The sequence below is a fragment of the Camelus ferus genome, chromosome 5 (genome assembly GCF_009834535.1).
Source record: "Camelus ferus isolate YT-003-E chromosome 5, BCGSAC_Cfer_1.0, whole genome shotgun sequence".
Classification (NCBI taxonomy): Eukaryota; Metazoa; Chordata; class Mammalia; order Artiodactyla; family Camelidae; genus Camelus; species Camelus ferus.
Window position 1 is genome coordinate 19,391,733 of NC_045700.1, and position 72,089 is coordinate 19,463,821.

Sequence of the window (72,089 nt, forward strand, 5' to 3'; positions counted from 1 at the left end):
AATCAAGATTGCAGGTTTTCTTTACATATGCAGCCCCCTCTTAGCACTCTAAAAAAGAGATTGCAGAGAGGCTGTGGATATTAAAGTCCCACCAGGCCTCTTTTCATGCTGAGTATGATTTGATTTTAGTCTGAGGTCAGAGGGAAATGGATAATTGGGGCAAATTGTTATCAAGCCAGGCACTTTCTCCTATGACTGAGATTCTGAACTCAGATAAACTTGGCCTCTCTTGCAGATCCTGCCTCTGCAGGATCCCACCTTCCACTCCTGGTGGCTCCCCCATTACTAATGGCCCTCTTCACTCAGCAATCCTCCGAGATTTCTCAGTTATTATTTATGTTCTTAATAGACCCAATGACTTTCCCTCTTAGGTCTCTGGCAGTTTCTAGCAGTCTTTGTGAGCCTTTGCAACTATAAAAGAAATACTCTTAATAATTATTTGTGGATTGGCAAGAACTGGCCCCCAATAGGACAGTTTTTCTGATCGACATCAAGGATTCAGTTGATGACCTGGATGATTAAAGGCAATTTTGTTTAAAAACCATGCATGGAGAGTTCAATCAAGATAACTAAGATTCATCTATGTGTTGAAAACAGCCATGTCAGGGCCTCTGAGCCCTTAGAGGGGAAAAGAAGACACAGTATGTAACCTCCATTGTCTATGTCATGATGCCAAATAATCTCAGGAGGTTTGGTATCCTTGTCAATGCTGTCTTCATTAGAGGCTTGGAGTGGGCGTGAGTGAGGACAGCCAGGGTCTCAGCAAATTCAGTGACACTGCAGTGCCAGGACTCGGAGCCAACAAGGAGTTAGGACTGGTCCAAGTGCAGTGAGGAAGGTGGCTGGGGGTTCTAGCAAAGCAGACACCATATCCTGTGGGGAAGACAGACTTCTGGGGACAAGGACAACAGGATTGGAGCAAATGTCCTAAAGCAACCGAAGGAGGGAATAAATAAATGCAATATGGTCTTTTAAAAAATTTCTATTTTTGCTGTAACAAATTACTACAAACTTACGGGCTTAAAACAACATGGATTTTTTTATTTTATAATTTTGAAGGCTAGAAGTCCAAAGGGCATCCGACTGGGCTAAAATCAAAGTGCTAGCCAGGCTGCCTTCCTTTCTGGAGGACAGTCTAGGGGAGAATCCAACTTCTTGCCTTTTCCAGCTTCTAGATGCTGCCCACATTCCTTGGCTCATGGCCTCCTTCCATCAAACCTTCCTCATGATGTCATTTCTCTGGTTCTACCTCTTCTGCTTCCTTCTTCCACCTTTTTTTTTTTTTCCTGTTTTGCTCTATTTTTGAGGAGATTTTAAAAAAAGTTTATCTTCTAAGGTTTCTATTGCATTTATCTTGTCTATTGTATTTTTAATTTCCTTTTTCATAGCACCCTACTCCAAAAGATAGAATAGCTTCTCTTACCTATTTGAGATTGCTACTGATAGTATTATTTTGCTTTTTAATCTTCTTCTTTTGGATAATCTCTGTCTCCTCCATGCTCTGCACATTTAACCTTAGGTTCCCTGGATATCCTCTCTTGCCTCCTTCCAGAGCACTGACTGACAGTCAGGAGCCATACCTCTGGGCAAAGGTGGAGGCATCCTCTCTAGAGAAATGGAAGAGCCCCAGAAAGTATGTCTGCATATTGTTAGTAAAAAGATCATTGCTTAAAAAAAAAGTCCAAATTTAGTAAATTTCCATGATAAAATTTACTTTTTGGCAAACTCTCCTTGTGCATTCTGAGTCAGGCCTTAAGAAAGTATTTAGAAGCTCAGGGTCCACAGGTATAGGCGTGCATACATTTACCTAAATTCTGTCTTCATTCCCTAACCCTCATAAAACCTGGTGTCCAGGCCTATCACACGCTTAACTAATTTCTCCCCAGAATTATCCTCCTGGAAAGTGCGAGAGGGGCATCACCTACTCCAGCAGCTGTCAACCAAGAGAACACGTGGAACATAGAACTGAACCACAACGTGTCTGATCCGAAGAAGGCCAAAGTACAGGGATATCATAGGCATTTAAACAGATACAACAGACCTTGCTTTGATAGAAGAATAATGAGGAGTTGATAAGAACATAATAAGATGAAAACAAAATGCAATCAGTGGTATCACCGAGGAAAGAAATGTCTCTGCTCAGGGAAAGTTTTAGAAGGCTTTCCAGCATAAGGATCCTTTGAACAAAGCGTTTCTGGAAGAAATGTGTAGACAGCATGGTGAAATTTCCCAGCAGCAGGAGATATTAAGAAAGGTACCATGAAATCTTAAAATGAATTATTGTTCCTGGGAAATGATGAGAAGTTATGGGTGATGGGAGGTTGGCCCTGAGAGTAAATATTTACTCTCAGAATCAGGATCAGCAGCAGCTCTGCACCTCTATTACAAAGTTACTTCAGAAAAAAATCAGGTGTTAACTTATTCTTTGAAACGTTTCGGGCCGCTCACTTTCTCATTTTCATTGTCTTTCTCTCACTGGGACTCTGTCTGCCTGTTACTTCCTCCTCCCCTAACGACTGCGGTTCCTATGTCTTCCGTTACTCAGTGATTCAGGAGAGGTATGAGGCTTATTGAATCAAAAGGAGACAGAACGGAGTAAGTCAAACGTATGTGACGAGATCTTCAGTTTTAACTCACATCTATTGGACTCAGAAATCCTGCTGGATTCCAGCTTTGGCTGTTTCATAAAAGATGATTAAAGTATAAGAAGTTGTGGTGTATATATACAATGGAACACTACTCAGCCATTAAAGAGAATAAAGCAATGCCATTTGCAGCAACATGGATGGACTTGGAGATTGTCAAACTAAGTGAAAGTAAGCCAGAAAGAGAAAGAAAATTCCATATGATATCACTTACATGTTGAATCTAAAAAATGACACAAGTGAACTTATTTACAAAACAGAGACAGACTCACACACATAGGAAAAAAAAAAACTTATGGTTACCAAAGGGGAAAAGGGGAGGAGGGATAAATTAGGAGTTTGGGATTAACAGATACAAACTACTATATATATAGTATAGATAAACAACAAGGTCCTACTGTACAGCACAGGGAACTATGTTCAATTGCTTATAATGGCCTATAATTAAGAGGAATATAAAAAGTAATATATATACACATATATATAATTGAATCACTACACTGTACACCAGAAATTAACACAACACTGTAAACTGACAATGCTTCAATAAAAAAATTAATAATCAATGAGACGTCTTCCTTCAGTGGAAACAGGGTCATAAGCCAGCAGGGGGCAGTGGTTGTTAAAAGTGGATGCAAGTCAAGAATATTCTGTATTCACTGTTCCCCTTTTCATTCTGGCCATATTTGAAGACTTTTACGCATTCTAAAGGTTCATCTAAAACAGCCTAGCCAGATCTTTCTTTTCTATGGGCAACGCCAGTCTCTCAATTTCACAAGTTAGGCAATCTGAGTTATGTTTCACCCTTCTAATTCCTTAATTGTTATTATCCAATTAACCTTTACTTCTTATGAAAACATTGCTGCTATGATATGAATCTTCTCAAATACTTCCAATGGCTTCTTAACTATGGGGCAGGTTCCAAGCACTTCAGGCTAATAACCAGAGTTCCAACAACCCATGCTAATCCACCTTTACATAACCATAGAATCACATGGTGTCGTGCTTGAGATGCTTAATAAACTTTGTTCTTGATATTGATATATAATTATAAATACACAAATTTATATAGATGAAAATATAAGGGATATTGTCCTTCAACCATTTTTACTACTTCTGGATCTCTGGGCCAATAATATACCAAAAGCAAGTAAGTCATTTCACAGACTAGAGGCAGGCCCTTTAAGTATAAAGATTATATACTGTAAAATTTCAGTATCACCTCAGAATTTAACCACCTGACCTCTGGTATAACACTATCCATCTTCCTGTGACAAGAACCAGCTTTTTCTTCCAACAGATAAACTAGTTTAGTTCATTCACATCCAGGAAATAAACTCACCCACTGATTTAAAATTTCATGCTGACAGTAGTGGGAATAATAATTTCACCTTGCACGCACAGAATAGCTTATAAGTGCATAAGACATCTTTACTTACTGTATTATTTGAAGTTATTATATCCTTTGAGCCTTACAGGTTTCATATGAGGTTGATAGAAGAGTATTAGTTGTTCTATTTTACAGAAAGGGGAATTTAATTTTAGTGGAAATAAGGTATTTGCCCATGATGACATGGCTAAGAAACAGCAGAAATATGATCTACACTGGGTCTCCAGGCTCCCAGCTAAAACATAAGCTGGACAACTTTGAATGTTAGAAAAGGAACTGGCAGTCATTTTGGTTCACTTCACTACTAGAATCTTTCACCCAAGTCTGGGAGAACTGCACCATCTTGGTATTCAGGGAAAGTCCAGAAAAATTAAATGGAATTTGGTAGAAACTAAAGAACTTCTTCCCTGCTACCCAAATGTAGTTTCCAAACTTTTTTCTTGGCAGCAGAAACCCTTTTTTGGTGAGGAAACGTTAAATGGAACTGCTCTGGTTGAAAGGGACAGAGAGCCCAGAGAAGTGCAGGCTTGACTGACTGTCTTCTCCACATTGCTCCTGAGGGAACTGCAGAATCACAAGATTCCCCGAAATATAGTCAGAACCAAAAAAAAAAAAAAAAAAAAATGGATTTGTAGTATTCAAGATCCCCCTTTCCAAGCAACAGAACCTGAGTCTAGCTGATCTAGGCAGAAAAGGCATTTATTTAACTTTAATCTTCTGAAGGATTTTGATTCTCTCACAGGGAGGCCTGGAAAAGTAGCCCTGAGGGCTGCTTGCCAGAAACAAGCCAGAATTGATGCCAGAAAGAAGAAGCCGGAATTGGTGTGATAAGGACACCACTGCTGCTGCAAATGCTGCTGTGATGGACCTGCCCCCACTGTTGCCCAAGAAAGACATTCGTGGTGTCGCTGCCACCATCAGCAGAGAGACCTGGTGGGACCTTAGTGTCCTGAGGTCTCCATTCAAAGTCCTGGGCTGGTGTGTCTGATTGAAAGAGCTCCACTGTCAGGCCCTCATGACCTTCTTCTAGCTGCAAAGGAGGCTGGACACCTGGGAGAAGGTGCTGCCTCCACCAGAGCTCACTAGGTGGAGAATTCCCTGAACACAGAGCTGGGGGCAGATGCCGCTGGCCCAAACTAGTGACCAGTGTACAGAATGCTTTTGGTTCATGTGCATTGTTCTCAAACCCAGTTGCACAGACAAATCACCAGGGGAGCTCTGGGGACAAATTAAATGACAAAATACCACGGAGACCAACTGAATTGAATCCCTCAACATGGGGCCCAGACATCCAACTATATGTTTATTTCAGGCTCTAGTGGAGACTCTAATATGCTGTGAGGGCTGAAGACTGCTACCCCCTTCTGGTCTAAAGCAGTTCCAGCTCTGTTTTTAGGATTTCATTACAACCAGCCCAGCACTTTCCACAGCTTTTTGCACATTTTACTTCTTTGGAAACTGAGTTTCTCACACCAAAATGGAGTAAAACCCAAGAATAATCATCCTAATTTTTGCCTTCCAGCCTGTCCAATCTTTACAAGAGGAAAACTTTAAGGTGGAAGAAAGAGTGGCTTTATATTCTCCCATGCCTGCAGGCACCCCTGGGGGGCTGCCCATGTATCCAGAATCATCTAACATGAGACACGTTCTTTCATTGATTAATTTAACCTGTATTATATGCCAGGAACTGTAAGAGGCACTAGAAACACACACAGATCCAGCCACGTGACTCAAACACACAGCTCCTTGCCCTTTTGGTATTTCAGCCTAATGAAGGAGATTTTTATAAACTGGTTTGAAGGGAAAGATCTAAGATATACTGGAACAAGACAGGTTGGAGAAAGCCAGGAAGGGGGTTGGATTATGGGGTCAGGGACTGTTCCTCTGATGACATGACTTTCAAGTATTGTTCAGGGAGTTAATGTGGCCAGATCAGATATGAATTTTCCCCTAACTCAAAAGCATTCTTTTTCTCTATTTAAAAGAGGAGATTAGACAACCAGATGGGCATTTGCTCAACTGGCTTGCTATTTATACTTTGGAACATATTGAGAAATACTGAATCCACTACAGAGAGCAAAACACACAACATTTGGCCAAACCGAAGTCTCTTGAGGAAATTTCTCAGGAAGCGCTGGGGCCCATCTCCCGTGAACTATGCTTGCTTAATAGGACAGATCTGTAATTTCCTAGTTAGCCTCCTGAAATCATTTGTGGAACAAGGCACAGAATGAAGAGATTTATCTCTATAGTTAGTCACCTCCTGCCTCATGAGGGAAACCCTGTCTGACACGTTCATCCTGGAGTCAGTCAAGTTCCTCTCCTTCAGCACGTGGGAGGTGAGAACTCAGGCAGTCTTTTCTGGGCTTGGATTTTCAAACTGATGCTGCCTGTTGTTGGAAGTGGCCTTTGACTGAGGGAACACTGCCCCAGCCTGAGCTACCTATTTCTGTGGCTTTTCTAGACCAAAATAGAACAGTAGTTGGAGTGAGCCCATCCACACAGAATCAGCCGCAATGCCACTGCTAAACGACCCGCCCAAGGTGGAGACCGCTGGCTCACTGCCCACCCACACCCTCTGCGCAACTGCCCACAAGGATTTCACCGGGGGGTGGCGTCGCTTTCTCAGTAGCTCTGGTCTCACAGCATTTTAGCAGAGGCTACGGTGGGGGTGGGGTGCGTTGTAGACTGAAGCCACTGCTTAGAAGCAGGTATAAAACAAAGAATGCTTCCCACCATCCCGTTCTGTACGAATCAAGTCATCAGCCACTGCAGTCGCTGAGCTGCCACACACCCTGAAAGGAATTCAGGGCGAAGATCAGGATGAGGCACTCTGTGCTCTGGGAAAACAGGCCAATTAGGCCCTTAGATAGAAATATTTCAGGGGAAATTTTTTATGAACCTGGATTCTCGCATCTCCCCATACTTAGAAAAGCACTAAAATCACTAATGGAGATACCTGTTCCTCATGACTAGCAGTAAGCTTTTACAAAATGTGTGCTTGACTGCTCTTTCTTCAGAGCAGTTCCTCAGAGCTGAGAGGAGGTCTCCAAGTGCACAGCTCTCGTGCTGTATGTTTTTATTTCATTCAATCCAGGAATCCGAGCTCCGTGCTAGCCCTGTGACCATGGGCTAACCACTGTTCTGGGCCACAGCTTCCTCATCTGTAAAATGGGGCCATGACCCCTGCCTACATTAGCACACTGTTGGCATATTAAAGGAGCTGGTTAAGATTATCGTAAATTGTAACACACTTTACAAACATAAGGTAGGATTATTATATCCTTCTCTTCATTCCTTCCCTATTGCCCCCCATCAGGGGTCTTGCAGAAAAAGAAGCCCCCCACTGCCCCCACCACCAACTTTCTGTGTGAAGATTTTCCACCAGCACATTTTTCCACCATCAAAATGCTCCTTCCCAGGTCTGAATTCTTTTCATCATCATCATCACTAATTTGAGGCCTTCGTTCTCAAAGGTTTTTCCACAAAAGAAGAGAGATCGGGAAATCATAGCAAGAGAGGTGGGAGGGAGGGGGCCTTTGAAATCATAATTAGGGAGGTAGAGAAGTACCAGTAAGGTTTCAGTTCTACTGATGGACTCAGGGAACATAAAGCTAAACTGACACACTTTTTAAAACTGTCAAAGTTGATCATGTTTGCTTGTTTATTTATTTTTAAATTTATGTACAGTAAAATGTCTCTTATTGGGTGTACAGTTCTAGAAGTCTTGACAAATACCACAACCATGCTCAGACCAGTCCCATCAGTCCCAAAACTTCTCCCTTTTGCTGTTCCTCTATAGTCCAACCCTGTCCTTTAACCTCTGGCCACCACCGATCTGTTCTCTGGCTCTACTAGAATTTTAAATTTAGAAATGAAAACTTCCCATGTGGGTCGTAAATATGGTTTCCTTCTTAATTCTGCATTGCCCTTGGTCTGGATTTTTTGTTGTACTGTAGCTCACAGTAATAAAGTTCAAAGAAGAGCTATTGTTTTCCAAGCATTCCTATCATTGTTTTGGCAAATGATGTCCTGTCTGGGTGCCAGAGGAAGGTTCTGGGGGTGGGGATATATTGTGTTTGCAAAAATGAACAAGACCTCATAGAAAGCCCATTTTCAGCACAGAATTGCAAACTTGGTGTAAAATTAGAATTGCTTCTCAATGAGAAACAGCCTTTATTAAAGAAAGTACAAATTCTTTCAGGAGAATCTCAGGTTTGATATAACTTTTAATTAAGTTTCTCAAAAGCTGGAGCTCATTTATTCTTCCTTCTGTCTGCCAACTAGCAGTGGTGTGCAGGGCCCTGTATTCACTGAGACCTTGCTTTGAATTCTAATTCCAATTTGAGTTTTTATACATAATTTTGGTTCATTCCACAGGTCTTCTAAAATTATTTGCTTGAATATCACCAACATCCATCTTCCCCTCTCCCTCCATTTTCACTGTGAAAATCTCTCTGGATAAGGCTATTAAGGAGTTTGAGCTATCTCTTCTCAATACTGGATTACAGCTAGTATTTTAAAACCAAATTAAACAAAATGAATTCCCTACACAAATTAAATTCCAATATGCATTCATTTCTTATCCTGACTGGAGATAAAAAGGTGATAAAATGAACCTTAAGAAAACGATGTTAGCAGCAACATTATGAAAAACAGGTGAGCTTTTCAGTGTTTATCTGGCTAGTGAAAGGCCAAATACTGCAAAAAGTTTTAATGAAGTTTGAGATTCCAACCAGTGTTTCTTTTGGCATCCAAACAAAAGGCAGACTATAAAAACAGAGCAGGCATTTGTGGAAGGCAAAAATCACTGCGGGACCTTCTGGGGGCAGCGTGGAGGGGGGGTGGTGTGATGTTTCAGAGTCAAGACAGCCAACACATGTATTCAGAATTCCCCAAAGCAAATTTTCGGAAGTGACTGAGTTAATTCCATACACCTTCACCATTTTTGACCCAATCTGCATTTCATGGCTGCTAGAGCTGTAGAACTGTACCAGGTGGAAGCATTTCCTTGGACTAGGAGAATAGAGAGCTTTCATATGCACTTTATATACATGATATCTCCTCCTTTAATCATGTGTTTTTTGACTGCAAATTTCACTTGACTGAACAAAATGTATTCAGAATTAACTCTGAAATGTAACAGCAACTGTGTTTATGGGGGGCCATCCTCTAGCGACTTAAACTGGCTTTCACTCCATGTATAATGTCTGATTATGGAACATCCTGGAAAAGGAGCTAGTTCCTCAGGCCCTGTAGCTGTCAACAAGTCTGAGAGGCCTGTACCTAAGAAATAATAAAAACACACATTGATATATATATGTATACGCTTCTTGTTTTTAAGTAGCCATACTGATAAACAGATTTTAATTATTTTCTACTGCCTGAGAGCATATGGGTAATTACTATGGTCTCCTTATGTTCTCCAAATAATTAGTACTTTATGATGGACTATTTTATGCTTAAAAATGGAAAACAGCTTTGAATTTTGTGAAGGAGGAGCACCAGAGAGTCAGAGAATGAGGCACACAGAGCGCCAAATTTCTGAAGAGGCATCCTACCCGCCACCTGACGTATTAGCCTGTCTCTGAGTATGAGGTTTCAACCCAAGAAATCTTAGAATTTAAGAACTGGAAATGAGATGAAGGAATCTAGTCTTTCACATTTGAAGAAACTCAAGCCCAACTGATTTAAGGACTTGCTCAAAGTCACACAGGTAGCTAATAAGCAGAGCTGCAAGGAGTAGAACCAGGAGTCTCACGTGGCTCTGCTTCCCACCTCCATCTGAGTGCCAGGGAGGAGGGGGACTCACCGAGCCCGCTCTGAAATGCTCAGAGGCTAGAGGAGTCACAGGTGTTCACTGATGGCTCTTCCTGATGAGCTCACTGAACCCCTGATGGATTCCCAAGACACATCAACCAAATACCCTCCTCCTAAAACAAAGCCAGTCTTCCTGGTGACCTGAGGAAATTAATGATTGCAGTCAACCGTCTCAGCTCCTTATCTTTAAGACCTTATAAATACCAGCCTTTCTTTGACCCTGCAGCTATCATAATAACTGTAATGATATCATATAACATAACATACATGGTATCATAATAGCTATAACAATAGCATAATACAATGAAAATAGCTCTAATTTTCAATTTTTTACTGTGATTATCTGGCCTTCGTTGAGCATTTAACATGACCTAGGTGTTTTGCTTTATACTTTTTAGAAAACTTTAACTCTCGCAACAAATTAGTCTAGTGGGCACTTGTGCTGGTTGTTGCCTGTTTGCTGTCAAATTTGTTTCTGGTTTTTCCCCTGCCCCGTGCAGTACTGAAGGCGGATGAATTCTGCAAGTGACATCACCCAAGCTTTCTTGCCAAATGGTTTTCGGTTAGTTTTAGTAAAGAGGTAAAGTGGCAAAGATGAGAAGTTAGGAAGAAGGGAGATGCCAGATATTTCTGCCCATTTCTTCAGTTTCAGGCAGCATCCCAAGAATGGCCGTGCCCCCTCCATTGTTCTAGCCCTTGGTTCACAGCCCAGGCTCCAGGGCTTTTGTAACACCACGTTCTCCCTCCCTCCCTCCAGCCCTACGGGTGGCAGGAGCTTCCTGGGGGTTTGCCTGGGGGTTTCAGCTCTTCTAGTACCTTTACAACTAGTTCCCATTGTTAAAAATTCCCTCTGGACCACTTGACATGGATTCTGTCATTTGGACTTGAAATTCATTATTCTCCTCATCCTATAAATAAAGGACATGAAGGTTAGAAAAGACTGTCTTCATACCAGATAGAGGACTATGTTGCTAGACCCTATGCTAACACTTTTACCAAGTATTTCATTTAATCCTCACAAAAATATTATAAGGTAGATATTATCACTCCTATTTCACAGACGACAAAACAAGGCCCAGGGAACATAAATAATCTACCTAAAGGCATACTAGTTAGTGGCGGACCTAGGAGCTATGCTGAGTTCAGTCCCTAGACCATAGTGAGGGCACAACCAATTAATTAAGAGGTGCTGGAAGATGGTACCACCTCTTCCAGAGTTTCAAGCTCTTCAGGAAGTTCATGCTAGAGACTGGAGAAAGGAGGCCTCTGCATTACCACAACTCGGCCAGTTTACCAGAAGGCTCACCACCACTGCTTTGCAAACAATCACAGCACTAAAAGCAGTGATGTGCTGCTAACTGTTTAACAATCCACTCGCCAGAGGCGGGTGGGCTGGGGGTGGGGAGTCTTGATTCACTATGTCTGCCAATTTCCATAGTATAAATATTCCTACTGTGGCTGATTTCAAGCTACTAATGTGATGTCAGCCAGCTCACAGGATTCCTGAACCTCTAACAATCAGCTCCAACACACCAATGGCTAAAGCTATAAAAGGCACGTGTGTAGTTTTTGATGACTTGGTTATATTAAATGCATATATTTTCAGATATTTTAAAAAATATCCGGATTCTAAAAGTACAAGTTGATGAATTCCTATTCTTCAAAAGACATCATCAAAAAATGAACAGCACACCACAGACTGGTAGATGTTTTATATATACACATACATATGCATATGTATATATGACAAGATACCTAGAACATACAGAGAAATCTTACATAAATCAGTAAGAAAAGAGAAAAACAATAGTTTTAAAATGGACAAAGATTTTAACAGGCTCTTCATAAAAGACTACAACGTTTATGGCCCACAAGTATTCGAAAACACTCAAAATCATTACTCAGAGGAAAATCCAAATTAAAACCACAAAGAGATACTGCTATATATCCCCAGCAGAGATAAAGCAAAAGTGACTGGCAAAACCAGAACTGGTGAGCATATGGAGCAACTAACATCCTTATATTCTGCTGGTAATTGAGGGCATTTGTAAAACTTTCTTTGCAAAACCTTCAGCTAAACATTTGCTTATCCCATGACATAATTTTACTCATGGTAACCAAAATAAGTGCATATATCCATCAAAAGACATGTATAAGAATGTTTCTACCAGTTTTATTCATAATAGCCCCAAACTGGAACAGCTCAAATGTCCATTAAGAGAAAAACGGTTTAAAAATTATGAAATATTTATACAATATAATGTCCAGCAATAAATAAGAATAAACTGCTGATGCTCATCCCCTGAAAAATATGAGTGAATTTCAAAAATATGAAGGTGAGCAAAAGAAGCCATATACGAAAGAATACATTCTGTTGTGGCCCTTTTATATGAAGTTCAAGGCAGGAAAAACTAATCTATGGGAATAAAAGTCAGAACGGTAGCTATCCTGGGTGTGGAGGGGGCAGTATTATAGATTGCAGACATGAGTTAACCTTCTGGAAGTACTCACATGTAAAGCTTCCTCGACCTGTACACTTAAGATGTATGTATTTTAATGTATGTAAAGTATGCTTTTTTTTTTTTTTAATAAAGTAATCTTTGGGCCCCTTGGGCACATGATCTCTGGATCACGCACAGGCAAGGTCCCTGTGGAAGGGTGTTCTCTCTCAGAATATTCTTGAGCGCATGCCCCTCCACTAAATGCCAGAAGTTTATTTACTATTGCCACTCTTTTAATAAAAATTTCTCTTACATGAACCCTTAACTTTCACCAGATCCCTTAATCAACATTAGACCTTCTTCTTAGGGTCACTGAGTCAGTAACTGAGATGATGTATCACAGACTCAGGCAAAGACTCAGGCAAAGCTTATTTGATGAATTGTATTATTTCCTTCCTTCCTCCCTTCCTCCCTCCCTCCCTCTCTCTCTCTCTTTCTTTTTTTCTTTCAACTGTCCAGTTACTGATAATTTACCAGCTTCTAAATATTTACCAAACTCTATCTTTGGAAGGGAATCTAGAACTTTCCAGGTGATTTTTAAAGATTTTGGTTTATTAAATAGGAACTAAGTCCTCAGGCTTTCTTCTTTGTCTTGTCTCACTACCACCCTTAAACATTTTATATAAGCTTTATGTCTCTAGAATATCACTGGCTACTCTTCTATCTTTTAACATTATTTGTCTACTCATCCACCCTTTTTCCCTCTCAACTAATGATTCCCCAACTATTTCTTCTGCATTATTTCATTTAATTTGTTTCCTCTCGGGGTCTTTTGGGCCTTTTTTTTTCTGTTATATATTAATTAAAACAAAACTATTGTAAATTCCATGTCAATAAAGTGCAATTGAAGCAACTATGCCATTAAAAGCAAGGCATATAGCATATTATCACCTGTGTGAGCTTAAGCAACTTACTCTGATAAAATGTGATCAATGGCATTTCACATGAAGTCAAGGGACTGCCCATCCAGAGACTATCTGTAGGTTATCATTTACTGTTTAGAGCAGTTACATTATTTATCCAACCATTTAGTTAGTAGAGGTTAAACTTGTATAGCGCTCAGGTCTCTCACTTCCTGGCTTGTTTCTAAACTCCTGAGAAACTTAGCCAAATATCCTCCTGAAACTAAGATTTCTGGTATCTACTGTATTTGCCTGAAATCACCAGTCTAATCAGGCTCTAAAATTTGATGTACTATGATTTCAAACCTCCCTTCAAGACCACTATTGGGTCACCTGCTTGCTAAATTTCAAGTAAACTAACATATCAAGCGAGCCAACCAACCATATCTTCTTCCTCCTGTCTTGCCAAGAGAAAACGGAATTCTTCCAACTATTTGATTAAGATAATTTAACAATATTACCATTATCATAAACAGAAATGCTATGCCGTGGGGCATATTACTGAGGAAAAGAGGCCAGTCCAAAAAAGAACAGTGTTCAGATGGCCAAAGAATGCTGTATACAATAAAAGTAGATCTTTAGAATTTTGCTAATGTTTATTCTTCTCTTCTGTTCATTGTTTTTTGGTATAGCACATACAGAGCAACAAGAATAAACATGGGAAACCCTTTACTTTTTGACTTAGCATAGATGGTATCATATTAATACGTGATAGGAACAATACAGAATTACTCCTCCACCTTTTCTTTCTTCTAGTTGTCTCTAACACGGAAAATAACCTTCACGTTAGAAAAGCACAAACTGATGAGAGGTAGTGTGATGTAAGTTTTAAAAAGTGGTTCATAGAATTCAACATGAATTTGGACCCAGACTCCTCTCATGCGTTTCATGATCTTATACAACTTATTTGCTCTCTTGCTTGATGATATCAATAGTGCCATCTCTAGAGGGTTAGGAGTGTTAAGTGAGATAATGTATGGAAGGCACTTTGACACAGTAACAGCCTAGTAAGTGACAGGTAACAGGGGGCAGAAGCCCAAAGTAGATAAAAGAATATCTAAGAATTCCAAATTTGACAATCTTTCAAGGCCTTAGAAGAATCACATCCCAATGCACTGATATAAATTATAAAAATAGTAATGACTGCCAGTAACCTTTGAGAAGTCATGGCAAATGACAGATGGGCTAGACGGTTGCTCCAGTTTTCAAAAAAGAGGGGAAAAAAGAATTCTCAATACTTAGTAATTCTAACCAGCCAGTTAGATGTTTTCATCTCCAGTGACATTCTGGGTGCATTACAATTACGAAACATATTCTACATGCAATTTTAAAAGGAAGTTGTGATTACTAAAACCAGCATTTAGTCAAGTGCAAGTCATGCTGAAAGCAACCAGATTTCCTCTTTTTATTTGGAGGGGCTGAAAGACTAACCAGAGAAATGCCATAGACACAGTATATCTGCATTTGGACAGGGTGTATAACAAAGGTTTCAGAAAACTTTAACATGTTAATGTGCATTATGAGTATCTAGAGGAAGCTACTAAATGCAGTACTTTCTATACTATTTTGCCCATGGAACACATTTTGTGTAGAGCAGCTAATAACACCTAAAAGAAATTGGGTTGGGCAGAACATCATCCAGAAACACTAGTCTAATCTAAGCCTAGACAGTGGTAATACCTTGGGCTCATTAGGCAGCCTTTGGAAAATGTGTTTATTTCCAAACATCAGTTTTTAAAGAAAGTCTGAGAAACAAGAGTTTGTCCAAAGGAGGATACCAGTATAATGCATTATATAATTTTATATATATATATATATTTTTTTTTTTAAACAATATAATATATTGTAAAGGAAATAATTAGTAACTATTATGGACTAAATATGCATGCCCACCCCCCACCCCCAAATCATCTGTTGAGATTTCTTGCCCCTTTCATCATGTGAGGACACAGACAGAAGATGATGCCTAAGAATCAAGAAACAGGCCCTCACAAGATATTGAATCTGCCAATGCCTTGATCTTGGACTTCCCAGCCTCAGAGCTATGAGAACTAAATGCCTGTTGTTTAAGTCACTCAGTCTACAGTATTTTTGTTATAGCAATCCAAATAGACTAATTATGGAACTATGGAAGAGACACCTTTGGAAGTAGGGCTGTCCTATGAGCCAATTTCAAATTTTTCATATGGAAAAGGAATTAGAATCATTCTGTTTAGTTAATACATAGTTTTTGTGGGGCCAAAAGACATCCTTCAAAGTCCCACAACCGCCATTCCTGGTCTCTCAGGTGTCTACTTGCCCTCAAGAGATAAAAGTACATTCCTCACTGGGTGTGTTTGCCCTAACAAACTAATACCCTAGGTAATGCCTAATCTCACAATAGCTCAGGCTGGCTTGTTTCAGCCCACATCTCCACCTCATTAGAGTCATAAATCCCACCGCCCTTCACAGACCCTAACTTCTTACCTCACCTACAACCAGAGAACTGTGCATGCATGCAGCCCCGAACATATTGTGTTCACCAACCACTTACCCATAAAAGACCCCAACAACTGGCCCTCTGCTCACACAGGCACCTCCTGTCTGTGTGGCTCACTGTTGTCTATGGCAGCTCACCTAATAACTCCTCTTCTATTTTCATTCTTTGTCTTTGGTAAATTCTTTTACTGCCTATGACACTAGCCTGCCGTGTTCCCCAACAGTTTCTACATAGATAGGAGTATTATGTAGAAATTATAGGGAGGCAGGTTTTGGCTGGATATAAAGACTTTTGTAAGAGCACTGGTCTCGGGATTTGATGAACTATAATAATATGCCCAGTTCAGCCATACCCTAGCTAAGCACCCTTCAGCAAAGGCCCTGACCTCTCAGAATCTCAATTTTCTCATCAGGGAAGCTCACAGCAGTATTACAAAGTAAAAACACTGTACTAAATGTGAAAAGATCAGCACAGCTCCTGATATATTCTAAGTACTCAATAAGTGGAATTATGATTGTATTAATAACAGTTAGTGTTGCCCAATAATGAAAAGGATGAAGAACAGCTGATGATAGAGAGCATCTCCATGAACATGATCAAGCACAATTTTTAATGATTTAGAGTAACTGAAAGCCTACTATGGGCAGCACACAGGGAGAGTAGCTGTAACTCAGTTTCTGTCTTTATAAGCTAGCAACCACATGGGGCCTAGCAGGGGAGATGAAACAAACATAGTAACAAACCAGGACATTAGGACAAATGCTACCAAAATTGTAAGAGGTTCACAAATTAAGAGCACAAGGGCTAATCCTTTTGAGGGAAATATGAAAGCCTTTATTAAAGTGGTAGTGAAACAGCATGTAAAACATTAACCAGCTTTAACTGGTTTTGCCTCCTTAGATTGTTAACTAATCAAACCTTGAGTATTCTACAGAGACATCACTGCGGATATACAAGATGATAACCCATGTCTCTAGGATGACCCTGGAACCAAGAATCTTCAGTTTAGGAACTCAAAGAATAGAAATGTTGCCACCAGAGCCCTTTATGAAGCGAGAAGTCCATCAGTAAGGAAAATCTGGCTTCCAGCACCTTGTACGGACTGATTCAATACTAGCCAATCAGCTTCCAAGTTTGAAATTCCCCTGAGCCCTTAAATTTCACCCCAAATACTGTATCAAAGAGACAGATTTGAGCTGTGCCTCCTGTCTTCTTGCCAGTCGACCTTGCATTAAAGCTCTTCCTTCTTTCAAAAGCCTGTGCCATAGCACTTGCTTCTGTGTGCATCAGGCAGTGAGACCTTGCTCAGTAACAGCAGTACAGAAAGAATGGAAACTATTTCAGTGGGTGGGTAAGAGAAGTAGGACATCACAGAAAGAGGATTATTATTATGAGGAGAGTATGTAGGAAGGAAAGTGTAGGGATAAATACAGATAAGCAGCACAGTTTGAAGGGATGCAATGGCTAGTCTAAAGAAAAATGAAATGTTAATCTAGATGATTTGGGAGGATCATAGAATGAGTCTTGGACTTAACTTAGGAGAGACAGTAAACATTTGTGGGGAGAGGAATGACTTTAACCAAACTGTGCTTTAATAACTGAATTTGGTGGTGGCAATACAATTGGTTAGGATCTGCGTGATGCCTAGTGCAGAAAAGCCAGTAAGAAAACCAGCAAGTAGAATGGGAGAAAAAAAAAGAAAAAGAGAGAGAGACTCAAGTATCCTGGAAGCAACAAGAATGGAGAGGAAATTCTTAATGAGTCACACCTGCAGAGCAGATTTTTGTAGAGGATTTGACAAATGAGGCAGGTGAAAATTGAGTTTTAAAGAAAGGTAGCTTTCAGTTGGAAGACAGAGGTCAAAGTTATCTCTTCTCAATAGAATAGCACACAGTAGACCCTTACTAAATATTTGTTCTGTAGATGAATACATGAATGAATGATTTGGATTGAGTTCTAAGAGAAATGTGAAAAATGGTAATAGAACAATTAAAAGCTTGTGAGGGTCAGTTTCAGGAAGGCAAGGCTTGTTGGATAGAGATGGGAGTTAAGCAGTGCATGGAGGCCGAGGATCTCCATCAGGAGTCCACCAAAGAGGGCCCATGGGCCAAATCCAGGCCAGCACCTGATTTTTGTGCAGCCCATGAACTAAGAATGGCTTTTATATTTTTAAATGACTGAAAAAATAACCCAAAGAAGAGTAATATTTTGTGACAGGTGAAAATGACATGAAACTCAGTGTTTTTGTTGTCTTATTACTGCAGAAGGGACCAGCCTGCACCTTAAGCAGTAATAATATGCTAAGCATTTTAGAACTGTTCTGTATATAATTCTCACTACAGCCCTATGAGATAGAATTCACTGTTCCCATTTTACTGATGAGCAAACTGAAGCTTACGTTTCACCAAGTTCACACAGTTCATTAGTGGCAGAGTCAGAAACTACATCCATATTCATCTTTTTTTTTTCCGGACTTCCCATTTCCCCCTAGGATAAAAGCACTGGCTCTAAGAGTAGCTGGACCATGAAATGCTTATAAAAGAGGGTTAGCGGAGAATGCTGAATGCTGAGGGCAGCTTTGCAATTGAATCAGAGGAAGAGAATGGTTCAGGCAGACCTATTTCTAAGAGAAGTGTATGAATTAACTCATTTAATTCTCATAACTCCTCCATAAGTTGGATACTACTATTAATATCTGACATTGAACAAGGGTTCGCCTTCTTAAAGACGACTTCCCAGGTGAAAGGGCCAGTGTGTGGGTACTCAGACGCTCTGGGTCTTTTGATGGGTGACACCACTGGGCCTCCAAAGGCTCATGCTAAGTTTCTATGATCTCACATTCAGAGGCGCTTAGGGAAGGCTTCCAGGGTCTTGCACTCTTTTCCTAAGACTCCCCTCTCAGGTCCCTCAACCCCACCCCAACGAGGCTTCTCAGACCCTCTAGTTAATAGTTCCCTGGTTCCTCCTAAGAGTTTATTCTAAAGAGACTCCCTGAATCACAACCAATCAATCAGCCAACGTATGAAGAAATGCAGAAGATGAGTTTAAGGTTCAAGTGTTTAGGGATGTGAAAGCATGAAACCCTCCTACAGAAAGCCTGGAGGCAGATGACAGTCTTCTGTCAAAGATTTCAGCAGCTGTAGATTTCTGGTTTATAGCCTCATAACTGGCGTGTTTATTTCTGTGTTTGATCTCCTTTGGCCCTTAAAGCAGCCACTTTCCCACTTGGAAATTACTCTTGGCAGCTGAGGACAAAACAGGAAGTGATTGGAATGCAGTCTGCTTTAACAACTTTCTGAACTTCCAGAGTTTTAAAACGTGTTAGCACTGGATTTACTGCTTTGCTTTAACTGCCTCCATTTCTTACAAAACACCTATGTAGTGGTTAAAGTGTCAGTGGCAAAGTCCTGTACAAATACTGACTTAGTAATGAACTTTGTACATCAGCCCTTCCAGCCGTGTGCTAAATTCAAAGCAGGCTTTTTTTTTGGCGAGAAACTGGTGAGGGTGAAAAGAGAAAGGAGCAGCTGGGAAGAGCAGGAAAGAGAAAGGAAAGGGGAAGTTAAACCTTCCCTCCCTGTCTGTCTCAGAAAACCCAATATGGCATCTTCCATGAGGAGCTTGTTTTCTGACCACAGCAGATATGTTGACTGTTTTAGGAGGTTTCTCAGCAATTCCACGGAGCACCAGTGCATGCAGGAATTCATGGACAAGAAGCTGCCAGGCATAATAGCAAGGTAACAACAGCAACAACAACAACAACAACAACAAAAGGCCGCTTTTTTTATTCCAAGGGATGAGGCTCGCGCTCGTTCTGCGCAGTGATCGCATGGGTCGAGCCCAGACCCGCAGGCTGGGCGCGGGGATAAGCTGACAGCAGCTGCGCGGGGCCGCGCCGCCCGGCGCCCTTGCTCCCGCGGTGCTGCAGTGAGACGCTCGCTTTAAGCATTCAAAGGCTCCGGTTTGTGCAGGATTTCCAGCTGCACCGAGATAGGCGTTAACTATTTGAAGGCACAAATCCACGTTCGTTTGGGAAAAGATAAGATCCAAATATGTGAGCTGATTTTTCAGCTCTCCTCCAAATTCTACATTAAAAAAAAAAAAAAATCCCAAACAGCGTCTGGTATTCTTTTCATTAGAATCAAATATAAATAATTACCAAATACTATTTACCCCGAGGACTGAGTGGGTGTCTCTGAATTATCTTAATATCCATTTAAATTCATTTTCCTTATCCATTATTATAGTTAACACTCTCGGGAAAAAAAAATCGTATTTTACTTTCAACTTTAATATTAGCAATATGACCCTAAAAAAGCATTTCCTCATTATCAGTGAAACTCACTAGTTCCTATCCTTCTTGCAGACTCTTTTTCTTTCTTTCTTTCTTTCTTTTGTGATTAATGTGTTCAATTTGTGCCAGAGCTGATAAGCATTTTGAGAGTAACAGATTCCACATGCTAAAGATAATCAAATCACCTCTCTGGGGGTGGATTGCTGTAACTTACTCTGCTTCAGGAAATAATAATAGAAAACTGGGGGAAATGAATGTGGATCCAACAGCAAAGGAAACTGATATTTTTATCTTCTGCTGCATTTTTCTATTGTAGGCCTGAAATTCTTTCACCAGGACGGTTAACTTTGCCTGACTAGAGAAGGCACTGTTGGGCATATATATGGAATTTTGTTTCCCTTTCTATCTTCTATTTTTCATGGTTCACTTTTTAAGTGGTTTTTTTTTTCCCCACACTGAGTATTATATAATATATTAATAATTAGTAAGTAATAGCATAACAATGCAAAAATCAAAGCAGACAGCAAATACAGACAACTTCTTACCTAGGAACTAATTATAGTTTACTTCTTTGGATCTTTTTGCTCATTTCTAACATTTAAGGTAATGAGTTACTTTCTGAGTCCTTTTGCAATAATCCCAAGCATCTGTTCCATGTCTGTGGCTCATGCAGATAAATGATGTGGTTTACTTCAGCCACCAAGTTGATTTGAAGACATACTATGGCTGCACAGAACATAATGAATGATGACTCTTGCCCTGTCTTCAAGGTGTATACAATCTAACTGGAAATACTGAACGTAAATTTTGTGAAATACTGAAGAATTTTCAAAGGCATAACTAAGTTTCATTACAGTGGTAATATTTAGAATAATTAGAAATAATTATTAATTAGTAATAATTAGAAATCATCTGAATCAAAGTATCATTTATTAAAAAAGCATTTTTTTTCCCTGAAGGTGATGTGGAATGAGATTTAGCTGAAGGACCTTCAAACTTGCTACTTAAAAGTTTATAAGCTTTAAGGAGGCAACATGCCAGCTTAAAAATTCATTTTTACTATAAAATTCGTATTTCAAAAAGTCAAATGATTCTAAAAAGCTTTTAACGACAACAAGAATACTGGTTCCTTGCCCTACCCATTCCCATTGCTGAGGCCTGCTCTCCAAAGACAATCACTTTCAACACTCTGAAATCATTAGCTGTTTCTTCTGGAATTCTCTTTCCTAATTCTAAATAACATGTTATCCTCTTTCTTAATTTTGATGTATTAAAATAGCTAAATAAACATGCACATCCCTCCCCATATCATGTCAATACAGTATATATGTATACATATATTTATGTCCAAATTTGGTTACATAATTTGTATCATTTTTGCCTATGTACATATTATTCATAATTGAACAACTGCATTTATACTATAATTACACTTCCTCTAATGTACAACCTTTTGTTTTTCCTAGAGTTAACTATTGTCTTGATTTAACTTTATTTTCTTAGTTTTCTGTATACCTATCACTACTTAAAACCCCAAGCAGAATTATTCATCTCCTTTCAACATATTCCAACAGATCAAGTGATCTGTTCATCTTTCCCCATGGGAACATCTTTTCTGGAGTTCTCTGTTCTTTTTTTCTAGTCTGGGGTGATTTGCTGTTGGCCTGCTATACAAGTATTGATGAAGGAATTCATTCACCTTCTAGAAATTCTCTTTGCCTTGCTCCAGTATTAAATTCCCTGATTCTAGATCTCATGCTGTTCTTTTCCTAGTTTCTTTAGTCTTTTTTTTCTTTTCTTGCGAATTCTTTAAGAGCTTTCTAAGAAAGAGAGAATGGGAGGTAAACTTTTCGAAATGTTTAAAAATGCTTTCACTCTTTGCTCCCCTTTGTTAGATAGTTTGGATATAGAACTCTATGCTGAAAATGATTTTATATCAGACACTTAAAGATATTTCCCCATGGTCTTGCAGCTACTGGAGTTGAGAAATCTAATGCCATTCAAATTCCTCATCCTTGGCTTGTGACCTTTTTGTTGTTGTTGGTTTTTGTTTTTTAATCATTCCTTATATCTAGTATACAGAAATTTTAAGATAAGGAGATATGGTGCAGGTCTTTGTCACCCATTTTCGTGGGTAGTCCCTGGGACATTTCAGTTAAGATTCAGATCCTTCAGTTCAGGGAGACTTTGGCATTATTTAATCATTCCTCCCCTCTACTTTTCTCTTGCTGTGACTTCTGTTCATTAAACAGAACACCTCTTGAATTGGTTCTTTAATTTTCTTACACTTCCATTTTTTGTTGCTGAAAAGATTGGCCCCCTTTCCTGATCAGCCAAACTGAAACTTAGAGACAGGGTCTTGGAGCTTAGAAGAAAAGAGACAGCTTTATTACTTTGCTGGGCAAAGGGGACTCACAGCAGGCTAGTGCCTTCAAAACTGTGAGCCCACCTTGGGGATGGGGTGGAGTGGTTATACGGCTGAAGCTCAAACAGTAAACAATCAACAGAATCATTTCCTCCTCATAAGATTTAGAGTGGTTTCGTCATGATGCCTCCAGGCGACCAATTCTACAGAGGCTAGTGGTTGTCACTTTTTTGATCTCTTTATCTCATATGTGCCGAAGGCGTGGTCTTCTTGGTATTTAGCCTATTTTGTATAGTTCTGAAACCAAGTATGATTATTACTTTTGATTACTGCAGTAAAGCAGAAACAGTAAAATTAATAGCTTTATTTTAACAATTGGCCTGGGGCTGTGAGTAGCAACTGGTCAGTCAGGTCAGCTGACCGTTTTAAGGGCAAGCATAACAATAAGCAATCTGTTAGCTTAAATGTGGCCATTTTATTAATCCTCCTTCATTTTTACAATTTTATCTTTCAGCCCCTCTGTTAGTTGTTTGCTGTTATATTTTTAATTTCCAAGAATGTTCCTTTTTTATAGCATCTTGTTCATCTTTCATAGCTATAATACCTTCTTTTATCCAATAAAATTTTCCTCTGCTCTCTGCATGTTCTTTTGAGTTCCACTTACCCATTTCCCTTGGTCTCTCTTATGTTACGGGTGCTCCTCAACTACCTGATGAACCTTGGTTGTCCATCCAATCAAATAATGAGGCACTTAAAAATTGGTTCAGATCCTCTTTGTGTATACATGGAGTCTGTTGAGTGGGTGGCCAACTCTAATAACTGGATGTGGACTTAGCTCTCGGATGGGAGATTTTCAGTTGCCAATGTAGATAAGTTTACTCAGTGAAATGTGTTGTCTCCTCAGGGAGGAATTATTTAATCTCTATCTGGAGGTGAGGGGTGGGGTAGGGAGGGTTATAGTATATAGCTGTAAAGAGTAATGTTTGTTGCTGTTGTCACATATAATACATTTAGATCCTTGCCTGGAAAATAGCAAGTTTCCAATAATTGCTAGTTATCATCATAATATATGAAATGGGATAATAATATAGTATCTAACTCATAGAGGAGTTGTAAGGATTCAAAGAGTTAATTCACATAAATCACTTAGCTGTGCCTGGAATAATAATAAGTTGAGTGCTTGTCATGTGCAGATACATTTCTAAAAGAGTTACATAAATTAAATCATTTAATCCCCACAACTCCTTCTTAAGATAGATACTATTATTACAACCCTATAAGGTAGGTGGTGTTATTATCCTATTTCTTAGTAATAAAGGCACAGAGAAGTTAAATGATTTGCTTAAGGTAACATATTAATAAGGTGGGATTTCAACCAAGGTGTTCTGCTCCATAGCTCACTATGCTATCCACAGGATATACACATTTTTAAAGAATTAACCAAGAGCATAGATAGGTATGGGTGTAGTAAGACTCAGGATTATGAATTGGAAGATAATTAGAACTGAGGAAGGCAACTCATTCATAGGTACCCTTGATTCTGTGCTTTCCAGTTTCCTTAAGAACCTTGCTTCAACCTCTGCCTTCATCCTATTAGTCTGGGCAGGCGCTTCACTTTAACCAAAAACTAGGCTTATTTACCATCCTAAAGCACAAACAAGCACCATTCTTTCAGGTCATATTTCCCCTCCAGCAGTCTTTTTCCTTCTCACTCTTTCATTCTATTTCAAAAATCTCTAGATCTCCCTCTTTATTGAGTTCACTTGTAATCCCACTGCCACCTGTCTCCTGCCCTCAACTTCCTTATCAAACTGCTGTTATCAAAGATACACATATTGCCTAATTCAACAGAGAGTTTTCTTTCTTCAGTTTTTAGTAGTACATGCTGTCACCCCTGACTCTACCAATGGCTTTTTCCTTCTCTAATTCTCCTATCATCTCTCTCGGCTTTACTGCTTCCTCTCTGTCTCCTTTGTGTTTTCCCCACTATCCCTGATGTTTGAAAGCTGGTATTGCGTCATAATCCTACCGCTCTTCTCTTTACAGTAACCATGGTGATAATTTTCTCTCCTAGTTCTGACCATTACTTTATGATAATTCTCCAGAATACATCACTGACCCTGTTGTCTCTCCTACTCAGCTTCCATCTTGCATATCCAAATTGTCTGCTGAATTCAGATTTATCAAAAAACCAAAAAAGGAAAAAACCCAAACAAAAAACCTGATGAAACATAAACTTGCTGTAAAATTACATCATCCAGCTTCCTTTTGATACCATGCTTCACCCGATCAAATTGGAAACATGGCAGTCATTGTGAACCTTGTATTTTTTTCTGATTCATAAAAAAAAAAAAAAAAAAATCAGTCTAAAGAAAGTCCTGCTGTGCATCCCAGTCCATCAATTCCATTCTTTTTCTATACTAGAGCCATAATACTGGGCTTTATTATTTCAGATTTCAACTTGAGAACAAAGTGGTATCTTACTCATTTTTAGACATCAGGGTCTAGGATAGGCACATAGTAAATGTTTAATAACCATTTGCTTATTGAAAAGAAGTTAGAAAGAGGAAGTGAAGAAGGCAGGTCTCAGAGAGGGAGTATGAATCACCATAGCCTTGCTCCCATCTACAGTGAATGGCTTATTGTATCACTAGCCTCAAAGGCCCACTTTTTCTGTTTTTGTTCTCCAAACAATATTTAAACAAATGGTATTTCCTACCTCTGAGATGTTTATAGTGCTGTTTCTAAAAGTCTCCCAGGTCAAGACTGTTAATGAATGGAACCTTTCCTTCTAAAGATTTCTAAAAACAGCAGTATAACCACTGAAATGATTGAGACTTTTCATGTTGGCCTAGTCTCTATAATTTTAGTCTGTTCTCTTCAATTAGACTTGATAATCAAATTTTATAAACTACCTGATACCTTTTTCTTAAACTATATACATTTTTTTTTCAGGATTGGAGACACAAAATCTGAAATTAAGATTCTAAGCATTGGTGGAGGTGCAGGTATGAATAACACATTTTAAAATTTGTATTTCACGCCAAACATCATGCTGTTTCATGGAAATATTACTCATTTTTTTTAGGAAAGCCATTTTCTTTTGCTTTTGGAAGAGACTGGTTTATTAAAACTAGTAAGAGTCATACCACTTCAACTAAGGTTAATGTCCCCATAGATTTACAGAGTTTAGGACATCAGCCTTCGTTATTACCTGTAATATGGATAAATGTGACTTTCTTATTTAAAAAAAAAATTAAAAATGGAAAAAATATAGAATAACTTTGAAGATAACTTTTATCCAAAATTATTTAACTGCTCACAGAAAAGGAAGATTTTATAAGATGTTCCTTAAGCTTGTTTCACTTAAAGCAAGGTCCATAGACTGGTTGCTGGTTTGTAAATTATTACTGGTACACAAGGAGATAAGAAGTGTGCACTGGAATGTAAATCAACACACAGCTCCTTTCATTGAGAAAGCATTGATACAGGAAAAAATATGTTTAACAACAGTTCATTTACATTCTTGTGGCCCCACTCTTTGAGTTGCACTGGCCTAAACCATTCCTTTCCTCTGGTTCAGTTCTAAAGCTGCCCTCTAAGCATTCAGCACATTCCTCAATCCCCTTTCACAAGCAGGTCATGGTCTCACTACCCTTAGAGTCAGTGCTTTTATCCTAGGAGGAAGTGGGAAGTCTGGAAAGACAGATTACTGGGGGTGCCGTTTCTGACTCTGCCACTAATGAACTGTGTAAACTTGGCTGAAACGTAAGCTTCAGTTTGCTCATTCGTAAAGTGGGAACAATGAATTGTATCTCACAGGGTGGGAGTGAGACTTATACAGATAAAGTTACCAAGTCCTCCCATAAGGTGCAGGTAGGTCTTTTCTGCAAAAATAAAACAAAAAAAATTTATCTCCAGACTCTGACTCATATTAAACTCCTGAGTAGTGTTTGCTTTACTTTTAAGCTCCTAGTCACCTGGAGGTCTGAGTGTGTATATATTCATATATATTATTTATATGTTTATACCTTTATTATTATTTTCTTTTGAATCAATCACTGAGTGATGGCTTAGTACAGGTTACCACTTGGTAACAAGTAGACACTACATTACCACTTGTTACGTAGTACCAAATGGTAATCTCTCGAGTCTCTTAAGTATAAGTGTTCTAATGCTACATGAATGAGTGAATTGTAGCCGTATTAACACAAAGATAGCCAAGAGTCTTCTAATGGAATAGCATAGCTAGCATTTGATGACATCATTTGCTCATTTTTCATAAAATACACTGTGATATAATGTAATAAGGATTGACTCTTAAAATAATTTTACTTTATTATCATCTTTCACCAAGAAAATAGAAACCAACAAGGACAGATAATGAAAGATACTGTCATAAATGATCTAATACACTGTGTTTAAGCTAACACACCCTGTTATTGCTTCTGATATTTTATGTCCTAAGGATTATAAGAGTGATGAATTGCCCAAAGAGTGTCCTATTAATTCATTTAACCAAGCCGGTCATTTCCAGTGTGTTTTGCATATGAGTTTCGAGCAACCACAGGCAATAAGTCTATCATTTGAGAGTGTCACTTGTGCTTGGACGAGATGAGAAGCCCTACAGGAAAAGTAATTAAAAACAATCTCTACCATGGTCAAGTTAATTGGCCTTATAATATAAAGTTAATTGCATTTCTAATGTAAATTTATCCAGATGCTTCTATCTAGAGAAAGGAACATTGGCCCACACAGTGATTCCTTATAAAGGTGCACAGAGGCACTAACATACAGAACTCCTCAGAAAAGGAGGAGTGACACTTGGTGTTCTCCTGAATGACCCCTAACACTGCATTAATAACAAACTCTGCCTTGGGGAGAATATCGGTGCCCTCTAAGGTCACTCTTCATAAGAAAGTGATCAGAAACATAAGAAGAATTCCAAGATAAATTCAAGCTGTAAATACTTAGTTTTCACTGCTCAAGTAAGCTACATGAAATCGAAAGCAATGCATTTAAAATCCTAAAAAGGTCTAGAAGTTCTTGGCATGAAAAAATAGTGTTTTGGGGGAAAGGACACCCCACTGAGTCTGAGTACTCATATGCCAACTGGGAGATGCTTATCTAATAATCTGTCATTGCCTAACTGCAAGTACTGTGCAGGAGAACAATATGTTATCATATAGCGAGGAACTTCCTGTCCTTGCCTTAGAGAAATGCTCTCCCCACATGGTTAACAATCTACAGTGTGCCTGAGACTTTTGCATTATCCTGTGGCTTGAGTATCCTTTCAGATCAGTCACTGAACTCCAATCCCTGGCAAATGAGGCCCCTGGCCCATAATGCATCTTACAGGGTTCTTCTACTCCAGTCTCAGGTGTCTCTGGTTTCACTTCCCAGATGTTCTCTTCTTGGATGCCCAGACACCTGCAGATCCTGTTCTGCATATCTTTGGTGCAAATATTCTCTCTACGTCCATAATGGTGCTACCACTTCTCACTACCACAGTGAGAAAAATACCAAAAGCTAACAAACTAAAAACCTCTCTACATCAAATTGCTTCAATTATATCACTTAACGCTCATGTTCTTTGGGGAGCCTGTTTGATTTTCTTTTCAGAAACATGAGCAGGGGGTGCTATGCACTCTTTCTGTCTTTTGTCTCTTCGGAAGAGATTGATATTTGGGTGGAGAGGGATCTCATTGATTAAGGTTTTGGAAAAAGGTGTTTGGCAATTCAGTCCAGAAGCCAAACAGTTATTAAAGCTCTGAGCAGTTCAAAAGAAAGGAAATTGATGGAAAACGTTTTGATGTCGCCTGTAAGTGATCTACCACATCAATAAAATACAATTGATAAGCAACACTGTTATTCATAGATTATACGTTTAAGTTACGAGAATGCTTGAAATAAATATTTATGTGTACCCAAAACAAGAAAGAGAGGAAATCAGGAGAAAAGCAAATCATGCACAGAAATACAGACCATATAGTTTTTACACAGGGCAAACTGGGAAGCATAAAGTGTATGTATGTGCATGAATTTGTGTGCTTTAATGAAACACACTGAGCAGTGGGAATTGCTTTATCTGAGGCCTCAGAGTATTCATACCATATTCATTTCAGCAATTGTTTTTAGATATTGCGAGCAATTGCACTGTATTCTAAATCTCAAAGAATATGCTTTTTGGTCCATTTTCAACATTGATGCTTCCTAAAATTAAACTACCCAATATAGCTTAATTATTTTTCACTTTTAATGAGTGTTGTCTTTATGTCTGATGGTACACGGAGAGAAAGAAACCCATATTCTTTTTGATATGGGAGAATGTTCTTAATTTACAGTGCACACATTTATGCCTGGAAAAATGTTTCAGAGGCAGTAATGGGCAAAGTGTTCTCCTTGCTCTGGGCTCTGCTTGAAGGAAAATCATTTTATCTACTGCATTGTTCAGTTCTTATGTTCAAATGCCAGAAAATTTTATGAGGTTTAGATAGGACTATAACTCAAATAATCTTATTTTATCCAGCTTTCTACTTCTATTTTTATTAACCTATTGTATACCTACTCAGTTGCCGTACCTTATATAACAGTGTATATATTGATAATTTTTTAATCCACTGAAGCAACTCACATATGAAAAACAGGTGGTATGAACCCTTTTATAACATTTTTTGATAATAATAATGCTGACATATGTTGAGAGCAGCTGGGTGGTTTTCTTGCTCTGTTAACATATAGACAGCAACATTCCTGCAGAGATTAAAAAAATAGAAAAGTTTGGAGACCATCAACACCCTCACTCCAAAGACAAACAACCTGAGAACCATCAAGGCAGAATACAACTCAGATCTCTTGACTTCAGTCCAACAAACTACTAAATAGATATAAAAGTTAATTACCGACTTGGCAAAGGAGAGATTGGGTATTTAGTAATGATTAGCTATTTGAAAATCTAGTTTTATTAAATTATTAATCTTGTTTCCTTTCACAAATGACATGTTAAGGTGACACTGAAGTTTAATTTTCTAAGCTAGGTGGACAGAAGTAGAACATATGTAATTAGGGCAAGAACTGGAAGAGCCAGTGTATTCAGTTTAGAAGCAGGAGCTGGCTGGAAGCACAGGTTAACGTTTCCCGTGGTCTGAAATAAGCCAATAATCTACATCAGAAATTTAGGAATGACCGAGGAAATAGAGGGAATGGGGACTTTTTTTTTTTCTGCCCAGAAAAACAGAATTTGAATGTGTTTATTGCCATCTTCAGATATTTTCTGTTGAGCAAACTACAGAATATTTGCCCCTAAAGGTCCAGTTGTTGAAAGAGAGATTTCTTTGTTCAGTATTAAAATTTACTACTGATCAAACCTATTCAGAAGTGAAAGCACACATGTTGGGATATAAAGAGCTATCTGTCATTCTAGGAGTATCGGCATAAGCTGGGAAAATACTTCTCAGATATGTTATAGAAGGGACTTAGGCACTAATTTCTTGGGTGTTTGGCCCATTAAAGGTGCCTTCAGTCCAGAAAACCTATGGTTTTATGAGTAACCTTCTAGAAAGAGGTAGGAGTTTCTCCAGAGTGGTATGGTTGACACCGTGTTTGGTTATACTGAGAAGTGGAATTTAAATAGGGCTTCTAGACATGCAGACAACTGTCAACCTGGATTCTAGTTGCTTTGTAACTTAAAATGAGTAAGCACTGTTTTACTCATCTTAGCACTTACTCCATAATCAGCAGGATATGGACTCTAGTCGATCACTAATCTGTAGAAGTTAGGACTGTCTACTTCACGTAACCATAGTTTGGGGGTTCAGATATAAAGTATTGTTAAAGGCATTCATGGCTATATAATTTTAAAATAAACTATTCTAAATACATATGTTTACTAAAATAGTTTACATCACTGTATTGTGTTTAAACTTTCAGTGAACATGGAAGTATTGTCAAAGACAGACACATTGCAGACTTGAGCGAAGGGAACATAATGCTACAACACTGGAGCCATTGTCATTAAAACCAAAGTAAACAAGATTGTTTTGGTTAATTCAATAAAGCTTGAAACAGGAAAATGGGATAATGAGCAGAGTGAAGACAAAACTATCATTGTCTGCAGATTAAATGACTATATACTAAGAAAAGCAAATAAACTCAGTTGTGCAGCCTTAAAATTAATAAGAATGCGGCAATGGCCTGATACAGGTAAAATAGGAAAAAAGCAATATGGTTGATCCACATTTCTGTTTTTGTCAACATTTGAGTGTTTTTCATTCACAGTTTTGATTATTTACAATGTACTAGAAAGTTCATGGCATGTGGTTATCTGTAATTTTGCTGAAGGTCAAGTTTATATCTTGCCAGTTCTTGTACCAGTTTGGGACGCAGTCTGTTAGTGAATATGCTGCTAATTGACATACACTATTGAATAAAACTCTGCGATTTAATACACACAATCACGTAGCCCTGGTGGAGGGTGTCTGCTTTCATCTTCATTTTGTACCTGGTGAACCTAGTCATATATGCCACAGGGGGTTTGAGGGTTTTAGAGGTTGGGCTCAATGCGCAGGGTCTTCTGTAGCTTTGTCTCTCTCTATTAACAACAAGAAACTGATAGAAATGATGAAAAACATTGGATTAGCAAGCTAATAACATATTTAATACAAAATATAAGAAAGTTCGAATTTTTACTGAGAACAATTTGAGATTTAAAAAGCCAATATGCAAGAGTGATGAGGTTACAATGATCTGAAAGCTTTCATGTACAAAAGGTAAGAGTATGAAGTGAAATGAAATTTTCCTGAAAGTGATGTGGCATTATGTATCAGAACAGTTCTGATAATCATCTAACGCACAAGGACCTTGTAATGCTGGTTGTTAAAATACTGGCTTACTTGGTAAATAGCCAATCCCTTCTGTCCCAACACATACCCAGCTGCTGCTCCAGCCCTTCCTTGTAGATTCTGTACATTTCCCCAACCATCCTGTACCTCAGCTCCACCATCTCCAAGGACTCCAGCAATTAGACTGGTCTTGCCTGCCCAGGGGGTTCTAAGAATGTGCTTTAGCCCGCATCCTTTCTCAGCGTTTGGCATCTGAGGCCTGTTTTTTGTTTGTTTTGTTTTGTTTTAAATCACCAAAGATCAAGGGGCTCATTCTAACCATTAATAGATAGAGAGGGAGAGAGGGAGGGAGGGAGAGAGGGGATGGAGAGGAGAGAGAAAGGGAAGAGAAAACAAGAGAAGGGAAGAAAAGATTTCATCAAGAATCTTTTATCTTTTGCACTGCAGCTTCAAATCAGATTGTTCTTGCTCTGGTTACAAATCCATAGCTGAAATTATTTTTCATCACTAAGCACAGGGTTATCTGGACAATTTTTCTCACTAGAAACAATTTTTTTTGTGTGCCTGATATACTAGTAGAGGGAACTGGGAAGATAGTAATCTTAATGCAACATGGAATAGAATAAAATCTTTGCTACTGATAATCTGAAGAACTCATCTATATTTTGACATGAGAAATGAAGCAAGAATAGATGGAAATCAAATGGCTGGAGATACCTCGACCAGTCTCTGATCCTTCATTTTCTTGACCAGGAGGATGTTCTCATTTGGGGAAGCCCTAGGGTTCTGAAGCTGGGATTTGTGTTTCAGTTAATGCAGGCTCAGTCCGAAAGGCAAACCGTCACCAGTACGTGATGAATGCTCTTTCAAGTTGTCATTTTAATTATGGAGATGCCCATTTAGAAAGGCAGGTCTTCACTGCCTTCTTTCCCAGTCTCCTTCAGACTTTCTCTCAAGTGTCACCTTTCCCAGGAAGCTTACATGGCCAACCAATCAAAAATCTCAAAGCCACCCCTATGACTTCCACTCACTCTTTATCCTTTGATTTTCTCCATGGGACTTACCACTATCCATAAAGGATGTTTTTGTCTGTTTTATTCATTGCTACATCTCCAGTGATTAGAACCTGGCATTTAGTAGGCACTCAAAAAATATTTGTTGGATTAATGTATAGTAGCTCCAATTTATTGAGTAATTACTATATATCATGAACTGTGGTAATTATCTCCACAAAATGCCTTTAACATTTACAATGACCCTGTAGCAAAGACTGTCTTATCCCTAATTTACAGATACGCAATTTAAAGGGCAGAGATACTAACAAATTTGCATAAGATGTTTCTGGTGAATACTAAATTTGAGTTCAGTTTTGTCTCTGTATAGCCTCTAACTTTTCCTCTTCATGTTTTTTCCCATTTAATCAAATGACCTTGGGTTTCAAGCCAAAATGCAACATTCCTCTGCTATCTCATTAAATATATCCTTGAAATTCAGGGAGTGAAGAAAAGTTGTCTAGAAGATAAGATTCCCACCCTTTCCCTTGTTTTCAACTTTTTAAATTTGCGTTCCATTGTCAGGGATTTCAATTGTATGTCTGTCTTCAAATATAGGTATGATGCATTTAAAATATGGCTCATATGGAAGTAAGATAGTATAATGACAAAAATATCTGACTGTAGCATTAAGAAAAACACTCAACTTAGCTCAGAAAGGAGAGATTAGAAGTCATTCTACAATTGTGGCTAATTGAGGGAAAGGGTAGTAAAAAGGAAAGAGATTTGCAAGGAAGGAAACTTTAAAAACTTAGTTTTCATTTAACTGTCCAAATCAAAAGGTCAGCATATTCAGTTTGATAGAAAATAACACAGGAGTGAACAGGACAGAAAAAACCCACAACCCTACCTCACAGAAAACAACTTTTGATTCATGCAGACACACGTTTGAATTTTGCTCACTTTGCTCAAGTTCCATATATTGATCAACTGAGCAAATCAGTTACATCATCATAAAATGCCCAGACTCCAAAATCATTAATCTGCTTTGGTAGTCACAAAACGGGCTGGGGGACAGAAGGAAAGAAAGGAAAAGAAACAAAAAGAAGGATGGTATATTGGAATAGAGTTGCTTAATCATTACAGTTTTTCCATTTGTCACAGGAAACTACAGATTTTGTTCCAAAACGTTAGGGGGAACACAAAATAAGGCTTTAGTTAACCCAAACAACTGTCGGCCTAAAGGCTTAAGATGTCAAAAATAGAGTCTGTAATTGTCAGAATTATGATTAAGCAATGTGTAATAAGGGATCATACGTGAAATTCAGAGACTGACTATAAAATGAACATGTACTGCCTTGTTCCCCTTAAATGCTGTTTTCTGGACCTCAACATTAAGATTCTTGCAAGCCTTTGCAATGCACAATAAAAGCAGCAGGCTGCTGGCTTCTATGTTTCTTTTGTTTACTGATGAATTTACTGAGAATTTATGAATTATTTGATTGATTCATTTCTGGTTTACTTTCCCCCGTTATTTGACACATTGGTTTGGTTTGTGAGATCTCTAAAAGCATTTATAGGGTGCTCATGTCTGATACTGGAACAGAAGGACTCAGCTGAGAAAGAACACATGGTCTCCATTCTTTTTACTTCCCCCCCTTGTTTGAATCTCTTTATTGCTGGCTCGTGGTACTGTAGGGTCTGATAACCCCTCACATGCTTTTCAGTGATTGATGGTCAAACCTGCTCGGTTGCTTAATCTAGCATTTTAGAGTCCTTGATATTTTTAACCAACTCATTGGAATCCAGCCTTTGCTAGTGAATAAAATAAATGAAGTAAAGCAATAATTCAGATCAAGGAACACAAGAAGGTTTTATCTCTGCTACCACCTCCAGTCAACTGACAAACAGTTTCTGTCTGAAGGATTCTGACGCTACTTCCAGGCTCTGTGGGAAAGACGACCAAGGCCGTTAGTCATGTGTGGAAGAGTTCAGCAGGCCTAGGAGTTAGTTAGATGAAGTAAGGAAGGAGGGGAGAGGATTCCTGGTAGAGGAGAAAGCATGGGCAAAGGACAAAATGTAAGGAAGAGCATGATGTATAGGGGAGAAGGGGGAGAGAGAAAGGTGGAAATGCAAGAAATTCAGGGTACATGGAGCCAAGAGTTTCAAAATAGGAAGTTGTGAGAGATGAGAATAAGGAAGCAGGCAGGGTGGTCCATACTCCGCTAAGGAGCTGGGCTTAACCTGTTTTACCAGGTTTTAACCAGGGAAGTGATGGGCTTGCTTAGCTGAGGGTTTTAAATGGTCGTTGTAGTGATGGCTTTGAGGGAGACCAGCTTCAGCAGAGATAGGCTGAAGTTTTAGTATATTATTGCAGTATTCCAAGAGAGACATAATTTGGGCCTGAACAAGGACATTGCTAGTAGGGATGGAAAAGAGAAGGTAAAGAAACATTTAGCAGGAAAACCTGCTGATGGTCAGGGAGGGAGGATGAAGGAAAGGGCGAAGTTTGGGTGTCTGGATGGATAGTGAATGGTAGAGGTGATATATCATGAAAATATTTGTCACTAAACATATTTATAACTGACTGCTAAATGTTCAGCCTGTAATACTACAGAACATCTGAACTACCTCTCTGTTGACTCTCTTTTTGTTAGTGAAGAGGTTCAAATAAATATTTTTTTAAATGAATTTCTCTTATTTCTGAATGATACTAGAAAGCAAGTTACATAAGATATGAGATCAAGGGATATATTATGGGAGATTATCTATCTATCTACCCATCTATCTATATCTCACAATAAGAAATAACAGAGTCTGTTATAAATAAAAACATAGCACAGAAAATAAGTGCCTCATGAGCACAGTGGCATTTATTGTCAAACCCAAGATACTTTTAAGAGTGAGAGTGGGAGGGTGTGGGTAAAATAATTAAAATTATGACTTTTTTTTGAAATATTTATTGAAAAAGTTTTTTTTTATTATATTGGTCAATTTATAAAATAGTTATTTTATTTCATCAAAAAGCTTACAAATAACAGATGTTGGCAAAGATGTGGAGAAAAAGGAACCCTAGTATACTGTTTGTAGGAATGTAAATTGGTGTAGCCACTATGGAAAACAGTATGGGGGTTCTTCAGAAAACTGAAAACAGAACTACCATATGATCCAGCAATTCCACTCCTGGGTATATACCCAAAGAAAACAAAAACACTAATTTGAAAAGATACCCACACCTCAATGTTCATGGCAGCATTATTTATAATAGCCAAGATATGGAAGCAACCTAAATGTCCATCAACAGATTAATGGATAAAGAAGATTATTTCTCAGCCATATTACTGAATATGGCTCAACCACAAAAGAGAAGGAAATTCTACCACTGCAACAATGTGGATGGACTTAGAGGGTATTACGTTAAGTGAAATAAGTCAGACAATAAAAGACAAATACTTTTTATCACTTATATGTGGATTCTAAAAAAATAAAATGAATGAATGAATATAACAAAACAGAAACAGACTCACAGATATAGAGAACAAACTAATAGTTACCACTGGGGAGAGGGAAGAAGGGAGGGGCAAGACAGGCATAGGGGATTAAGAGGTACAAACTACTATGTATAAAATAAATAAGATATAAGGATATATTGTACAGCACAGAGAATATAGCCAATATTTTATAATAACTATAAATGGAGTATAATATAAAAAATTTTGAACCACTACATTGTACACCTGAAAACTATATAATATCAACTATATCTTCAACTATGTCAATACAACTATCCACTATATCTCAGTACAAAAATATTTTTAAGTAGTTCTTTAAAAAAAACTATTTTCAAAAATAAAATTGCAATAATAATATTTTGTTAAAAAATTTTTAAAAAAGAACTTTGGGATAAGAAGCAAAACCAGATGAGACATCAGCAAAATGAGCACAAAGCTCAACCGTCCCTGGCAAACAAGAAGTACGTCCCCTGACTTATGAAGTCAGAACTGGATTTTACTTGGTAACTCCTGAGAAGATAATTTCTTTATCTCCTCTTGTGGTTTATCCATTTCTGCTAGGGATCCAGCAGTTCACGTCCACACACAGGCTCACGCTCTACGGGCTGTTACATGAACCCGTGGTTTCCCTGTCTCAGCCGCAGTTCTAGCATTGTGTCCTGTCATTGCCCGAGGAGGAGGGACAGGCTGGCTCCGACTGTGGTAGAACATTCTGCAGGCTGGTGAAGTGACAAGACAGGAACATCCCTGGGAGGTGTGGGACACAATCTGCTATTTGGGCAGATCCCAGATGTCAGGGTCCACCTTAGCAGAGCTCATTGAACTCAGGAAAATTGTTGCATTTCCACTGCATGAGTTTTAAAATCTTAGATTTGAGGTTTCCAGAATTGATGATTTTTTATTTAAAATATATGGCTAGGCTGACAGAGGCTGACAGAGGCAAGAACACAACTTTTGGCCTCTGCTCCTTTGGGGTGAGCTGGAATCTCTCTATTTCTCATTAGCCTGCAGATTTTCTCATCAGCCTTTTGCCTTAGTTATCTTATTTTTTAACCCTTTAAAAAATAATTACTGTAGAGAAAAAGAAAAACTTCCTCTATCCTTTCAGTATTTGGTATTTTCCTATTTCTTAGTAGAAGAACACACACTTTGGAGTCAGACAAATGCCTTAAACTTTAGACATATTATTGTCCCCTGAGTGTCAGAGTACTCAAATCACCTTACTGGTTGGGAACAATACTATGGAGTTTGTGATAGCATCGTGGTCAAGATTAAGTGAGATGTTTCAAGTAAAGTGCCTGGCACAGTTTTAACAAATAATAAGTGGCCAGTAAATGACTGCTAGCATTATTATTAAGGAAGGAATTAAAGGTTTCATGTTGGTGGAGCCAGCTTTGCAGAAAACTGCCACCTAGACTCCTTCATCCTCCATTTCAGCTTCCTTCTCACTCCTTCTCGCCCGCCAGCTCCCCACCCTCTCATATTACTAGTATTTAGGGTTGTAATTATCATTAGAACACCCTCTTCTCTTAGTCTTGCATCTTTTGTTCCTGATTTATCGTCCTCATCTCCTTCCTCTCTCTCAGTCTTATGACCTATGCCCTTGTTTCCCACCACATATAACCGTGGAAAGATTCTGTTAATGTCATTTATGCCAAAATGGTAAGGACTAATACCATTTTCATATGCTAGTCTTGCCAGCACAGAGGTCTATTTTAGTGAAGGTCAACATCATAGCCAAAGAGGATAAAAGTGCAAAACTTAATTTGAAGGCTTCAGCAATAGGGAAAGAAGAGATATTTTTAAAGAGAGGGACTCAATGTTAACAATAAAAATAATGAACAGCTAACATTTACTGGGTGCCAACTCTATTTTGCACTGTGCTTTATATCCATGGCTTCATTTAACCTTCACAAACGGTAAGTTATGTACTGTTATTATCTCTATTTTTCTGATGAGGAAAATGCAGCTTAGAAAGATAAAGCAAATTGCTGAAGGTCATATTACCTGGTAAGTGGATCACACAGGTTTGGAACTCAAGTCTATCCAACGCACCACCATCTCTCTCCTGTAATCACTTACAGGCTAAATTTTCATCAGGGGAGGTATCTGCTCCTCTTATCACCATTTGCTAGAGCCTCGTGTGTGCCTGGCACATAGTGGATAAGTAATCAATCGTTGGTGCATGAATTAATGAACAAATGTCTATTCTGCCATAACCGCCTCTCTATTTACCTCTCTGGGAGCAGTCTTGCTTCAAGGCCCTGCCTTGCCTAATATTCCAAAACTGGATTGCCAGGAGCCTCAGACACACTATTCTGCTTGCTGACTTCATGCCTCTGACTTCCTGTCCTCTCTACCTGCACGTCCCACTTCCCCAGAAGTCTCAGGGCTCACTGCCACTCACCCTGTGACACAGAGCTCAGGAGTCATCTCCTGCCACGAGGCTCTCATCTCTCCCTCCCTGCCTCCTTCCCTCTTCCCACCCTGGCCCAACCAAGCCAGTGTTCCTTACAGCCTGTCTCTTTCAGGAGACCATGGTGTTTTTGAGGGCACATGGCCAATATAATTTTGTATCCTTTTTTGTACCTGACACATTTTATATCTGACATATTTTTGTATGCTTCTGGTCCAGCCTAATTAATCAAATGTAAGGTGTATTTTTTTCATATTTTCACATCTCTGAAATTGATATACATCTTCCAGTTGATGAAATCTTAAAATGATAATTGACAGTGTTTTTTTTCTGATTTAGTGATATAAAAAGAAGGGTTGATTGTATCCTGTAATCAGTGGCATCTTAGATTTAATGTAACACAATAATAGATATTAAATTAAGGTTATTTATATGAATGGATGAATGAATGAATAACAACCATAGCCTTCCTCAAATCACACTGTTATTCCTACTTACAACGTAGCTGTTCTGCATCATAGTCATTGTGGCAGGGCAGCAGCTGAGAATTATTCTTTATTTATGCTGGGCTTTGCTAGAGATAATAAACTAGTTCAAATTACTCTTAATCATTTCTTTCTGGACTGAGGTGATCTGTTCTGTATGCTTGTTCTGTAGGTGAAATTGATCTTCGAATCCTCTCCAAAGTGCAGGATCAGCACCCAGGAGTTCGTATCAACAATGAGGTTGTTGAACCAAGTGCTGAACAAATCACCAAGTACAAAGGTACCTGAATCCCTGGTGCTGTATGTCAAATCCTGTTCTGAAAAGCGTGTCATCCCAAGTGCGTCCCTTTAGTCACTAACAACATGGTTACTGTGGTATGTTCTTTGTAAGCTTATTCGGAGAAGAACCTAATTAATTTATTTTCTTGGCAGGCATGACTAAACACCTCAGAATATGAATGGTGAATAGAATCCTTTTGTTACTGACTCTCCATCTATCCCCTGGTCATCAACTATTATTTTTGCTATTTATTTCTTAGAGATAGAGTCGTTAATTCATTTGGAGGAAGTGAAACAGAATCCCTGCCCTTAAAGAGCTTAAGTTTAATGGGTTACAGCAGGAATCAGCAAGAGGCCAAATGGAAGTATTTTAGACTTAGAGACCACATGATCTCAGTCACAACTACGCAGCTCTGCCACTGAAGCACAAAGGCAGCCCTGGACGATACGTACACTGATGAGTGTGGGTATGGTGCGATGAAACTTTATTTATAAACACTAAAACTTGAATTTTACATCATTTTTACCTATCATGGAGTATTATTCTTCCTTTTGATTTTGTTCAGCCATTTAAAAGTGTAAATGGTACGAGATATGAAAGATAGAGGCATGAAGTCAGGAAGTAGAACAGGGAATGTTTTTAGTTTTCAGTCTATTTAAAAATAGGTGGTGGACCAGATGTGATACATGGGTGGTGGTTTACAGAATCACGTCACCTGTTTTATATCAGCTTTTCATTGATAAAATTCACCACTGGATTCCCTATTTAATACTAAGACAATGTAACCTGTGTCTGATCAGGATTCTCATCATTATTTCTTACTGACTCTTTCATTCATCTCCCATTTCATTTAATACTAGAGAAAAACCAGGATGAACTCTCTGGTCTTCTGGAGGTACATAAAGAAGAAAAATGTGCTTATATCTGCTATGTATATAACACTGATTGCATTAAAATTCTAAATGGAAATGGGTTCCAAATTTGCAGTTAAAATTGATGGTGTGCCACCTTTTCTCTGTATTTTAGAGCTTGTAGCCAAGACATCAAACCTCGAGAACATAAAGTTTACTTGGCATAAGGAGACATCATCTGAATATCAAAATAGAATGATGGAGAAAAAAGAAATTCAGAAGTATGACTTTATTCATATGATTCAGGTAAAAAAAAATCTATTGTTACATACTCTCAGATAAAAGTTTTTTCCGAAGTATGTATGAAGAGTGCCTAATAGTTTACTTCAAAAGAAAAATAAAAATCTGATTTCTGATTTTACAAGTGAGCATTATCCAAATTAAGGGTAAGGATGTTGACAATACTAAGAGATTCTCTGTAAGATTCAAAAAGCCAGTTTCCTCTACTCCAAATACCTCCATGGTTACTGATTTCTTTTCACTGCTGGCTTCATTAATTTTTGTAGGATTGAAAGTTTATAGGGAGTATGTTGCAGCTTTGGAGATCACTCTCCAGTTACTCTCAAAACTTCTGTTCTTTCTTTCTCACCGCAATGCTGCTTCCTCTGTATTACTCCTCTATTCCTTTCCATCTACTCTGCATTTTTCTGGGGTATGTCTCTGTCTCTTTATTGGTCCTTTTAGTCCTAACACTCTCATGACATTCTTTCAACTTAATATTCACAGTCAGCTGCAGAGAATCTGAGACTATTAGATCAAATTTCAGAGCATCTGCTATGACTTGCCTCCTCTTTTTCAGCCAGGTCATGTCATAGGTTGTCAGCCACCTCATAGATTAGCTGCATCTGGGTGCCTATCTGTGTACAGTCCCCGTGGTCAACAGCAAGGAGTGACATGATACCAAAAATGGCCCCCGAGGCAGGACAGGCTATGTGCAGGGCCATTGTATTTCATCCATGTGAGATGGGCATAGCTTAAGTTGCTTTTGCTTTATGCAATAAATTCCATCATGGCATCTACATAAAATATTGAATTCTTATCCAAAAGAGCTGAAGATGAGATATAAGAAGTACATGTCTGCGGGAGTAGGTTCCAGGGATGTAAGCCATTAGGGAAAATTTTCCACTGCCAATGTATAATTCCAAGTTCTATCTGTGCTGGGTGGAAAGGTCTCTCCCTGCATTTCAGCAGAGATGGTCCGGAATTATTAAAAAATGGGTGGGCTGACTCCTAACACCTTATGACCATACATGAAACTCATGCTTTATCCAGTCCGTTTTCCTAGAGAATCTGTCAACATCAAAGCCTGTCACATTTTCTGTGATTTAAAAAAAGCATCTGTGAGCATATGGTGAAGCTAGTGCAAAGGGCTTAATTTTAAAGCAACGTTCCATGAAATGGGGTCTCTGTTTATGGTGCCAGGACCATTTTCTCCCAGAAGAACTGCAGTTCACAAAATATAGAGTAAGCATGGAATCGATGCCCCCATGTGGAGTGGAGACTAAGTGTCTCCAGCTAGAAATGTCTGTTATTGAAGCCAGAAAGAGTAAATTTAAAACTTTGTGACTTTAGTTGAGTAAATATCATAGTTTTGCCTTTCCCCCAATATTTTCCCATTTTGTTATTCTATTCCTCTACATAACATCTTTAACTTTTAAATTTCTTAAGTGTCTTGAGTAAAAATCCACTCAACTTGAAAATCAAACCTTCTAGTGAGTATCTAGTCCAAGCAACAAAGACACGGACACAGAAGAGCGTCTCGTTTCTCTTTTCCTTCATTTCTAGATGCTGTATTATGTAGAAGACATCCCAGCCACCCTGAAATTCTTCCATAGTCTCTTAGCTACCAGTGCGAAGATTCTCATTGTTCTTGTGTCAGGTAAGTTATTTTCCTTCAGTTTGAATTTTAAAACGGCAATATTGCATGTATACATGGATGCATGTGTTTGAAGGCAGCTGGTATACTTCTTCTTCATTAGGAAATTCTTGACTTGGCTTCTGATCATAGTCAATTAATTAACACCGTATTAGGAAAGTCCTTCACAACAGCTCTCAATTCAGGAATTCTAGTGGAATTAAATGTCTCTTCTTCCTCTTGGGAAAATCTGTCTTAGCCATCTACATATAAATTCTTTTTTAATATAAAATACAGTGAACACAACTGACAGGAATTTTTTAATAAGACTAAAAACAGTAAATATTTCTACTTACCTCCTTTTTGTCCCTTGAATGTCTCCCCTCTGTGGTGTTTATTAATAAATAAAATAAAGGTTTAATTATTTGGGACACTATCATATTTGACTAATTTACATTTCTAGAGCCATTATCAATGTTGTTCATTATAGGTTTTCTCAAATAACTACCACAAATGATTCACTTGTTTTGTTTTGTATTATTGTGTTATTTCCCAAAGAAGGCATTTGATCATGTCACATTGCTTCCAGTGATACAATAAGTACCACACAGAGAACATAAGCAAACAGATCAGCAAATGAAACACTGACACTGTTGAGTTCATTAATTCATTACTTCTTTCATTCGGCAATCTTTATGGATTGTCCATGCAATGCTAGGCAGGGTGACTTCAGATTTACAATAGCTATCTTCCTAAGCTTATACAAGACCTCAAAGTCAAAAACCGTATGTCACAAAATTCATTTATTCTTAAATGTGAGGAATGGCTTTAGGGATGGCAAACACAGTTGTTGCCTATAATCTTGGATTTGAACTCATGTGGGAGTTTGGCAAGTGAGAGTTCCTGTAGGCAACCTCTCCTCCAAGCAAAAATTTGATACACTATTTTTCTCAGGTTAGTTAAAAATACCCATTTATGTGGGAGACTTCTATCTTCCTATTTAGAAGGGCTTATATAAACTGGATGTTTCCCACTAACCTCTCTCTAAATTAGGATACTTGGGTAAAGCACTTTGTACTGCATTTAGGAATACAAAAGTAAATTCAGTTACAAATACTGAAGGCAGTCTATTCTTGATAATCTGTATCAACAACATAGAAACTGTGTTGCAGGCAGAAGCAGCAATTCATCCAGAAGTCATATATGTTTGATTTTAGAATATATTTCATATTAAATCCAGATCCACTGTTATTTATAGTTGGTTTATTCTTAAATACTTTCAGAAGTTAAGTATTTGAGTGTCAGAAAGCAGCTTTCTATGAGTATATGCCTACCAACAAGAAAAGGCCAGTCTGAGGTTTAGAAAGTGGCTATAAGTGGTCTACAAGCAACTACGAATCGACTCAGTGCCCCTATGGATGCAGTATTCTGATGACCACATCATGAAGAAGTTAATAGAATCCATGTTCATTGGCATTAGGATATGTGTAAGCCAATGCAGGCCCAGTGAAATGCATGATGACACATGAAAAGGAGGATGCTGAGGCACTTCCTGGTGATGTGAATCTGGCCCATGAGTCTCAGTTTATGCAAGGGCTATTTCTGGATAACCATACCTATGTTATATGGCATCTACACATATATATATGTAGCTCCTATGTACTATATACATATATACATACATACATACATACATTCATGGGGAAAAAAATTAAAGAAAAGAAGTAAAAGCTCAAAAACCAGTTAGCTTTTTATTTAAAAATGTGGGTCAAAAATTATTCATTCTGTAGTTTGATGGTGGAAATATTTTACTAACTTTTTCAGGATGCAATTTACAATTTCATTACTGTACACAGTCTGGGAGACAGGTGTCCCAAAGAGGGAAACTGTCAATAGATATGGTTCCTAGACAGAAGAATGCAACAAATAACAGCTGTCAAGTTATTAAAAGGACACTAATGACCTCCTTCCTTTACCATATGTACTGCTTTCTTAGAATAGATTTATACAGCTATAGAAGAAATATTACATATATATCTTTACCTAAAGAACCACTTAGCAAAAGGAGAAAATGGATTTAGGTATTTTATTTTGAATTTTCCACTTCTCTCCTAAGGCTAAAAGTCATACTTTATTGCCTCTATTTATCAGGAAAGTTGTTAAGTAAATAAATTAATGAAGTATAGGTAAAAAACAATTTTTAAACCCACCTTGTTCAATATAGTTTCCTTTGCAGTTAAAGAAAATATTCTACCTGATAGGGGAAATAAATTTTAAAGTATGTTGATTTTGTCATCAACTTAGTGTAACCTGCATGTCTCCAGATTCCCCAGTCTTACGGGCTCATACTTAACTCTTACAAACCCATAGTAAGTGATTGGAGGCCTCATCTCAGCTTACTTGGGTGGTTCATCCCTCACCCCATGACTCCCGAGGATTCCTGGGGGTCCTGCTTATGTGCTCCTGATGGTTGCCAGCCACTGTTTCCTCCAAATTTCTGCTCCCAATTCAACTTTTGATTTCTTATCTCCAAACCTTACATGTACTAAGCTATCTTTTCTTATCCTGTTCTGCTTTGTCCCACCGTGGACATAGCCCTACTTCCTTCATTCTCCAAAGCACCATCCGTTGATTTTGGAAGATATCAAGATCTGTGAGGAGGAAGAACAGCAGAAACACAATTCAGCATCAAAAAGAGTGGCTATTCTGGCTTTCCTCTTGCTCCGTCAGGACCCAGTTCTCTTGCACCTGCTCAGAACTTCTCTCAGACCTCACCCGTATCTTCTTAGCTCAGTGCTTTTCCTTAAGTACTGATTCCTCTCACCCGCCTTGTGCCCCTCTTGTTATACAGAGCCGTTTAACTCCTTTTTGCTCTACCTCTCTTGACCTAGATAAACCTGTACACCTATAAAACTATCTTAACAACAATACATTTCTCTGAGATAAATTCTATTAGCCCCTCGGTATGTGGAATTGGTTACAGTTTCCTTTTTCAAAAATAGAAACAATTACTTTGTTGCATTCATAAAGCCCAGACATAGATTTGGGTCAACTTTTAGAAAAATGGATCATGGTCAATTTCCAACACTGAAAACAAATGTAATCACAAGAACTTTCCAATCAGATTTGTCTTATATCATTGTCAATCAACATGTATAGGATGAATCCACATTTTTATTAGTCACTTTTTCATTTGATGATGTCACCTCCAATCCCTGTCTGCCAGACCAGCCCACGGAGAGCAGACAAGTTTGAGAAAGCTCCCCAGGTCACCTGAGGTGCCGGATCAGCTTCCCACCTCAGCCTGCATAAAAACCACTGCCCTAGGCAGCCTTCTTAGTCCAAACTATAACTCTTGAAACACCACTCTCCACACTGGCCCAACGAAAACATTCCTTAAACTTGAACAGTACCCTAAAACTTGGAACACTGACACAAATGGAACCATTTTTTATCAAGTATGTTGGAGTCACTTTCTAAATGGAATCTGCTTCATAATTCCCTAGAAGTGCAGAAGCCTGCATCCTTTGTTTCAGGGCAATACTGTCATCCATAGCCTCACTGCAGGGTGGCAAACCGACCACTCACTGCAGACAGAGTCGGCCAAGCCTAGAACTAGTTACTAAAGTAAATGTCTCAGAGCCCTCATTGAGCCAGCATCTCATCTAAGCAGATAATGGCATATGTGTATTAACCTCTTGCTCTAAAGGGTCATCTTACAAATGCCTCACAGCTAAGGCTCCTGCTAGTCCAACCCAGCCAGAAACTGACCTGTCACTGAACTGACAAGTTATTTCTCTGAAAAGACTGAATTACTTAGTTATGTGAGCACCATATGGATACCCATTTTTGCAGTTTATTAGATTGTAAGATAATGGAATATAGGGTGAGATTCTAGATTTAATTGTGCATGGCACCTAGCTTGGTTAAGGTGCCAGGTGTGTTCAGCATATTCAGCCTGCACTCTCAGACAGCATAGTCATTGTGTAGATTTGGTTCGTTCAGCTTTTACCAATCGCCTGTTGTCAGTCACTGCTAGGCTCTGAGGTTGCAAAGATGACTATTACTCTTCCTCTACCTTTGAAAGGCTCCTAATCTATTAGATGTGTAAACACTTTCAGCAGTGTGCCAAGTTTCCTAACAGAGGCACATGTGGAGTTTAAGGAGAGTTCATGGAGAGCAGGGGGCTCTGCCTCTCATTTCTAGCCCCAGATCTTTGCTAAGCCTTTGGCACCTAGAAGACAACACCCAGTGAATGTATTTGAATGGAACTGAATAATTGTTTATTGTTCCTGCTTTATAATAGCCTAACTACAACTAGTTCTGAATGTCCATCCAAAAAAGAGAACATGTTTTAGCTAAAACTTACCACATGATAGACATGAAATCAGAGAATATAGAAAGTGCTGGATATTTGAAGGTGGATTTAATAAACAGGAATAAAAGACTCAATAAAGAAGATATACATATTCACACACACAACACAGTGCACACTGAAGTAGGCAAACAAAAGCAATGAAGCATAGGCAAGAGAAACTAGGAAAAGAAAGAGAAACTGAAATCAGAATTAAATGACAGTATTTTACTGGTCAGCCCATTTGAATACATGTTGCTCAAGCGAAGAGAGGTCTTCCTCTGGTTGCTAAGGATCCTTAAAAGAATTAGCCCAGCTCAGTAAATACTCATTTATTTATAACAAGAAGAAGTTCCTGATTATAAAGAGAAAAGATTTGATTTGCAGATGAAAAAGAAGAGAAATAAGAAGAGGTGGATTTTTTTTAAATGAGGAATATCTCACACTAAAATAATGTCATAATAATAAATTTGTTTTCCTGCAAATGTAGTAGCCAGGCATTAGTTGAGAGAGTTACTAATTAAAATGCAACTTATCTGGTTAAGGAAGATAGAAGGAAATCAGTGAAGTTTTCTGTCCTGCCCTCTCCTTATCTAAGGAAGGAGGCAAATCATGGTGTGTTATTTTTAATACAGTGGGGGGAAAAGGATCTGGTTTATATCATGTTGAAAACAAAATTAACACCATATGTTGTGCCCACCGAGAGCCATTATGATAATGCATCAGTCAAAAAGTGTATAATTGCTCAGCTCAGAAATGGCACTGAGTCACAGAACACTGACACCAGCAAATTCTCTGCAATTAGTGTTTGGTTCTTTTTACTCTGCCAGGTTAAAAATAGTAATAATAATAATAATAATAATAATAATAATAATAATAATAATAATAATAATAATAATAATAATAATAGTAACAGAGCCTCTCCTCAACCACTGAAATATTTATTTTCTTGTAATGTCTTGCTTGTAGGCAAATTCTTATTTGGGCAGAGAATCACTGTCTCTGGAATGAAAGGTTTTTTAGCATATACACATGACCCTCATTTTTTTTTAGTTGAACTGAGGTGTTCTTTTGTTTGTTTTTGTGTTTGTTTTACTGCTTCATTCCAATTCTACTTTCTCTGAGAGCTTATCCTGCAGGTATCATTCCCTTGTCTGAAATATTAGTAGAACATCAATTATCTAGGCTATTTATTATTTACCATTTTCTTTCTTGATAGCCTTTTTTTGTTAAGTCAGGGTACTTTAGCCTGGTTGATGGATGAAGGTCAGGGGTCTTTGAACATCCTATAGTTATATGCAGAACTGTGTGGGTATGTATTGTTTGTGTACTTTACTGGAGAGTGCATTACTTTCTTTCCATCATAAAGGAGTTTCAAATCTCATGCCTTTGAAATCTTAACTTTTAATCCTTGAAAATATAGGTTCTCTCTTATAGCGCTGTGGCCAAGTCCAATTTAATTTTCTAATACTTGAGCAATGTTTACTATGTGCCAGTATGGTTCTAAGTGCCTTACTTTATTAACTCAGTGAATCCTTGGAACAGTCCTATGAATATACATTATTATCCCCAATTTGCAGAGGACAAAACTGAGGCACAGGTTCATAAAGCTAATAATAGGAAAAGCCAAGCTTCATATGCAGTCAGGCTTTAGAGATCAATCTTAATTACTGCATTGTATCCACTACGTATGTAACAGCCCAGTATTACATGCATAGATTAGAAGGTCCAACTCTGATCCTCTTTATTCCTTGCTCTAATTTTTCACTAGCACTTAGTACTATCAGATATCTGATTTATTACTTTATTACTTATTTATTTAACTTTCTCTCCCCCTACCCCCTGCACTCTTCGAACTGAGCTACACATAGGCAAGGAAATTTTTTTTTTTTTAACTTGACTGCTCTGTTCCAAGCATCTAGTGTACTGCTTGGCGGAGTAGGCAAATGAAAAGAATAGCTGAAAGTGTGAACTCTGTTCTGTTGACCAGGAACCAGCGGCTGGGACAAGCTGTGGAAAAAGTACGGATCCCGCTTACCCCGGGATGACCTCTGCCAGTATGTCACATCATCCCATGTCACTCAGATGCTGGACAAGTTGGGGATTAAGTATGAATGTTACGATCTTCAGTCCACCATGGACGTATCTGACTGCTTTATTGATGGCAGTGAAAATGGAGACCTGCTTTGGGATTTTTTGACAGAAACCTGCCACTTTAATAAAACAGCACCACCTGATCTGAAAGCAGAAATTATGAAAGATCTGCAAGAACCTGAATTCAGCGTCAAGAAAGAGGGAAAGGTTCTTTTTAATAATAATCTGAGTTTCATAGTGGCTGAGGCATAAGTATCCATCATGAGAACGTATTCAAAAATTGTTATTTTGAACAGCGTTGATCATTCACTTAAATGTGTGTTAAAATTATAAATACGTCTCATAACATAAACGGAGTATTGTCCCTTATATGTAAAATCTAGAAAATTCCAAGATATTCTTGGACTTCCATGTAGAATTATATATGATAAATGGTCTTAATTCTATCGCTTCTCCAGGTAGAGCGGATACGTGAGGGCTACAGACTGCAAAAGCTGGAAAAATGAGACAACTCAATTTCACTGACTTATATCGTGATAAAATTCTTCTCATTTGTTGATTGTAGTGGAATTTCCTGGACTACCAATAAAATATGTGCTATAGATTCTTTAAATACTAGTAAAGTATATACTTATTGATAATCCTGGACATTAAAAAATGATTTTTTTCCTTTTTGTGAAGTATTTGTCTATGTGCATTACTGTTGTAGTTTCTTATTTTTATTGATTACTAAAAATAAACACTTAAGATGTTACAAAATTAACTTTGTCATGTGTTGTTATTTCCTCTCATTTTCTTTTCTCTTTTATCTATGATTTTATAGTGTTTTGTTCTTTTTTTGATATATTTAAGTTTTCCTATTTTATTCAGTCAAATTTCCTTTTTTTCCTTTTTTTAATTTCTGGGTTTCTGACACATTTTTAAAGACCTTCTAAAACTGTGGTTTTAAAATATCAACATATTTTATCATAATAATTTTATAGTTTCACTTTAAAAAAATAAATGTTTAAAATTTACATAAGCATAAAGAGTGAGATTGAGAAACAATTTTCCCTCCAAAAGGGAGTCAGCTACATCAACACAATTTACTTGGGAAAAATGCTCCACTGACAAAATATATCTTTTATGATTTACTAAATTTCTAGAAAACCTTGCATCTATTTCAATACTTTATAATCCCTTACGTCCTTCTGTCTAAGATCTCCTCTAAGATCAAGATAGCAGGATTTCAGGGGATTTTTGAAAACTTATTTGATAATCTTTGTTTCATCTTTAATAATAAACATCTGTCATTCTTACAAAAATAGTACATCTCTTATGATAAGTATTAAGTCATTTTGTAATTAATAAACACGTATTTTTGAAGTACATAATTACTACTCCCTGTTAGAAACAGAACAAAAGTTAAGTTGTACTAAAGAGCTCACGAGCGCTGATTCTCCCGGTGATGAAGCCTTCAGCGCAGTATGACATTCACTCCTGCACTTTACAGAGCTACCACGTAGTGCTGCCGTGCAGTCACTTAGAAGAGTCACTGCCCCTCCCTGAGACCGAGGGAGTACAGAGCCTACTCGTGCTAACAAATAACCAAGCTTTATCGTTCATAACGAGTATAATTGACCTACATTCCTCTCTTTTCTTGGACAATTTCATCAATGTTTTTGAATTATAGGTTCCAACCAATAAAACGACAGTTATCCAATGAGATTCCTGAATATGAACCCTGAACCATTAATCATACTGATATGTACCCCTGACAAAGGAAATCCTGTGAGACAGGCATGCCTGATGGATATGGACCATAATGACCTTGAGCAACTTCACCAAAAGGATGGAAATCAAGACACTACAGAGCGAATTCTGGCCTTTTCTAAAAAGCACACATGAAAAACAAAAGAACTAACATACTGTTTAAAGATAGAAAAGAACAGCAGTCTATAGATGAATATTTATAAATATGGTCTTTTTCTCATATACCCCTTACTATAAAATACAAAGATAAATCAATTCTCACCAGCTTCAATTTAATGCAGTGAAAAGACTCAAGCCTTTTTTAAGGAAAATCCTCATAAGTTACCCACCGGTAAGTGACGGAAAGATACAGGGGTATAGCAGGTGCAAGGGATGGAATTATTGGCTTCTGCCCAGGCTGCATGATACCACCAAGGACTTGGGGCAGCCACATGCTGACATTTCAAGTTTGTTCACGTGGTTCAGAAAAGAGCCCACAACACGAATTTGGAATGTTGTTTTACACATCACTGTGCATCTCTCAGTGTTTAATGAGGGGCCATGAATGTGGGAGATGCTAAGTAATCGGTGTTCAGTGAATTCTTTCTTTCTCAAGTATCTATCTTACACCTATGTGTTTATATTCTCATTGTAACTACAGCTTGAGAAACCCAACAAAACTGCTTGTTTCCTTCAGCATTAGTATAAACCTTAATTTATTTAAAGTGTTTCTGACACTTTTTTTGCATTTATTAGTATTGCAAAAAAAAAAAGTATTAAGTGGAGAACCGTATTTTAGGGCCCTGATATTTACTTATCATAAAAATTGGCAACTTTCTTAACTAAAAAGCCTGCCAATCTGGGCAAAAGAAAAAATTTAACTTTCTGGTGTTCATCCATAAAATCAGATGCAAAGGTCACAGAGAATACTAGATATTAAATCTGTGAAACTGCACAGACCCAAGTGTATATTTAATGTATTTATAATGTTTGTTTAATAAAAATAGCTCACACTGAATATTTTGTCATTTTAAAAGCATATTTGCATTTGCTTACCCTATCAGAATATTATTTCTAAGAAAATAAGGACTTCTTGTGAAGCCCCACAGGGAAGTGAATATATAAAAGTCTTGTTAGACAGAGAGGTAGAACCAGATTTCTTGGGTTCAAATGCTGGTTACCAGTGTGGGGGGAAGGGGAATGGAAGGATAAATTGGGAATTCAGGATTTGCAGATACAAAAGACTATATATAAAATAGATAAACAGCAAGGTCCCATTGTAGAGCACAGGGAACTCTATTCAATACCTTGTAATAGCCCATAATGAAAAAGAATATGAAAAGCAATATATATATAAATATATATATATAAATATATATATTAAATATATATATATATATATAAAACCCGTGAAACTGCACAGACCCAGTTATATATACATATATATAACTGAATCACTAGACTGTACACCAGAAGTTAACACAACACTGTAAACAGACTATATGTCAATAAAAATTTTAATTAAATGATTTTTAAGAAGAGAAAAAAATGCTGGTTCTGTTCATTACTCACTGAAAGATCTCAGGCAACTCATTTTCTCCCTATTCTCACATTTCTTCATCTTCAAAATGAAGATAATAATCATAGTTCGCGCCTCAGAGGATAGTAATGAGCAGTCCAGGAGTTAAGCTACATAAATATTCTCATAAAGTGGCAGGCTCATAGGGAATTCCAAAAATGTTAACTATGGTTATTATGAACTGCACATTAAAATTAGATATAAAATGCAGAGCAGATTTTAAGAAATTAAAACTAAGGAAAATTATGACTGAGGCCAGAGAGCTAGTACCCAGGGAAGTCAACCTAGTTCCTGACCTTGACATTTCTAGCCAAGGGTAGAGGGCCTCTCTGCTTCTAACAGAACTGAGCTGGTGTTTCACAAAGCCCACGTTGCCACGAGGGAGGGGGCCGCTTGAACCCCACTTCAGGGCATCTGCCTGCCTGTTGCTGTAAATACCTGCACTCTGTACTATGAAGAATGGCCCCATCTCAATCCTGTCTGGGTAGACCAAACGGTGGGCAGCTGACCTAAGGACAGCGTCTTGCAGACTGGCCAGAAATTGACTGGAGTGGTTTCTCTGGACAAATATAAAATGGATCCTTTTAATTCTCTTAGAAACTTGGAATTACAAATCCGGGGGAATCGGGCATTCATTCCTTCCCTCATTCGTGAAATAGACATTCCACCAATACTGACTGTGTGAAGTGCTGGTCTAAGCAAAGGTGATACTGCGGTAAAGAAAACAGTTCCCAACGTCAGTGAGTTGATTTCTAGCAGGAGGGTGAACCAAAAAGTAAATATTTGTCAGATGATGATAGGCACTATTAAGAAAACAAAAGAGGATAAGGAGAAAAGAGTACTGCAGGGAGCAATATTAGTTGTAGAGGTCAAGGAAGGCTTTTTTAAATGGGTGAGATTTGAACAGAGACTTAAATGAAGTGAAGAGCAGCCCAGCAAAGAGGCTGGAGAAGAGCATTTCAGGAAGAAGGAAGTGCAAGCACAAAGCCCCTGATGTGGGGACGAGCTTCGCGCATCTGAAGAAGAGTCGGGAAGTTAGTTGGCTTCCTCATGGGATGTATTCAAGTCCAGAGAAGCCACTGCGGGCCATGTGTGGGAGGACCTCACAAGGATGCCCACGGTTAGAGAGGGAGGAGAACTGCGGAGAGAATAAGACCACATGGCCTTTGAACAGGAGAAGAGTTCTGGCTGTCTGGAGGAATGCTCCTTGCCATTTCCAATTCCTGCCTGTGCCTAGCCTGAAAACAAATACCCTTTTCCCTGAAGTGTCCACGTGGGTGTCTACCTTTTGCCTCCCAAATGTCCTAGTTAGAATACTGTATAAGATCTCGCTTGATTCTTACTTTCATGAGTTTGAAAGACTAATTATTAATATCCTTTATTGGAGGTGAGAAAGCTGATGTATTAAGTTAAATGACTTGCCCACCTCTCAAAATGAGTTTGTAACAGGAGGTAAGCAAGCCCCTCTACATTCTGACTTCACACTGTGCATCTATGTACTGGGAAAACTAAGTTTATGATCCGCTTGCATCATAGATGCAGATTATCTTAAAGAGTGTAAGACTTCATCAAACTAATTTGCCTTTGCCCCTAAATGTCCATCTGCAAACTGAAGGGGCTCTGATTATAGAAGAGAAGAAAAAGAAAAGAAGAGAAGAAAAAAGAAAAGAGAAGAGACGGTCAAAGGTTAGTAAAAACAAAAATCACCTCTTTGAATGGAGGAGTAGCACCCTTTCTAAACACTATGATTCACTAATAACTTACTTTTCACCTATTCCTAAATATCTGGGTTCTCCCATCCATTTTCCTTGACTTTCACCTTTATTTCTGTACCTCTATTCCTACTGGGTCCCAGGTATCACTAGTTTCATGTTTAAATCATCTGTCACCCATATCCTAGCTCCCCCATGATTCATACACTGTGGAATATGCATTCATTGTATGTGATCAACTAATGCAGGGTAGTTAAAGCTATGGATCGTGTAATCCACTTCTCAATGTGATATACACCATGAAAAGGCAACCACAGTAAAAGGGGGGTTGATTTAAGAGGCTCCCTGGGCAATGACAGTCACAATTTCCAAACGTGCCAAAAATTCATTAGGGCTCCATGTCAGATGGCTGTAATCTCTGTAGCAATGGTTTAATAAATACAGTGATGCACTGTTCTGGAGTCTGCAATGACACATTGTGGATATCCTATATAAGCAGTGTCTTCCCATGATCATATTCTTCTCCTGAAGAACTAACTGTGTTTCCTGATTTGTCTTAATGATACTTGAAGGACTTTGCAAACAATATGCCTACAGTAGAAAATGTTGAAATAAATCACAGGGGCTATCAACTACTACGGTCCAAGCTTGGTGAGTTCTCCAAAGACATTTGATACAGAAGACGCAGGAAAATGTCAGTGCCTCTAATTTATGTCCTATAGCTAACTAATTTTATGCTAATTCCATTTCTATACTGTGATTCCGTTTTCTACACTGTGATTCCGTTTTCTACGTGTTGATGGATGGGTTTCATGAGTTAATTCTCTAGTTTCCAATGCAGGCAGAATGCACATAAATCCCAGGGTTTTGTAGAAGAGACAGTTGTTCCATGCTACTTATTATCAGCACAAGCACACTGCAACCTTGGCTTATTTATCAAGATATTGCTGCTGTTTTGCACATTTTCCAAGAGGCTTAATCTACCCCACATAATAGAATTTAATGGGAGAAGCATAACAATCTTTGTGGTTTGTTTAATTTTATTTTATTAGGTTTTTTATTTCTTCGGGTCTGATTGGGAGAAGAGTTTGGACTTCTCTCTCATTTTATAAAAGATATCCAGAAAATGCGACAAGGAAATTAGCTAGGGCTTACTGTCTCAGAAGATACCTCATGGGATGGATTTGTTTGGGCAAGGTTGGCAACCCATGGGTTTCCCATCTGTGTGTCCTAGGAATGCTGGAGTACATATTGGTTCCCAGGCTTGGCTGCTTCCCTGTCTCCTTTGGTTTCTCTAATTTATAGATTTCCAGGTTGAAAAAGAGTTGATTAAAGAGAAAGATTCTTTGCTAAATAAAACAGATCTTAAAGAATTTTAAGGACTCCATGTTAATAATAGTTAACATTTGGTGGGGAGGGTATAGCTCATTGGTAGAGTATGTGCTTAGCATGCACAAGTTCCTGGGTTCAATCCCCATTTCCTCCATTAAAAATAAATAAATAAATAAGGCTAATTACCTCTCCCTCCAATAAATAAATAAATAAATAAATAAATAAATAAACAAAATTAAGAGGAAGAGCAAATTAATCTTTAAAAAAATAGTTAATATTTATTGGGGGTTTATGATGTATTAGGCATTGTGTCACATTATTTAATCTAATCCTCATAACAAGCTTATGGATTACTTACCATTTTTATCTCAATTTCACAAAGAAGGAAACCGAGGTTTAAGTTGCTTGCATAACTTTCCCCACATTCTCACAGCTGGTAGAACCGGAATTCTAGCCTCCACAGATAAACCCCAGAGGCATTTTCTTAACTACATCATTTTGGCTGCCTCTAATGCTGATCCTTATTGATTCTATTCCTTTCTCTCCTGACTCTCCAAGCTTCATTACAGGAATTATCTGCTAGCTTCGAATTCTCATTCTGTTTCCTGGGGACTGATCTCACCTGGTGACTCAAGTACAGAGTACCTGTTTGACATAGTCAACTTTGATCCAACAGTGTATTATCTCCAAAAGGCTGCCCCTGTATGACTGGCGGTCTGTCTTCTTGGGCAGAGAAGGACAATACCAGAGAATTGATGTATTATTTTAATCCTGTGTACACATATTCTTACTTATTGAGTATCCATAATACAAGACACATTGTAATGGCTAATCATAAGGCCTGTGTAGCTCCAGATGGCCAGAGAATTAAATGTAATGTGGCAGAGACTTTTTCCTAATTACAATTCTCCCCTTATTCTATGACAAAATAAAATCTAATTTTTAATTAGGTACATGGCTGCCCAGATGAGGACTACATTTCCCATACCCCCATTGAGCCAGATATAGTCATGTGACAAAGTTCTAGCCAACAGGATGAGAGGAGTAACAATTTGTGGGACACCCAGACAAAGGAAGAGGTATATTCTCCGCATCTGCCTTTTGTTCTTCTGGATGACTGGAATGTGTATGCGACAGGGAGTTATCTCAGACCAAGTAGACAAGAGTAGGAAATAGGAGCTGGGTTCCCGAACCTGATGGAGCAGAGGTGCCAGACTAGGGATGGACTATTACAAGAGAGAGAAATAACTCTCCACCTTCTACATACAGTGTTAACTTATTTGAAATAACAGTGGTTGAATACATGCCCTACCTACCACAAGTAGGTTCATCTTAACCAAGTCCTTCCCAACGTTTTCAAAATCTTTTTTTTTCACATCTATAAAGCAGGCCAAAAGGAACATTGAGAAAATAAGAGAAAACTGAAAAATACAACACAGATCACAGTGGGTCTAGGAAAGGAGGTGACATTTTTGAGGAGAAAACTTTTATTTTTCCCCAAATAGAGCCAAAATATCAAGATAAGTGCACCTATTTTGTCAATCATCTGAATTCTAAATGTTTAACCTGAATGCTATCAAATACTCACCTAGCAAATGACTTAGTCATTCATCATGGTATTTAGTCCTGTTTCAACAAGTTACAGAGACATGAACATCAACAAATTCTATAAATCTTACTCACTTACTACTTTTAAAATTTCAGTAGTCAGAAGAATCCCGCTGCAGGCTTATTAGATATGCAAATTTCTTGGTTCTACCCTACATCTGAATCATGTGCGAGGCCCAGGAATCTGTCTTTTAATCATGCAGGTGGTGTGATTCTCAGGCTCACCACAGCCTCAAAACCCACAAGATATGGAAGCTTGTATGGAATATTGGTAATAATATAGTAATAATTATAGAAGTATGGCATCATTCACTGACATATCTAGACCAGTATTTCTCTAAACACTACAAATAATAATTTAAAATGAACTGAGCACAAGTTATGTATGTATAGGCACTATACAAAGTTTCTGATGTGTCACTTCATTTGCAAAATAAAAAGGCTTTTTTTTTTTTACTAATTGCGCTCATTTTATAGATGAAGACTATGAGGTTTAATAAGTTTAGATGGGCTTGTATGCAATCTAAGCTGAGATGTGGCAGAGCTGAGACTCTTCTCCAAAGTCCAAGAGCCTAACTCTGAGATACTAAGAACTCTCCTTATTTTCATGAAACATGAAACCATGTTTCAAAGGTTATTCAAGTAAGGGCAGTAATGAGTGCACAGTGTTCATTATGTCCATACCTGCCATTTGCAAGATCTCACATAGAACTTATGAAAAAAATGAATTCAGGAATTAGAAGAAAAGGAAGAGCATTAAAAACATGTCTTCTAACTTTTAAGACCAAGCTTTTAATAAACCATCTTCGCTATTAACGCACATGATAGATATAAAAATGCTTTCAGTGATTTCCCAAGATTATGCATGCTCTATGATCATAATTTTAAATTCACTATCATTTAACTCAAGATCCTTTACTGAATTGTTTCATTTTCTTTAGTTGGATTGTATTGATTTTTTTTTATTTTTTTGGTCTATACTTGGCTAAGCTGTGGTTGGTTAGCATTTTTCAATTTTGTCAGTTTTTGCCAAAGTGTATATATGTATATAAACCACATATGTGAGTGTATCTGTGTGTCTGTGTGTCATAAATCATTTACATGTGCACTTCCACATATCACAGCTATCAATCTCTAAAGTAAGAGGAATCATGATGTGGATCACAAATTCATGTTAATTTAACATGTATACTTGCTAGTTTTCTTAATTTAAAATAATACTTATATAAGCAAGACACCAGAATATATCAAATCTTAAATGGGTCCTTAATTACAGCAGGACGTTAAACAAAGAAATTAACATACAAAATGTTCCATTTAACTCAAAGACATCAATATATCTCATGCTTTTGTTTTACAGCAAGAATTTTTAACCAACAGTATTATTCAGGAGAAAAAATCTCCATTTTCAGTAAAAATAAAAATGCTAAAATTAAATACATTAATATTTAATTTTATACTTTCATTTATATTATGTGCAAAATTATCTTAAATATTTGTTATGAGTGAAGTGGCTTTCTACCAAATTAGGCCTTTTCATAGTAGAAAATGTTAACATAAATTGTAGCATAAATCACTGCCTTGTAGAATACCAGAAGGCGCATATAAAAACCCCTATCTTTACTGCACATATTTCCCATTAACCATAATCTATTAGTAATTGAAGTTCATTACAAATTCTTGTAGACTTTATTGCTATCATGCTGCATGACATACTGAACCTGGCTTGCATAACAAGAAGTCCTTGTTGGGAAATATCCTATTAACAATGACAGTGCATTTGTCATTGTGATAATAAACCCAAGAGCTGCCTGTAGATTATAAATTATCAAGGCGCCATTTGTGCTGCCCTGGCTTGAAGGTTTGTCAGTGCTTCCATTTTAAAACCCTGATTTTCAGTGAGTTGTAACTCAACTATCAGAAATCTGCAGTGAGCTGCAACTTTGCATCCAAGGACTCAGCTCGAGACTCTTTTTGGAACAAGTCTTAAGTATGATTTACATTTTCCAATCAAAAAGAACAGAGGTCTGCTGGGTTGTGCACAACAGTACCGAAGGGATCTGTAAGACATAATCATTTTCCACCCAGAAGAATACATTTAGATCTGGCCCAGATACCTATGGTTATTTAAAATCAGAGTTTATAACAGCCCCAACTGTGTGCCTTAAAAAGACATTATTTAATTTTTAGGAGGGTAACAACTAAACTCAAATGTCAGGCATTCAAGGTAACAACATATGCCAAGTGTTTTTTGTGTTTGTTTGTTTGTTTTCCTTCTCTTGCGAGAGCTCCCACTCCTATCCTCTTCAGATCAATCATTTGAAAAACAAAAGAATTTACGTGGAGCAATGAGAAAACATTACAGAGAAGGGAGAGGAGCATGGGAGAAACAAATGTAATATTGAAACAGAAATAGCCACAACTGTGTAATAGATGTGCCTTTGGCTTGGAGGTGAGCTTTACCAGTCTGTGATATTTCTGCGCCAAGGAGCTGGATGGCCGCAGAACCAGGAAGGGTTTTCTGCATTACAGGGCAACTGGTTCCACAAGCTTCGCTATTTCTTACTTCAAAATAGAATTTTAGATAATTACGGGTTACCTGAAAATTCTCCCCAATTCCCAAATTAAGAACATGCATTTCCAGGGATACAAACACAGTAACTAAGAAATTCAAGTCTTGGGGTTCTGCAGAGAGGGAATGATTGACAGGCTGACTTTGGACACCGTGCGCAAGACGGGATATTAGGTATGATGGGAAAGCGACGGCGAAGGAGAAGACTCGGCCTGGCTCTGACAGTGGCTGCTTACTGCTCAGGGGAACTGACAAGCAAGAAAAACATAATACAAGATCAAGTGAGACATAAATGCAACACTGAGCTGCAGAAACTACTTGAGGGAATGTAACACAATTAGTTCTTACGAGAGGATTAAAGAAACAGATTTCATAGGCAGGACACTTTTGAGCAGGATTTGAAGAATTCCATTTTTTTTCCCCTTTCTTTAGAGACTCCGCCCCCACCCCATCCCCCAACGCAGCGCCTTTTTCTGGAATAAGTCACAGCATGAGGCGAGTAAAAGATTCCTATTTCAGAAATAACCATTAGCTTGGGATGGGCTGGACTAATTCATGCTGGCCTAACTTCTAACAATGACAAGTACAGAATCACAGCCAGAATGTACCTATTTCTTAGAGAGGGTGAGCAATAAAGTGTAGCCAGAGGGAATGAATCTGCTTTTTATTTCAGAGAAACTCTAATATCTAGGTCCTTCTAGCCTTCTTTCAATGGGACTTCGGTTTTACTCAATCACTAAGTGGGAAAAAGCAGAGCAAATGGGCTCTTTTATTGAATTTATTCCCAATGTCTTTGAAAGAAAAGTCAAATAATTCAGGGGATACCAGTCTAATTTTTGCATAGCAAATTCACTAAGAAGGACGAGATGCAAAATCCTAATCCATTTCCCAGATACTATGCTAAACAATACATGTATTTTATTGCATTCTTGCAAATCATGAAGAAGGTTTTAGTATTTCCACTTTACAGAAGGAGAAACTGATACTTCAGCAAGTTGTGGAACCTAAGACAGGTAAGATTTGCCTAGCATTAAACAGCCAGTAAGTGGTACAGTGGAAATTCAGACTCAGGCCTATCTGATCATACAGGCTGTACCACACATTAGCTTCTGTACACCCCTATGGTGGTTTTTAAAATTAATCTCAAGAAATAAACTAGAGCATTGAGAAAGAGAACGCCCACCTGCCAAAACTTAATTCTTATTACTTAATATTATGCTTCATTTTCTTTCTTTCTAGGTCCAAGTAATTTGATTGACACGCTCAGCCATGTATCATTCTGCTTTACTTTTATTCTCAAGAGCTCCTCCAAAATACAGTGATTTCATGTTTAACTAAAGGCAAAAAATAGATAGATAAATTTTATTTACTCAATAAAGATAACTGGTTCTATCAAAATTACACAATATTCTCTTTGACTTATTCAGAACAAAAACCATAATTCAATATCTACTATTCATTTGAAAATATTTCCGATCGCTCTAACAATGAAGCAGATAGAGGTTGCCCATACCTAGATAAAAGTTTTGCCACCTTAACTTCAAATTTCACAATGTGCTCAGATTTTACTTCCTCTGTTAGCATCTTTGCCATTTGGTGACAGATATCTGTTCTTTCACTTGCTTTCTTTTCAAACTCCATCCTAGTGCTCTAATAAATCACATTTTTTTCTAGCAAGTTTTATGTCCTTTCATAATGGTGAACGTGACTTGCATAGTACACAGAGTACTGAAATATTCTGAACACATGGAGTAGGGTCATTTTGATTCCAAATACTTGCCCAGGCAATAGTTTGCCATTTGGAACCAACCTGGAAGCCAATGAAAGCATGACGAGCCATCTGCTCATTCTCTCCTTCCCATTCTCAAGAATTTAAAACAACGATTCCCATTCCTATAGCACCTTTCATGCACAGAGTCTGCCAATTGCCAGATATATTGTTTTATTTATCAACCCAAGCTTCTCACTACAATAAAAATAGACATTTCAGGACAATGTAAAAATGTGCTTTGTGTCATATCCAATGATATCCCCACAGTTTTTTCTTCATGGGGAACCAAAGAGCAGGGACATCAAATGTCTTACTCCAAGGAGAAAGCATATGACTTCGGTAAGTAATGATTTTCTCTCTCTGCCCTGACCAAGCTCCCAGGTCTTCACAAGCTAAAGACACTTTGAACTCAGAGTCGGGAATATGGTTGTGGGAAAAACAGGAATGGGTCTTCCATCCTGGGTCAAGCCAAGGAGACAGCAAACCTCGTGGAGAAAACTTTCTATAATCATGGGCAGCTACTGCAAAGTAAAACTGTCACTTCTGGCATAGCATGCCTGAGCCTGCAAAGCCAAGCGAGGGAAACACAGGACACCACACTCTAGGACATGTTCTCCTATGCCTCAGAGTGGCAGGAGCAAGCGTTCCCAAGATCCCAATTCACTCTGCCCTCTGCCACCCAAATGAGTGTGCAAGGGTGGAGGGATGGCCACTGATTCTCAACAGGTTTTTTTTATATGTGTTGAGGAGGTGCAACGAGAGAGGGCTGCTTGGGCAGGGGGCCTGGAAGACAGTGAGAGCACAGGGGACACCAGTGACCATGCGGCATTGCTGACAGAGAACATGGCACCACATCTGTTCAGTTTACTGTCGCTAAAGAGCACTGGCTCTCCCTGGAGTGACGCTGACTCTCCCTACCCCAAACTTACAGTTTTGACACTAGAGAGAAGGATGGGTAGGGAAACACTTTCTGAATTTGAGCTTTTACCTGAAATGTCTAAGTCATCCATTATTCATCTGAATTTATGGAAAGGTAATTCGATTATATTTTCCACTATTAGGTGGAAATGAAAGAGAAAGTGACATAAAGTAAGCCCAATTTGTAAAATATTGCTTTTGTAACTTTCAACATGGGCATCTATCACCCACGTAAGGATTCAACATCTGTGTAAGTCAGTTTGCTCCTCCTTCCACCCCTGAAATCTATGTTACCGATGCCCGGGCATGACATCTTGTCCTAGACGTGACAGTAGAAGGGGCATTCCCATAACAATAAGACAGGCTCGACTTTAGATTCTAATAACCTCATCTTCCCACTTCCATGCAAATTGCTCTTAATCTGTATAGATCTTGCTATCCTGAGCCAAACTCTGCTTTCCACCCAATTTCCCTATGTTATCTCTTCAGCATAGTGCATCACAGCTCAGGGAAGATTATCTCTTCGACACAGCCAAGTACGTGTGTATTCATGCCTGTGCACCTTACCCCACACTAAGAAATTCATCTCCCCACAATTAGACAAAGCTAGAAGTCAGTAGTTAAAGAAATCAAAGTTTCAACAAAAGAAAGCCATATTAGAAGTCCTGGTCTCCATCATTATAGACATCATATAGAATTCTTCATTCCCTATAATCCATGTGCTAAAGCCCATGAAATCACTTCCTGATCGCATCTTCTAACTGTACCCAATTCCCAAAACTTTCCCACTGTGACTTATAGAACTCCTGGTCCATTATAATTAAAGACCCCTTATCTTTCAGACCCTGACTCTCTCTTAAGAATACGACTTTCCCCATAGCCTTTGCAAATGATAAATATTGGCCCTCCTGCACTCTCCTACATTGGGTGTGCAGGACGGACAGGTGTCTTCTTACTGCCTCGTAGCTCCTTCCTTTGTATTTTCTCTTCCTTCTTCATGAAAACACTCAGCTTTGAGTCTCAGATGAGCAGGTGCTTCCACACACCAGTCCTCCTTGTAGAAATCATCAACTCACACTCAGGCCACTTCTTAATTTTTGAAGACTTTTGATTCTAGCTCTTTGTCACTTTTTTTTATACCATTCCCACTTCTTGGTAATATCAATGTCCTTCTGGTCCAATGTAATTCTTCTAATACCCCAGCTTCTTGGTCCCTAAGCTCCTCTCTTCCTATGACCTTCTCTACTCTCTGTTCCTCAGCCAGTTGCTCCATGAATATACCACCAACCTCGTCATTACCTGAACCATGTCCCCTCCATGTTCTCTATTTCCAGCATCACACTCTCTGCTCACCACCTGCTCTTTCCAGCCCATTTCTTCCAGTATTTTCTCTCCAACTGCCCTTTGAACCCATCGGGGTCTAAAATCCATCAGTGATAACAATATTTCACTTTTTCTGACCTATTTTGGCTTCACTCTCTTTCTTATCCAGCCTTAATTCTGTGACTAATAATTATAAACCTGCCCTTGCATATACCCATGACTTTTTTGCCCCTTTCTAGCTTCATCATAGGCAAAAACACAGTCCTAGTTAAATACAACTCTCTGTCCACTCCACGCCTACAACTGTGCAACTCAACGCTGATCAAAGAAAAGCATAAAACTATGATAAATGGCCTCATTTTAAATGCATGATCACTAATCTCAAATGGGCTCTTAATGCTAACTGGAAATTATATTTCCATACCCATTTCTCTCCCACTCTACCAGTGAACTAGGTCATACAGGAAACCTCCAATAGCTCTTCTCCCAACCTCCTTTGTTAGCTGATGACTCAGTTCACCCTCCTCAGCTTCACAGTTTACTGAGAAAATACAAGCAACCGAAAGAGAACTTCTGCAGACTGCCCCTACATCTACTTACCTATCTGCATCTGTGCCTTCTCTCCTGGTACCATGGACGCACTGTCCTCACTCTAAGCTAACACCAGTGCCTCTACTTGTGCCCTGGGTGCCAACTCCTCCAGTCTACTCAAAGACATTGCAATTATCCTCTCTCTTTCCTGAACCATGATTTTTTTTCTCTATTAGATCCTTCTTATCAACATAATAACTTACTGTTTATTTTCCTACATAAAAAAATTCTTAACTAATTCTATTTTCTCCTCTTGCTACCCTTTATAGAAAGTCTCCTAAAAAATGTTTTCTATACTCACTGTCATTCATTTTCATGTTACTTCATTCTCCCTTGAGCCCATTCTGTTAAATTCACACTACTCCACTGATACTGTTCTTTTCAGCATCACCAGTGACTTTAGATGACTACATCCAATGGTAAGCCCTTAGTCCTCACCTTATTCCATGTATTAGAAGCATTTGTTACATTCTATCTTGAAACACATTCCTGTGACTTTTAGGACACCCCCGCCCCCCCCCCCCACCTCATGTTTTGCTTCACACCTCATTTGCCACTACTTTTAAGGTTTTTGTGATGGTTAATTTTACGTGTTAAGTTGACTGGGCTAAGAGATGAACAGACAGATGGTAAAATCTTACATCTGGTTGTGTCTGTGAGGCTCCTTTTGGAAGAGATTAGCATTTGACTGATAGACTGAGTAAGGAAGAACAGCTCACCAATGTTGATAGCCATCATCCAATCTATTGTGTGCCTGAATAGAACAAAAAGGCAGAGGACGGGCAAATTTGCTCTCTGTTTGAGCTGGGACATCCATCTTCTCCTGCCCTCAGACACCCCTACCCCACTCATCCTAAGTATCACAAGGTCTCCTGTCTGCTCCCTTAGAGCTGCTCCCTTTGTGCTGAGCACAAAGCAGTTCTCAGAGAGGGAGATCAGTACTGTATTTGTGCATAAAAGAAAGCTTGTGGTTTTGATGCATTAAGGCCCGGGTGTGACGGCTGTCCAGTTTTAGGCTGGTGAGAACTAACCCCCTTCCTTTCTGCAATGCAGCATTTAGGAGCCAATATCTTATGCTGAATCTGAATCGCTTTCCACAATGTCCATTCCTCACAGCATACTCCTTCTACATACTGTATTCCTGAGGTTATCCTCGTCTCTACCCCACCACAACCACCTTTTCTAAAAATAGCTTCTCTATCAGTCAGGGTCCAACCAGGAAAACAGAACCCACTCTGAGTGTTTAAAACAACGCAGGGAATTAGTTCCAAAGTTACACAGGGTAAAGGGAGGATGCTGTGCAGTCACCTGGTACAACCTCAGAGATGAGCAACAGCAGGAGGCCCCACAATTTCAGGTTAGAAGGGACAAGAGAGGACGGTCACCACTGGAGCCCTGTGGAGGGGGTCACCTGGTGTAAGACGGAGCCAGGGGAGGTCACTGCAGGGTTTGCTGGAGACACAGAGGAAAAGCAGCCATTATTGGAAATCCTGCCCTAGGCAGAGAAGTGGTAGCATCTCCTTCTTATCCACCGACCTCTAATCTTCCATCAGTGCCTTCCTTGGCCAAACCCAGCCATAAGCATGTGTCTGCGGGCACAGCACAGGACCCTGGAAAACAGCCTACAGGGGTTAGTCAACCTTCTGCTTCACCGCCTCCTCATCCTTTGTGATATAGAGCAGAGCAAGGAAGCAGAGAAAGAAATCCAAGGGCAAACAGTGCCATGAACAGGCACACAGATGGGGTTTTGTTCATTTGCAGTTGTCAGTTAATTGCCCCAGAAAATCTAAACTTGCATTTAAGGACCTTCAGGATATGAAGTGCAGCCAAGCCTACTCTCCACAGTTTGGGTTTAGGTGGGCGGCTTTGGTCAGGGGTGGGAGGATAGGATAGTGAGAAGGAGGAGTAAGAGAAGAGCCTCCAGTGCTCTGAGGCTGCATCACATCCCTCAAGGCCACCTCCTCAGTCCTAAGGGAACCATCAGGTGAGAGGTCTGATCTGGAACGTGGCCATCAATTCCTCAATCACTCCCAGGGTTCAGTGTTATTTGCAAACTTGCCTCCCATGGTTGGGCTTCTGATTTTCAAGAGCTTATAAATTCTCAAAAGGGCTAAAAGACCATATTACAAAGGACTATTCTTACAGCAGACTCCACATTGGGTAGTAAATATGCGATACTCTTTTTGCAAGACGTTAGATAACAGAAAACTGAGCAGAACCACGTGATTTCCTGGAGGGAGCTGCTCACTTTTTCAAAATGTAAATGCAAACAACAGAATGTATGTCTACACCCTCCCTCCTAGTAACAGATTATTACACAGCTACTTTCCATGCAGTGAAAGCTCAGTGTTGATGAAGCAAAGCTTTTGATGTCTGACCACAGACCACATCCCTGACATGAAGTCGGCATGAAGTGGGGGCAAGAAGATGAATGGGGTGGGTGAGAGACACCAATTCATGTCCCAGCTCCTGTTAGCATTGGGAAATCCTTGGAGAAGCTGCTTGATCAAAATCTATTTCTTCACCAATGATAATGACTATAATTTATATTTACTGAATATTTACTATTTGCCAAGTTGCTCAAGTACTTTATGTATATTAATTATTTGAATCCCCAGAACCATATTATTGGCTTCATCTTACAAAAGCAGAGATGTTAAATGACTACACAAGCTCATGTAGCAAAAAAACAAAACAAAACAAAACAAAAAAACAGCAGAACTAAGGTGTTTTTGCATTTGTACAACACAAAAGGTGTCCCACCTAAGAGTCTACCATTCCCATTATAGCCGTGGTAGGCTTGTGTATGGAGCAGGATAATTTTTCCAAAGATGGCAGTAAAGTGTTTTGTTCTAACAAAACCAGTGTATTATGATATGTTTTGGACTGATGGGAGTAAAGAATTTTGAAAAAAGTATGCCTTTTTCAAATCTGCACAAATTTTCCATGTGGACAGTCATTAGAGGCACTGGGTAGAACCAGGATACAGATCCAGGCAACGATGCTCCAGGGAGATTCTAGAAGTGTGGTAGAAAGATGTGTGACTTAAAGCTCATTGTGCAAAGTAAGGTACCATACATAAAGCACAAACATTTGTTGGCAACTTTCGCTGTCCTGCACTCCCTTAAGTTGTGCCAACAATCACATAAACGCCTATCAGTGGTCACACGATTAGGTATGTTGGTATAGTTACAAGAGATGGAAGGTGAAAGAGTAATAAATACAAGGAAAAATTCTTCTTACCAGTGGAAACTCAATGCCCACTACAGTCCCTAAAGATAAAGTATCACTGCCACATATTTCTCAGGGAAGAACAGACTGTCTCTGTACTTAATCCAGAACTGCAGGTGCTCCTCAGTTTCCAGGCATGTTCCCCAAACTCACAGGACTTCATTTTTACAGACTGGGTACTCCATTTGTTATGGAAGAGCTACGTTCTTTCATATCTTGCCAGTCTCAAAAAAAAAGACCCAATACTCACTTACTTTGATAATAAACTAGAAGGTTTCCACAGACGTCCTTTGAAGTAATTCTTTTCCCATTTCTCTTTTTCTTCCCACTAATCTTGGAAGAGCTTGAGGGAAAAAGTCAGTATTGGGTTTTGTCCTTGTCCTATTCAAATACTTGTTTTGGGTTGTGGAGGTGGCCACAACCCAAAATTTTAAAATTTATTAGATTTTCCACATACTTTTTCCTCTTGACTTTTTCCCAAGCATCCAATCACAGCATTCTCACCAGCACTGACCCTGGCAAAATCATTGCCTGACACGTAGTAAGGAGCCCCTCAGGGAAGCCGGATGCCCTCTCAGCAGACGGCTGGGCTGCTAGGGTGGAATATGGACACCCCTTCCTTTTGCACATTTTTTTGCAGAACTTACTGCTCACTCGGACCATGAAAATGCACAATTTGCTTATTTAGCTGCAGAAACAATACACGTTGACAAAGGAAAGTGATGATGAAAGGAGGTTTGTTACTTTCACTACATAAAAGACTCCAGTAGGATGGTTTACTAACATATCATGAGAATAATGATGATGATAATTATTATAATAGGTATGATTTGTGGATCACCCCGTAAGAGAGAACAGTGTCCAAGTATCTCTTTTTCCTGCCTCATGGAAAGACAGAGCTACTATTATGGATCTCTGAACTCTTGGGAGGGAGACAGGAGTTGCTGAGGTGGGACAGGACTGGTGAGACTGATAAGTGCCTGGTGGGAGAAGGGGCCTCTCACCTTGTGGAACCACACAGACCATATTATGCTGAACAGCTTTTCAAGGGAGAGCAGGTGCGGAGATGAATGATGGGAAGAATTTACCAAGAACTGGGGTAGGAAAAAAGTCCTTAACAGTTTAAATACTACTTTTTAAACAAAAGACCTATAGGGAGTCAGTGGGGGTGGGAGGTGTTGTAAATCCCTGATACTGACTTCTGACACCCTTCAAATCCTAAATAAAGGCTATAATCAGTCCTCTACTCTTTTCTCTGTATGCTGCGTAAGTTTTCCTCTTGTCTCCTTCATCCTAGGAGTTAAGTTTTAAACAAAATTTACAGATAAAGGAACTAAGAAAAAAAGTTTATAGATGCAGCATCATTAATTTACTTATCAAATATTTACTGGGTGCAGACTATGGTGAGAGGAAATGGGCCAGGTGGTGAGGACTCTTCAGAGCACCAGATGGACAAGAGCTGGCCTTCATAGCATCCATTCTAGTGAGAGCTACAAACAAAAGGGGAAAAAATAACATGACACTAAATGGGGCTTCCCCTCTCCTGGGAGTTTTAACTGAGGCCTTGAAGCTGAGACTAGCAGGTGTCATGTACTCCACATTCTAAATCTAGTGCTAGATACTCTATGCTGGCTATGCAAGAAGACTGGATAGAACCAGTTCTGCCATCTGTTTCAGCCCTCACCTCCTGGCTGTCAAGAATGGGAAACAAGAGAGGCCTGGGAGCAAGGAGCGATGGACAAGGTGTTGTCAGACTGCAGCCTGGTCAGATGGATGCAGATTCTTTTATCCTCAGAAAGTTTGATCCTCAGAAAGCAGAAGCCTGGAAGACACAGGGTTAATGTCCTACTACTTGTGGTTGAATGCCTCCAGATGACCTTGTGCAAACTTTGGTAGCAGGTTTCACTGGGAAGCCTTTGCTATGGTCTGAATGTGTCTTCCCAAAATTTATTTGGTAAAACCTAATCCCCAAGTGATGGTACTTGAAGAAGAAATATTTAGGAGTGACCAGGTCATGAGGGTGGAGCTCTCATGAATGGGATTAGTGCCCTTATAAAAGAGTTCCCAAACAGATTCCCTCGACCCTTCCACCATGTGAGGTCACAGTGAGAGATGGCCATCAGTGAGGAAGTGGGCTCTCACCAGACACTGAATCTGCCAGCACCACGATATTGGACTTCTCAGCTTGTAAAATTCTGAGAAATAAATGTTTGTTGTTTATAAGACACTCAGTTTTTGTTATAGCAGCCTGAATGGACTGAGACAATCTTGCACACTCTGGGGGATGGCAGTGCAAAGCTGAATTATTTTCTCTATTCCAGATACTGTCTCTGCAAAAGGGAACTGCATCTGAGTTATCTCAAAAGTGGACTGGTCAAAGGAGTGAAGAGACCCCAACCCAGCTGGTTGAGGGAATAGGCCACAAGAAGCCAGGAGCTGACAGAGGTATAATCAACCAGGACCTAAGGCATTAACTGTATCAGAAATTGCAGAGGGGGAGTCCCAGCTGGAGGACCAGCAGTCAGACCTACAACATGTAGATGGCCCTGATGCCAGGTTACAATTACCCGAGTGGAGTAAGTGGTTTTATGCCCCGTCTGGCTCTGCCCTTGCTTCAGTCCTGAAGAAGACACAGGGAGCCTACCCAGTTCAGTGGGGGCAGGAGGGGAATGCAAACTAAGGGGAATAGTAAAGGAGCTGATCTTGCCCTCTTCGCCCAATACAGTCTCTCCCTGAGGCCGACCCAAGTTGGGGGAAGCTGAAAAGCTTTAAATAGTATAAGTCCAAGAAATTAAAGTGTAGAGGTTTCACTAGATTAGAATTTTAATACCTGAGAGGAACAGAAGCAGCTATGGGATTATCCATTGTGGAGGATAATGAGTTAAGAGATCAAGGTTAATAGAAAATTGTTTTCTTCGTTCATACACCAGCCCAGCTCATTCAATACTAAGGTTTTTAAAGAACAAATAACCCTGCAGATTGCGATTAGCGCTGTGAATGAGCTAACAGGTCAGGAGAGGCTTCTCCCAGGGAAGTGTCCTTGAACCTGAGACTGAGTGATGAGAAGGAGCCAACCAAAGAGATCTGAAAAGAGCCTTCTCTTTGAGGAAACCACAAAAGGGAAGGCCACAAGGCAGCAGCTTTTAATGATCTACGAATGGACCACAGGGCAACAACAGGGGAAGAGGGGCCTTTGATAAGGCTGGCCTGGGAGGCAGAGGCCTGATTCTTTGGGAAATTTAGATCTTGACCTTGAGCTTAAAATTAATTATAAAGGCAATAAGAAGACATTAAAGGATTTGAAGGTGGTCAGATTTGTGTTTTAAACAAAGAAAACAACTCTGGCTTCTGTGAGGACAACGTATTGCTGGTGAGTAAGAATGGACCTAGGGGCACCTGTTGGAAGTGTTTTACTAGTGTAGATAAGACATGTATTGGACTATGTATTAGAACTGGTGTTGAAGAGATGTGGGTGGGTTTCAGATAAAAGCTGTAGGTAGAACTTGAGCCACATATTGAGGGATCAACTAAGAATCTTTAGTGAATGCAATTGGTGCCTGTTTTTACCCTCTCAACTGACAGATATACCCATTTCCCAGCTGCCATGGGTGCTTGATGCTGACTGCTCGTAGCTGCCATCTTTGGAGAATTTTCCCCAGTAAAACAGTAGCTGCAATACTTGGGAAGTTATGTCCTCCACCCTCTCACTCCCAGGGAGCCAGAAACCTGACGTGTGGTTATAACAGGCCAGCCTCCTTGCCTCAAGGTGAGACCAAGAGCGTGCACAGTTTGTACTCCAGAGCTCCCCTGTGGGATTGCACTGAACTAGTTTCACTTAGCTCTTTTCGCCAGCCCTCTCCTACTTCCCTCCCCTTCTCCTGAGAACCCTCACCAAATAAATCACCTGAATATCACTAAATCAGTACCAATATAATAAATCACTTGAGAATTCCTGTCTGAGGCTCTGCTTCTGAGGAACCCAACCTGAGAAGAAATTTAATTTTGAACACATTATGTTTGACATGACTATGAGGCATCCAAGTGGTGATGTTAAGTAGGCAGGTTGATATATGACTCAACCTCAGAGAGATGGAGTGTCTGGGCATCAGCAGCATTTGAATGGTACTAGTAGCCAGAGGAATTGATGACATCTCCAAGCAGGCATGTAATTAGATAAGAGAGTCTGGAACTGAGCCTTCCAACAGTGAGAAGTAAAAGGTAAGGATTCCACAAAAGAGAGAGTATGGTATCTTGGAATCTGAGGAAACCTTATCTTTGTGTATAGAATGGGGTTATAATAGAGTTCTACCATTTAATATTATGGAGAGTATTAGATTCTCTAGTGACCGGTGACTGTGTCTTTTAATATACAACACAGGGAAAATTCAAGAAATGCGATTTCCTGTTAAAGAATCTTTTAATCATTGACACCTGCAAACTGGTGCTTTCAGCATCTTTGCGATGCTAGGTGAGGTTATTTCATGTTAACTGCACAATTACCTCATGTCATCAATGAAGCTCTTTTCATTTGAATTAAGTCCCAGTCCCTATAAAATTAGAATTTTCCTCATTTGCTGAAGTCTTCCAATTACTTTCTAAGTTGAATTAGTAGTGCACTAAACTTTTATTTCCAGAGAAACGAGTTCAAGTAGAGGTCATCCATGCAAATGAGTTGAGTGATCTCAAACTAGCATTTAAGTGTGTCAGGAAGTTCTGTCTACATTATTTATTTTTTAAAGGCAAATGAAAGATAAGAGTATGAATTTTGTGTATTTATTTAAGGAGAGATTTCTGAAAATGACAGTATTTTCATCCAAACCTTCAGCACTCATCAATTAACCTATCACGGAGCAAAGTTTATGGCAGGCCTGAAAAGCCAAAGAGGAAGAGACAACAAGCCAAAGAGATAGGTCCAGCAACAAAGATGTTCTTAGTTAAAGGTACCAAGGACAGTTAATCTGTAAATTACTAAAGTTTATATAAAGCTGTAAGGTAATGAACTCTTACTATGACAAAGCTCTCAATTCTCATTTCACCTTCCCTGCAATGCTTTAAGTTAGGTGGTATTTTCTTTGACGTAATAATGGTGCAAATGATCAAAAAAGCTAAACAACTTGTTTGAGAAAGCAAAGCTGGTAATGGTAGATTAGAATTTTTATAAGGTTCCTCTGGTTCCAAGGTCCATAATTGTCCCCTCTATACTAAGATCAATCATAAAGAACCAACTTCTTCAGTACTGCAGCAGAAAAGACCTCCAGAAGATTTAGGGAAGCAGTGGGCTGAATGCCTAGCCATGGGGAGTTGCTCTCTCCATGAATGCACCTCCCTAGTGGGGCCTCACTCACCTGATCCGTGTACCTTCTTCTTTTGTCCCTATGATGTAAAGACTGTACTTCTCTTTGTTTTTAAGTACAGTTTACTTAGATATATTTTTCTAAGAAATTCGTAAAAGGTGTGCATGTAGGGGAGTGATATCAAGTGAAGATATAAACAGATTCAATTTTAAAATTCAGGTGTAAAATCCTAAAATAACATGACTGGGTCATGTCTGGAGCTTGGATGCTACTGGTGGGAGACAGACATGAG

At 38.8% G+C, this 72,089-nt stretch overlaps 1 protein-coding gene across 1 annotated transcript; it reads left to right on the forward strand.

Annotated features, from left to right (window-relative positions):
• Positions 1–19,206: 19,206 nt before the first annotated feature.
• HNMT (histamine N-methyltransferase) lies at positions 19,207–49,001 on the forward strand. Its single transcript, XM_006194620.3, has 6 exons — positions 19,207–19,474; positions 25,352–25,404; positions 38,814–38,921; positions 39,948–40,078; positions 41,618–41,711; positions 48,032–49,001. Exons 1-6 carry the CDS (start codon positions 19,338–19,340, stop codon positions 48,385–48,387), a joined length of 879 nt encoding a protein of 292 aa, XP_006194682.1. The 5' UTR covers positions 19,207–19,337; the 3' UTR covers positions 48,388–49,001.
• The last annotated feature ends 23,088 nt before the right edge of the window (positions 49,002–72,089 follow it).

Excerpts from the sequence above, each read along its gene's own strand:
- HNMT (XM_006194620.3), top strand. The coding sequence starts at position 19,338 with ATGGCATCTTCCATGAGGAGCTTGTTTTCTGACCACAGCAGATATGTT. Across the intron at positions 38,922-39,947 it reads ACAAATCACCAAGTACAAAG|AGCTTGTAGCCAAGACATCA; the intron begins GTACCTGAATCC and ends TCTGTATTTTAG. Across the intron at positions 40,079-41,617 it reads ACTTTATTCATATGATTCAG|ATGCTGTATTATGTAGAAGA; the intron begins GTAAAAAAAAAT and ends CTTCATTTCTAG.